The sequence below is a fragment of the Enhydra lutris genome, unplaced genomic scaffold (assembly GCF_002288905.1).
Source record: "Enhydra lutris kenyoni isolate GAN:26980312 unplaced genomic scaffold, ASM228890v2 scaffoldscaffold27, whole genome shotgun sequence".
NCBI lineage: Eukaryota > Metazoa > Chordata > Mammalia > Carnivora > Mustelidae > Enhydra > Enhydra lutris.
In genome coordinates, this window is record NW_019154111.1 from 1424319 (window position 1) to 1496407 (window position 72089).

The following is a 72089-nucleotide window of genomic DNA, read 5'->3' on the forward strand; positions in this document are numbered from 1 at the left end:
ATGGCTAGGAGGCCACTCTCACCACTCTTACATGACATCTCACTGGAAGTTCTATTCATTGCAGCAACACAAGACAGAAAAAAGACATAATGAAATACTAATTGGAATGAAAGAAACAAAAATGTTTCTCTTCACAGATGACATGATTGCATATTTAGAAATTTCCAATCTGTAAGAATTGTATTAGAACTAAAAAGTAAGTTCAACAATGGGTAGAAGGCCAATATAAGTTCAGGTTCCAAAATGAACTGTATTTCTGTATGTATTATTTATGTTACCAATGGAAATTGAAAAATTTCAAGCAGTAGCATTATAATAGCACTAAAAAATACAAAATATTTTGGTGTATTTTAGTACCAAAACTTTAACAAAATGTGTTTATGATCTGTGTACTGAAAACTCTAAAACACTGATGAAAGAAGTCAAAGGCCTCAAAAAATTTAAGATATGTCTCTTTCATGAGTTGAAAGTCTCAATGTTGCTATGATGTCAACTCTCCCTCAGCTGTTGTATACATTCAGTGCAATCTTAATATCATAGCAGGAATTTTTGTAGAAATTGAGGAGCTAATTCCCAACTCTCTAAGGAAAAATCAAAGGAAATGCAAGAGGTGAAACAATTTTGAAAACTACAAACTTGGGGGACTTAAATGACCTCATTCCAAAAATTACCATAAAGCTACTTCAATGAAGAGAGTATGGCATTGGTGAAAGGACAGACACATAAATCAATGTAAAAGAGTGGAGTCCAGGTATAGACTTATTCATAAATATCAATAGATTTTTCACAAATATGTAAAGGGAATTCAATGGAGAAAGAATAATCTTCTCATAGGACACGGAGATTTGTGCTTGTTTGTTACTCAGCAATAGCTGACTAGAACACAAATTTGTGCAGAAATGTAGGCTACTGCCATAACAGACCAATCACTTGAAATAAGCAATATTGGCTTTGGGCTTCAAAGGACTGTTAGTGGAAGCTGGAAAAAACTTCTGGCATCATTATATAGAGGCAAAATATTTAGCATAAGTGTTGCCTGTGATAACTTGCAAAGCAGAAACTGTAGCTAATGAAATTATCACATTTCGCAAAGAGGTTTTGAAAAAGAGTGCTGAAAGACGAGCTGACTGCTACTAACTACATTGTTAAGGTACTGCCTGAAAGAGCTGAACTGAGGAAAGAACTAATCAGTTTGCAAGAATTTAGAGGGAACTGAGTGAGTTGTGAATGTGTGGGGTTGAATAATGAAGCAATTTCTCACCATATCAAAGAAAAGACAACTAATACACAGTCTCAAACTAAACACCAAATCAAGAGTGAAATTGAGTGAAGTGTATGAGAGGTAATAGAATTGACTGGAAGCTTATAGAATCAGATTTGAAATCAACAGGAGTGAAGGTAGTTTCAGGAGTCTAGAAGGCAAGTAATCAGTAATTGTTTAATAGAGGAAGGGATCTCATTAGGATGGAATGAATGAATGCCAATTATCTTCAGACTTGTTTTACATCTTCGGAAGATTTGATCCTGAGGAGGAAAAATCAACCTAGCTCAGCATGTCTCATATGCCCACCCCTTGAGTAGAAAAGTGCAGGACCCATGGCAAGTTTCATCTGACTATGGAAGAGTTAAATAGTAACATCAAATCTGGCCATTATCAGGAAGTAAAACATGTGAAAAGAAGAAAAAAAAACCTATTTTCCATACTTAGTAAGTTCACATGCCTTGTAGAAGATGGTAAAGAAGTGTCTTTCTGAGAAACAAACTGAAGGATTTAGAGGAGAGGAGGGTGAGGGGATGAGGGAGCCTAGTGGTGGGTATTAAGGAGGGCACGTATTGCACGGAGCACTGGGTATTGTACATAAACAATGAATCTTGGAACACTGCATTAAAAACTAATAATGTATTTTATGGTGACTAAAATAACACAATTAAAAAAAGGAATATTCCATTTAGCACATGAGTTCATTTCTGCTCCCTCTCAAACCTCTCTAAAATGACAATTAAGGGACTTAAAAGGTATAAATCATCAAGAATTAAGAAAGGAGGGATGGTGGTGACAGTAACAAAATTTTAGACTTTGCAAAACAAACGGATGGGTAACCATCTTAGCAGACTGAGGAAATAGAAACCTGAGCTGGAAATATGTAGTCCTGAAGCATAGATTTATACTGCAGAATATTAGGACATCTTGAATTAGGAAGAGTTGGGGTTTGAGGGTTGGTTTAAAAGTCTGCACAGAAGGAGTTAGGTCCCTATTAGTCATGAGCTACTCCTACTCTACCCAAGGAATAGAAGGAGATAGGAGATGTTGAACTGGCAGTGCTCTATACTCAAGGATACCATACATATCCCAGAACAGGGGTGGTATGCTGAAAATAGCCACTGGGTGAGGTTTCTTTCCCATCTCACCCTCAGATCACCCTCCCTATTGGATTTCCAGAACACTGGCAGGCAGATATGTATATACCATACTGGCTAGAGATGAGGGAATTCCTTTCTGAGTACACTGACGAGTCAGCAGAACAGACTTACAGATCCCAACATTTAGAGGTCTCCCATTAAAGAAACAGAGGCCTCACTCAATTGCTGACTCCCACCAATGAACAAGATTTGTCTGTACATATTGTGATTCCAGACAGCTTTTATTGACCTCATGAACAAAAAGTTAGGAAGCTCCTGTCATTTAAAAAACCTCCATTAAGGCGCCTGGGTGGCTTAGTAGGTTAAGTGTCTGCCTTCAACTCGGGTGATCACCCCAGCGTCCTGGGATGGAGTGCCGCATTGGGCTTCCTGCTTGGCAGGGAGTCTGCTTCTCCCTTTACACTCCCCCCCTGCTCATGATCTCTTTCTCATGCTCACACTCTCTCTCTCAAATAAATAAATAAAACCGTAAGAAAAAAAAATACCTCTACTATTAGAGAAAATATATGCACAAAAAGAAATCTCAGGAGAAAAAAGATATTACCTCAAAAAAAGATACTACAAAATATACATAAAAGATATTACAAAATATATATTTCCTCAAAGAAATTAGAAAAGGTATGCATCTATCAAATAAGAACAAATAGAACATTATAGCACAGACTAAAAAAAAAAGGAAAACCAGAGAATACAATGTTCTCTAAAATCAGCAATTTGACAGTAGAAATTAAAAATTCAATGAAAGAATTGGAAGATAGTCAAGAAAATCTCCCACAAGCAAAGCAAAAAGAGAGGGAAAACTAGAAAAAAACACTCTAAAAAAAAAGAGAGAGAGAACGAGAGAGCAGTCCAGAAGGCTCAGTACCTGAATGAGTTCCAAAAAGAAAGAACAAAGAAAATGGAGGGAACAACATTATCTAAAACCTAACAAATAAATATTTCCTTGAATGAGGCCATGAGTTTCAAGATTGAATGGACCCACCAAAGTGCTCATGATCCATTTTAAAAAGAGCCTACACCATGCCACAGTGTCATGTTTTGGGTTACTCTGGAAAAAGATAAGATACCAAATGTTCTCAGAAAGAAAAATATAAATAGGTTATATGAAAAGAACTGACCAACAAAATAAGATTGTACTTCTCCAAAGCAACACTGGCAGCCAGTGCCATGGAATGAACTTTCGAAATTCTAAGAAACAAGGTTTTTCAGCACAAAATTTTATACCCACCCAAAATAGTAATCCATTGTTTGGGCAGATAAAGACATTAACAGACATTAAAGGCTTCAGCAACTTTTTAAAGTAAGTTTCCAGGGAAATACTTGCCAGCCGATAAGAGAATAAAGGAGGGAGAGAAAACCCAGCACCCAAGCAACAAGGATCCAACAGAAAATATAAGTAATGTTCAGTATGGTACTAAAGAAAGATGCCAGGAAGACAGCAGTGATGTGAGCAAAGACCAAGTAGTCCATGTTGGAGCAGGAGCTTTGAGCTCCAGGACAGATGTCTCCATAACATACGATGAATTGACAATTTGCAGATATGCCCAAATGCATTCCACGATTCACACTATTGGCTCATGCTCCATGTTCCAGGCAGAGGTAGTGATAGATACATAGAAAGCTAAGAAAACAAAAGATGATGTAATTATTGACTCTGGGGGGAACAAAAGTTTTACAAGAAAGGAAATATAGTAATTGGTGATAATGGTATAATCACAGCTCATCCATGAATAATATTAATATAATTACAATAATGTATACAGCAAATATCATCCAAACCAAAATCATGATGTAACTATTATACAGGGAAAAGTAGTACTTGTGTTTGTCTCTTAATGTGTTTGTTTTGGGGAGGAGTATAAGAAAGCCAAGTTCCCACCTTCCCCGTGGAAAGCTGAGAAATAATATGTGAAACTGGAAAAAAAAAATCAACCAACAATAGATTGAGATTGTTTTTTAAGTACACTGCCAGAATAAATAATTAAAAGACTTAACACTGAGGAGAAGTCAGAGGTAGGCGGGTGTAGGGTAGGAGACTGATACTTTATTCAGTCTTACATAATTATTTTTCAACTGATCAAAACAAAACTTCAACTCTTAAAGAAGAGTATTTTCCTGCCAGGAGCTTGAGGATGAAGTAAGGTGTGCAGTAAAATTCGTGGCACAGACTTACAAGGAATCATACAGCCAATAGCCAGTAAAGTCTGACTTGGCCGTCATGTGCAGGAAAGCCACCAGAGCCAGGCCCTATCCAGCTCCTGCTGGGGAATAAGACTGCCTCCTGAGAGCCTTCACGGAGCACAAGGGGCAGCAAAACCCTCCAGATGAGACTACAGACAGAAGTGGGAAGATACTGTCCTGAAGCCAGTAGCTCTAAAACAATTTCTCTCAGCATCTGGGAGTCAGTAGCAAGAGTGCATTTTATATATACATATATTTTTAATTTAATTTTATTTTTTCAGTGTTTCAAGACTCATTGTTTATGCACCACACCCAGTGTTCCATGCAGTACGTGCCCTCCATAATACCTACCACCAGGCTTACCCATCCCCCCACCCCTCCAAAACCCTCAGTTTGTTTCTCAGAGTCCACAGTCTCTCATGCTTTGTCTCCCCCTCTCATTTCCCCCAATTCACTTTTCCTTTCCTTCTCCTAATGTCCTCCATGTTATTCCTTATGCTCCACAAGTAAGTGAAACCATATGATAATGGACTCTCTCTGCTTGACTTATTTCACCCAGCATGATCTCCTCTAGTCCTGTCCATGTTGATAAAAAGTTGGGCATTCATCCTTTCTGATGGAGTTATAATATTCCATTGTATATATGGATCATATCTTCTTTGTCCATTCATCTGTTCAAGGGCATCTTGGCTCTTTCCACAGTTTGGTGATTGTTTTTATATATTTTTAAAAGATTTTATTTACTTATCAGAGACAGAGAGAGAGGGGAAAAAAAAAAAAACAGTAGGCAGAGAGAGAAGCTGACATTCAGATGAGCAGGGTGTCCAACATGGGACTCAATCCCAGTACCCCAGGATCACGACCTGAGCCAAAAGCCGATGCTTAACCACCTGAGCCACCCAGGCATCCCAAGAGTGGATTTTAGATTCAAACCTACATAAAGGCCTTCTAAATTTAAGAGGCACGCCCCCTGAGTAAGCACAGAGGGTCAGTCCTCAAGGGAAAGAATATGGACCAGAGATTGCTGTCACCCTACAGTAAATGCGTTAGGATGAGTAATAAAATAATACAAATACATGGTATTTACTGAGGACTTATTGTGCTGTACCATACTCACCACTGCACACAACCAACCCTTTGTGCCTTCACTAAAACCCTATACCCTGGCCCAGAGATAACGCTGGCTGTGAACTCACCATGTCATACACATCATGTTAAATTCCATTCAATCCTCAAAATAGCTCTCTGTTTGACGTGCAGTTGCTCTTTTGCCCGTTTTATAGATAGGGAAACCGAGAAACAGAAAAGTTCATCACTTCCCCAATGGCGCACAGCTAAAAAAGTCCACACCAGGAGTAGCAACCTGAGATGATATCACGTCGCAGGAGTTCAGTTAGATAGTTATCAAACCATTCCGAACACCTACAAATCCAACAGGAGATCAGAGAGAAGAAGAGCAGCAATTCTAGAAACAGAAAATCGACCACTTTCTGAAAGGTAGGACTTGCAGAGAAGTGAATCCAAAGCAACAGGAAGATAGATGGCCGGGGTGGGCGGTGGGGTGGCGTTCCCGGCAAGCAGCGGAGCAACGGAGCACAAAATCAGAACTTTTAAAAGTCTGCTCCACTGAGGGACATCGCTCCAGAGGCTAAGCGGTGGTCATAGGGAGGGGAAAAAATGAAACAAGATGGGATCAGGAGGGACACAAACCATAAGAGACTCTTAATCTCACAAAACAAACTAAGGGCTGCTGGGGAGTGGGAGGGCAGGGATAGGGTGGCTGGGTTATGGACATTGGGAGGGTATGTGCTATGGTGAGTGCGAAGAAGTGTATAAACCTCGCAATTCACACACCTGTACCTCTCGGGCTAATAATACATTATATGTTAATAAAAAATTAAAAACAAAAGTCCACACCAAGATTCAAAGAGTATGAATCCCAAGTCTGAAGAGGGAATGATGTGTGTGTGTGCTGGCCTATAGCAATGCTGGCCTGCAGCAATACCAACCCCCTGGGGCTTAGAGAACCCTAATGAGCCAAGAGCTCACAGCCACTGAGGAACTGAGTCAGCCCTCAAATCCAGCCTTCGCTGAACCCAAGGCCCACCTGGCTTCGCTTTGTCATGCTGCCTCCATAATACAGAATCCAACAGAATAATGGAAGCAAGCCAGTTTCTGTCCTAAGATTAACATTCACAGTGATCACAAACACACTGACCAGAAGTATAAAACATATAGAGAGTTTGGACATATGAAGTATGGAGCTCAACAGTAAGAATCCTCAAAGCCTGGGATTGTGTAGTGGACAGAGTCACCTGCCCTTAAGTGGAACGGGATGCCTACCTTTTTCCTGCCCCCTTCCCTTCTAACACTAACAGTTGTGGCTCACTGGGAAAGAGTTGAGACTCTGATCAGTCACTCTGCAGGCAAATCCTGGCTCTGCTTCTTACAGTCTGGGCAAACTGGGGCAAGTCACTTCGTTCCTCCGGGCTTCAGCTTCTTTATCTGCAAAATGCTAATGACAGTAGTGTTGTTTGAGAATTAGGTGATTCAATCAGTGGAAGAGCTTACGATAGTGCCCAGGACACATATAAGTGTCCAAGTGTTGAGTATCATTGCTTCTTTACCTAAGGACCTCACAAATATGCTCTGCTCCCAACTCTGAGGCTAATTCTTGCTGTGGGTTGGTTGGGACTGTCAGGCTTGCTTTCGGTTCTGCTCTGCTCTTGGCATTCCACACTTGAGCTGGTGTCCTTATCCTCCACTCAGGCCTGCTGAATTGCATTCCTTATCTCATACAGAGTACCCTGTGGCCTGCCCCTCCTGCCCCACATTTCCAGTGAGTAGATCTCTACTAATTGCCTTCAGAATTCCTTGCTGCAAAATATTTGCCCACCTTCATGCTACCTGACTTCCTCCATCCTAGCTCAATTCCCCAAATCCTAGTTTTTGTGTCGACATGAACTATGGTGGTCTTTACTACTATGCACTTACTCTGAGACTGATCTCTGGATCTAAGATTTATAGTTCAGGTTCTTCTCTTCACAGACCTATCAGTCATAGTAGCAACTAAAATTGATACAGCCCATTACAGATTATGCACAAATACTATCTAAATCAACCTCCACAAACAATAATCCTCTGAGATAGGCACTTTTATTGCATATCTATATAATCAGACAAGGTATATAATGTATATATATACATTATATATACATACATTGTATATATACATATATACCTATATGTACATAATCAGGCAAGTCCAAAGTTGCAAAGAATTAGTGGCAGAGGAGATTTAACTAGAAACCAGGTTTTTTGACTCCAGATACTATATTCTTTCTAGTGTACTATACCGCTCATAAAGTCTGCAGACTCAAGACCCAATTATAAAAACTTCCAAGCCTCATTCAGAGACTTGATGTTTTATGTCCAAATCACAGCAATCAGCTTAGTGAATTTAGAAATAAATGACAATATTGATGAATCAGCTGCTAAAATCACAGTCAATAAAATAAAATAAAATAAATTCTAAGCCTTCAGTCTGGCCCAGCCCAGCCCTCTTTTTTTTTTTTTTAAGATTTTATTCATTTATATGACAGATAAAGATCACAAGTAGGCAGAGAGGCAGGCAGAGAGAGCAGGGAAGCAGGCTCCCCGCTGAGCAGAGAGCCTGATGTGGGGCTCAATCCCAGGACCCCGGGACCAAGACCCAAGCCAAAGGCAGAGGCCTCAAACCACTCAGCCACCCAGTCACCCCTGGGCCGGTCCTCTTGCTCCTGGTTTTACACCTGCATCAGTAGCTGCTATGCATAATCATCTGGCCACGTGCAGCCCAGTATGTTCACTTCTGACTTCAGCATACTCTCCAGCTCATGAGCGCTCTTTATGTTCATGGCTCCATTTCTGTCAATGGTCTCAAATTTTCCCTATTCATGAAGCCTCAGAATCCCATTTGGCCCACCCATCATCCTTACCTGTCCCACTCAATTATCTACTGAAACTGAACATTCTCTCTGCATGTTGCTCCTGCATGCAAACTCTCCCTTCCTCTCGGACACCCACTGCCTGGACCCAGACCCTCAAAACTTCCCATCAACTACCATTCTGGTCTTCTCCTTGCTTTCAGGTTCTCCTTTTTCATTCCATCTTAAACCGACACCAGATGACATAACTGAGGTTATGTCACTTTTTCTCCTGCAGAAAAACTTTTTGTGGCTCCTCATATCCTTCAAGATAAGATTAATTCCTTCTGTGTGCTGAGAAAAACCAGTGTTCTATGGATATTAATAGGTCCTTCATTAGAAACAGAAAAGAAAGAAATGCTACCTAGTATCATCTCTGGCCCATTTACATGCACACTAGCTAAGAGCTCAAATATATGCCCAAGAGATCTGAAACTTTTTTCTTAAAACTAACATTTTCAGGGAGCCTGGCTGGCTCAGTCAGTAGAGCATGTGGCTCTTGATCTCTGGGTTATAAGTTCAAGCCCCACGTTGGGTGTAGTGATTACTTAAAAATAAAAACCTAACATTCTCAAGATGCATCTGATCACAGAACACTTTTTTCAATGAAAACTTAGGAACATTTGATTGACAATGTTCCACAAAACACAGTTTAGGACATTCACCACCTCACCTCCACATCCCTTTCTGGACTTCCACCACTACACTATATAAAACTTTTTTGGCTTTGATATTGGCTCCTGACCAAGTAAGACCAAGTTCTACCTTTGAGTTCAATAATATCCTTCTCTGACCACCCAAAAAGCCCATGGAAGGCTCCAGACTCAGCTCACTGCTTTGGGAATCATATGTCACAGATTTTTCACATGTTCCTGGTTTTAGTAGATTTATCCTTCTTAATAAAGATGATTCAAATAAGCATGAAAAGTGATTTGATTTTATTTTGAGGGATTCTTATTGTAAATAAATTCACATGTTGGGAAAAAGTCCTTTATTAAATCACATATCCTGACTTCTTGTTTATATAGTTGGTTTGCTATAATTGTTGAACAGATCTATTTTTTGTTCTGTTTATTAGATACATTGTCTGCAGTTCTATATTGTTAATTATGTTTTATAGCCCTTTATACCTCTCCTATCAGGTTGGTTCATTTATTTCCAGTATTCATTTATCTTCCAGAGGTCAATGTTAATCACTTAGGTTGATTATGATGATTCTAAGGTTGCTATCAGACTAGCTAGCCCAGAGACTTCAAATGGCAAAGTTCTTATTACCTGAAATACAGATTTCACCTTTAAGACCAAGACTACCTAAAAAAGGAATACTCTGCATTCATTTAAGGAGTAAGGTCTAGTCATTAATGGGGCATCTTAAAGACACAAAGATTAAAGGAAACAAGAGGCATTAGTACCAGAGTCCTCATTATATCCATTTGCAGAACCCAAAGCTCCTTTTTAAGACTCACCTGGTACTCAAATATTGTAACCAAAGAGCTACATAAATAATTGTACAATTGTAGAATTGTAATAATTCTACTAAAAGTAGAAAATGTACCAGTATGTCCAGGTGCTTAGATATAAAACAAGTGAATGCACTAAATTATTTGTGGGTCAAATAATAGACTCTTTTGGATTTCCTTTAAAACACTTCAGCAAAAACAAATATCCTAAGAACATGGGGCAAAACCGGATTAAACAACATTGGCAAAATATTGGTAACTGTTAAATTGGATAACTGATACATGAGGGCTTGTTATACTATTCTGCCTGTTTTTATGTGTATATGAAAATCTGTATAGTAGAAAGGTATAAAATGTGTAGATGACTGATATTTATTAAAGAGGAAAGAAAGGGGCACCTGGGTGGCTCAGTGGGTTAAAGCCTCCGCCTTCGGCTCAGGTAATGATCTCAGGGTCCTGGGATCGAGCCCCGCATCGGGCTCTCTGCTCTGCGAGGAGCCTGCTTCCCTCTCTCTTTGCCTGCCTCTCTGCCTACTTGTGATCTCTCTCTGTCAGATAAATAAATAAAAATCTTTAAAAAAAAAAAAAAAAGCCTCTGCCTTCAGCTCAGGTCATGATCCCAGGGGTACTGGGATCGAGCCCCACGTTGGAATCTCTGCTCAGCAGGGAGCCTGCTTCCCTTCCTCTCTCTCTCTCTGCCTGTCTCTCTGCCTACTTGTCATCTCTCTCTCTCTTTCTCTCTCTCTCTCTGTGTCAAAAAAATAAATAAAATCTTTAAAAATAAATAAACAAAAAGGAAAGATGATGATGATCCAAGTGCCTTGCTTATCAGGTCTCTATCTCCAGTGGGTTCTACTCATTCCACTGCCAATAATTAGACCAACCTAGGTCTCACAATTGCCAAGCCTGTGGCTTCGTGCTATCATCACTCACAGGTTTCTAAGCAAGGCCAACCCAGGATTAACTTCCATCAGGAGGAAGTAAATAAATGGGAGTCAAGTCTCCTCCTTGTCCTTTTTTTTCCGCTGTTCATCTGTTCTTCCGTCCACCAGCCTATCTACTTCCCCATCAGGTCACCCAACTGCTACCTGGGCACACATTCTGCCCTTCCTTTATCCATCAGTTTTTGTAAACCCTCATTATAGTTCACCTGTAACTGCAGACACATCAGCTATCAACTGATGTCAGGAATATGAACCCTCTGCCTTTCTTAGTCTTTTTGTGTCCTCTTGATTTCTCTGTGACAATGTGAATACTGACCTTACTGCTACCCCAACCCTGACCTCCGTCCACACTCTGATTCCAGGACCCCCTCAGATGGTGCCCTCTCATAATGCTCACCACCTGGCTTCGGAGAGGCAGGGGAATGTTCACAGAAAGGTGTAACAGAATCAAGAATATGTCCTATCATAAAGTTTCGAGGAGGGGCGCCTGGGTGGCTCAGTGGGTTAAAGCCTCTGCCTTCGGCTCAGGTCATGATCCCAGGATCCTGGGATGGAGCCCTGCATTGGGCTCTCTGCTCAGCAGGGAGCAAGAGCCTGCTTCCTCCTCTCTCTCTGCTTGTCTCTCTGCCTACCTGTGATCTCTGTCTGTCAAATAAATAAATAAGATCTTTAAAAAATTTAGAAAAATAAAAACATAAAATTTTGAGGGTACAGTGCTCAAAGGGGCAAAATGCACTAGAAAAATCTATGAAGAAAAAGTAGTTAGAAGAGGGTTTAAATAACTAGGAAATCATTATCAACTGAGCAGTTCAGAAATGATAGAAGTGATTTCTAGGAGTGCAGAATTCAGGCAAGAGGGCATGGAATAGACTAAAAACCTTACCTAAGAATGTATACAAGGATGTGAAGGAAAAAAATGTATAGAATCTTCAACAGAAAAAAAGTCCAAACCTAGGGGTTTTCAAGACAAGTTAGGCAGACCTATCTATGCATGTCTGAAAGAGAAAGGAGCCAGTGGGAAGAGAAAGGATGACGAATGAGGATGTCAGAAACCAGAAAAACACGGTCTTGGGAGTGATCAAGAGGAATAAGGATGAAAATACATATTGAGAATTTGGCCTTGTAGAGGAAGATACACCTCTTTTCTGAGATGAGAAGGGTAAGTAGAGGGCTCAAATTTTAAGGAGATTGACTTTGAAAAAGCTAAAAAATTTTCTTGAATGGTTTCAATGTTCTCAGCAAAAGAATTATTAAATGAGAAAATACTTGGCACAAGGCCTAAAGCATCATAATTGTTTTATGTTCGGGGGTCCTCGTAAACTCAGTAGTCGTACAATGGTGGCAGTAAGAGCAGTAAACACTGAGGGTTAACCACATCCAGGAACTCTTCCAAGCTATGCAGTAGTGGTGGAAATGTAAAGAACAGGGGAAGTAATAAGCAACAAGGAATATCTTTTTTAAGAATAAAATAAGTAGAAGTAAGCTTGAGAAAAACAGAAGGCTGGTTGGCAGAGATACTATGGAGATTTCCTCTGCAAATGAGCAAGCTATTATGAGGCATCTACAGGAACTCGAAGTTTAGCCAGGCAATGGTATTGGAAAAGGCTGGTAGGTGTCTGATCAGAAAGGAAGCTACAGGAATGGATGGACTTGAAATAAGTAGGCAGTCCTACTACACAAACAAAGGTACAATCAGTTAAAAGGTTTAGTCAATGTTATCTTTTAGAAGGGTTGGTGATGCTTAAAGCTACTCATTAAGCAAAGGGGAAATAGTCAAGGACGAGAAGTATGGTTAGCATATTAGTACGAACAAGAAAGTCAGTAACAAGGCTTTATAGTATTGCCTCATTTAAAGAACTAACTATGTGATTGCAAAGAGGTTGAAAATACGGCCCTTGTCCTCACATTGCTAAGTCTTCATTATGAGAAATCATCAAAGATGCTAAAAAGCAATCTCGGAAATTTAACAGTAGTGACAAGCATTTCTGATGTGAACTACTGATACCATGGACCTTACATGAGAAGACAGGATAATAAGGGAAGCATCAATCATTATTTCATGCTAGTTAGCTACAACCAATTATATTCTTTCCTATTCCCACCACTTTTAGGAGAGAAAGAAAAGAACTAAGTCTCAGAGGGAGGGGCAAAAAACTCACGCGACCATAATCATTTTGTGCTCAATGTGTTTCCATCTGGCTGAGGTTGGCAGTGTGGCCTCAAAGTCACATTTGGGAAATAAGCGGCTTCATGTACTAAGGTTTAACAATACTTCCAAAGTGGTCACAAGTATTTATTGCTCAACTTCAGAAAACAAGAGGAAAAAAGTTGAATGGGCTGTGTTTTCCAACAAATTGCAATTAGCTACCGTGAAAGACATTTGTTTCAGAGTGGCATGATAAGGAGCATGAAATCAGGCAAGGTAAACATGTGAGCCCAGCTTTGTTTCTCTCCATTGGCTTTTCATGGAGTTGCACCTGATCTAATTAATGACTTTTATTTAAATCCCTTGAGAAATTGAGGCCTGGGTGGCTCAGTTGGTTAAGTGTCAGCCTTTGGCACAGGTCATGGTCTTAGGGTCCTGGTCTTAGGGTCCCTGTTCAGGGGGGAGTGTGCCTCTCCATCTCCTTCTGCCCCTACCCACCCCCACTCATGCATGCTCTCCCTCTCTCTCAAATAAATTTTTACAACAACTTAAAAAAAATCCCTTGAGAAATAAGACAATTTTGCTTTCATTTCTTGGCAAAAAATATAATCTGATCCTGAAAGTCTAGTGTGAAGACAAGATTAAAATGTAGGACAAAGATTCACATCATAGCAGTCAGGACGGAGAAAGAATAAAGAGAGATTGCATGGTTGTTTAAATGTTCTTATCTGTGACAAAAATGATGCTGAGAATCTCTTCAATGACTATCATCCATTCTAATTCCTCCTTTTAAACAGCCTAATTACATCCTCTATTTTTCTTGGTTTTTAAAATTAATTAGTGATATTTCCTTATAGAACTATAACTTTTTGGTATTTGCGATGCAAGTATCACTTCCTGGACTATTATTTCTACCTATATTTTATTTTCTTAACCAAAATATTTACTTTTAATGTAGTCAAATCCACCAATTTTTCTCTTAAAAGATTGTGTATTTTACATCTTTTTGGTATATCTGGAGCATCTACTTGATTCTTCTTCACATGATAAACCTATGTCTCTGAAACATTTATTTTAAAATTAAAGCATTTTCTACTGATTTCTGATGCATTGCCATTATTTATTGACTTCACCTAAAAAATACATGTTTTTGGACTGTGAGTCTGTACTGTATGTCTATTTATTGTTATAGAAATGCTGATTATAGCTTTGCAGCATATTTTAATATCAGGAGAGTTACTCATCCATTCTTCTCTCCATCTTCCTTCAAAATTTAAATTTTTTTAAGTGGGGAGGGGCAGAGGGAGGAAAGGATTCTAAGCAGGCTCACTGCTCAGCGTGGAGCCCAAGGCAGGGCTCAATCTCACTACCCTGAGATCATGATCTGAGCTGAATCTAACAGTCAGCTGCTCAACTGAAAGAACCAACCAGGTGCCCTTCTTTCTCATTCACATACATCATTATACATGATTTGATGGTGTGTGCATTTTTTAATTTAAATTCAATTCACATACATCATTATACATGATTTGATGGTGTGTGCATTTTTTAATTTAAATTCAATTTAATTAACATACAGTGTATTATTAGTTGCACAGGTAGAATTTAGTGATTAATCAATTGCATGTAATACCCAGTGTTCATTACATCAACTGCCCTCCTTAATGCCCATCACCCAGTTACCCCATACCCCCACCCACTCCCCCTCCAGCAACCCTCAGCTTGTTTCCTATAGTTAAGAGTCTCTTATGGTTTGTCTCCCTCTCTGTTTTTGTCTTATTTTATTTTTCTTCCGTTCCCCTATGTTCATCTGTTTTGTTTCTTAAATTCCACATGAGTGAAATCACATGGTATTTGTCTTTCTCTGACTGACTTATTTTGGTTAGCATAATACCCTCTAGTTCCATCCACATCATTGCAAATGACAAGATTTCATTCTTTTTGGTGGCTGAGTAGTAAAGATTCCATTTATATATACCACCTCTTCTTCACCTATTCATCTGTTGATGGACATCTGGGCTTTTTCCAGAGTTTGGCTTTTTCCAGACACTGTTGCTATAAACATTGAGGTGCATGTGCCCCTCTGGATTACTATATTTGTATCTTTGGAGTATATACCCAGTAGTACAATATCTGGGTTGTAGGGTTGCTCTATTTTTAACTTTTTTTTTTTAAAGATTTTATTTTATTTATTTGTCAGAGAGAGAGAGAGAGAGGGAGAGAGAGCAAGCACACGCAGACAGAACGGCAGGCAGAGGCAGAGGGAGAAGCAGGCTCCCCGATGAGCAAGGAGCCCGATGCGGGACTCGATCCCAGGACGCTGGGATCATGACCTGAGCCGAAGGCAGCTGCTTAACCAACTGAGCCACCCAGGCGTCCCTATTTTTAACTTTTTGAGGAATCTCCATATTGTCTTCCAGAGTGGCTGCACCAGTTTGCATTCCCACCAACAGTGTAAAAGGGTTTCCCTTTCTCCATATCCTCGCCAACATCTGTCATTTGCTGAGCTGTTAATTTTAGCCATTCTGACATGTGTGAAGTGGTATCTCATTGTGGCTTTGATTTGTATTTCCCCGATGCCAAGGGATATCAAGCATTTTCTCATTGGTCTGCTGGCCATTTGTATGTCTTCTTTGTAGAAATGTCTGTTCAGATCTTCTGCCTGTTTCTTGACTTGATATATTTTTTGGGGGGTGTTGAGTTTGATAAATTCTTCATAGATTTTGGATACTAGCCCTATATCTGATCAGACATTTGCAATATCTTCCCCTATTCTCCTCTTATTCTGTTGCCTTTTAGTTTAGTTGACTGTTTCTTTTGCTGTGCAAAAGCTTTTTATTTTTTTTAAAGATTTTATTTATTTATTTGACAGAGATCACAAGTAGGCAGAGAGGCAGGCAGAGAGAGAGGAGGAAGCAGGCTCCCCGCAGAGCAGAGAGCCCGATGTGGGGCTCGATCCCAGGATCTTGGGATCATGACCTGAGCCGAAGGCAGAGGCTTCAACCCGCTGAGCCACCCAGGCGCCCCACAAAAGCTTTTTATTTCATGAAGTCCCAATAGTTCATTTTTGTTTTTGTTTCTCTTGTTTCTGGCAATGTATCTAGCAAGAAGCTGCTATAGCCGAGGTCAAAGAGGTTACTGTATGTGTTCTTCTCTAGGAATTTGAAGGATTCCTGTCTCACATTTAGGTCTTTCATCCATTTTGCATTTATTTTTTGTATATGGCATAAGAAAGTGGCTCAACTTCACTCTTCTGCATGTGGCTATCCAATTTTCCCAACACCATATGTTGAAGATAGTGTCTTTTTCCCCCTGGATATTTTTTCCTGCTTTGTCAAAGATTAGTTGACCAGAGTTGAGGGTCCATTTCTGGGTTCTCTATTCTGCTCCACGGATCTATGTGTCTGTTTTTGTGCCAGTATCATATTATCTTGATGATTTTAGCTATGTAATACAGCTTGAAATCCAGAATTGTTATGGCTCCTGCTTTGGTTTTCTTTTTCAACATTATGTTGGCTATTTGGGGGTCTTTTCTGGTTCCATACAAATTTTAGGCTTGGTTGTTCCATCTCTGTGATAAATGCTGATGGTATTTTGATAGGGACTGCACTGAATATGTGGATTGCTTTGGGTAACATAGACATGTTAACAATATTCATTCTCCCAATCCATGTGCATGGAATGTCTTTCCATTTCTTGGTGTGTTCCTCAATTTCTTTCATAAGTGTTCTATAATTTTCAGAATACAGATCCTTTACCTCTTTGGTTAGATTTATTCCTACGTATCTTATCAATATAACTGCACCAATATAACTTGGTGCAGTTATAAATGGGATTGATTCCTTGATTTCTCTTTTTTCTGCCTCACTGTTAGTGTATAGAAATGCAACTGATTTCCGTGCATTGATTTTATATCCTGCAACTTTGCTGAATTCCTCTATCAGTTCTAGTATTTTTTGCCGGAGTCTTTTGGATTTTCCACATAGAGCATCATGTTGTCTGCAAAGAGTGAAAGTTTGACTTCTTCTTTGCTGATGTGGATCCCATTTATTTCTTTTTGTTGTCTGATTTGTTAGGACTTCCAGTACTATGTTGTGGTTAGGACTTCCAGTACTGTGAGAAGTGCTTGAAAAACAGCGGTGAGAGTGGACATTCCTGTCATGTTCCTGACTTTAGAAGAAAAAGCTCTCATTTTTCCCTATTGAAGATGATATTTGCTATGGATTTTCACATATGGCTTTTATAATACTGAGGTATGTTCCCTCTATCCCTATACTGCAGAGATTTTTTATCAAGAAAGGATCCTGTACTTTGTCAAATGCTTTCTCTGCATCTATTGAGAAGATCAAATATTTCCTTTTATTAATGTGGTGTATCACATTGTTTGATTTTTGGATGTTGAACCACCCTTACAGCTCAGGAATAAATCCCACTTTGTTGGGGTGAATAATCCTTTCAATATACTGCTGGATCCTATTAGCTACTATCTTAGTGATAATTTTTTGCATCCATGTTCATCAGGGATATTGGTCTATAATTCTTCTTTTTGATGGAGTATTTGGTTTTGGCATCAAGGTAATGCTGGCTCGGAGCACCCGGGTGGCTCAGTGTGTTGACCATCCGCCTTTGGCTCTGGTCATAATCCCAGAGTTCCAGGATTGAGCCCCATGCTGGGCTCCCTGCTCAGTGGGGAGTCTACTTCTCCCTCTGCCCCTCGCCCCACACATGCTCTTTCTCTCAAATAAATAAAATCTTAAAAAAAAAAAAAAGAGGTAATGCTGGCCTCATAGAATGAGTTTGGAAGTTTTCCTTCCATTTCTATCTTTTGAAACAGCTTCAGAAGAATAGGTATTAATTCTTCTTTCAATGTGTAGTAGAATTCTGCTGGGAAGCCATCCCACCCTGGACTCTTGTTTCTTGGGAGCTTTTTGATTACTGATTCAATTTCTTTGCCGAATATGGGTCTGTCCAGATTTTCTCTTTTTTCTGTTTCAGTTTTGGTGGTTTATACATTTCTAGGAATGCATCCATTTCTTCCAGATTGCCTAATTTATTGGCATTATTTGCTCATAATATGTTCTTATAATTGTATTTCTTTGGTGTTGGTTGTGATCTCTCCTCTTTCAATCATGGTTTTATTTATTTTGGTCCTTTCTCTTTTCAATATCAATCTTACTAATTCTTTCAAAGAACCATCTCCTAGTTTTGTTGATCTGTTCTACTGTTCTTTTGGTTTCTATTCCATTGATTTCTGCTCTAATCTTTATTATTTCTCTTCTCCTGCTGGGTTTAGGCTTTATTTGTGGTTCTTTCTCCAGCTCCTTTATATATAAGGTTAGGTTGTATATTTGAGACCTTTCTTGTTTCTTGAGAAAGGTTTGTAGCGCTATATACTTCCCTCTTAGGACTGCCTTTACTTCATCCCAAAGGTTTTGAACAGTTGTGTTTTCATTTTCATTTGCTTCCATGAATTTTTTTTAATTCTTTAATTTCGTGGTTGACCCATTCATTCTTCAGTAGGATGCTCTTTAGCCTCAATGTATCTGAGGACTTTCCAAATTTCCTCTTGTGATTGAGTTCAAGTTTGAAAGCATTGCAGTCTGAAAATATGCAGGGAATGATCCCAGTCTTTTGGTACTGGATAAGACCTGATCTGTGACCCAGTATGTGATCTATTCTGGAGTTTGTTCCATGTGTACTCAAGAACAGCGAGAACATCAAAGAACATCCTGTTGCTTTAGGATGAAATGTTCTGAATATATCTGTGAAATTCATCTGGCTCAGTGTGTCATTCGAAGCCCTTGTTTCCTGATTAGGTTATCTGCTTAGATTATCTGTCCATAGATATAAGTGGGACATTAAAGTCCCCTACTATTATGGTATTATCCATGTGTTTCTTTAATTTTATTATCAACTGGTTTATATATTTGGTTGCTCCCAAGTTAGGAGCATAAATAACAATTGTTAGATCTTCTTGGATGGAACTTTTTACTCTGATATAGTGTCATCTCTTCTCTTCATCTCTTATTACAGTCTTTGGTTTAAAATCTAATTTGTCTTGGGACGCCTAGGTGGCTCAGTTGGTTAAGCAGCTGCCTTCGGCTCAGGTCATGATCCCAGCGTCCTGGGATCGAGTCCCACATCGGGCTCCTTGCTCAGCAAGGGAGCCTGCTTCTCCCTCTGCCTCTGCCTGCCATTCTGTCTGCCTGTGCTTGCTCTCTCTCCCTCTCTCTCTCTCTGACAAATAAATAAATAAAATCTTTAAAAAAAATAAAATAAAATAAAATCTAATTTGTCTAATATAAGGGTCACTACCCCAGCTTTCTTTTTATCATGTCCTTTGGCATGATAAATGGTTTTCTACCCCCTCACTTTCAATATGGAAGTGTCTTTGGATCTAAACTGAGTCTCTTGTAGACAGCATATTGAGTGGTCTTGTTTTTGTTTTTTGTTTTTCTCAGTTTGATAGCCTATGTCTTTTGACTGGAGCATTTACTCCATTTACATTCAGAGTAATTATTGAAAGATATTAATTTAGTTAATTAACTTAATTTAATTAATTAACTGTAAAGTCACTACATCTGTAGATTATCTCTGTTCCTTTCTGGTTTTTGTTACTTCTGGGCTCTCTCTTCACTCAAAGAATCCCCTTTAATACTTCTTGCAGGGCTCACTTAGTGTTCACAAATTACTTTAGTTTTTGTTTGTCCTGGAAACTTAAAATTCCTACTCCTAACTTCTAAGAACTTTCATTATTTTCTTTTCATGTGTACTGAGGTGACTCTCTTTTCCTTTGGCCAGCCATTATGACAGTGAATCATAAATTTTTTGAAGCAGAATCATCCCTGTATTCCTGAGGAAACTGTCACTGATAAAATTATATTTTTTTAAAGATTTTATTTATTTATTTGACAGAGAGAAATCACAAGTAAGCAGAGAGGCAGGCAGAGAGAGAGGGGGAAGCAGACTCCCTGCTGAGCAGAAAGCCCGATGTGGGGCTCGAACCCAGGACCTGGGATCATGACCTGAGCCGAAGGCAGCGACTTAACCCACTGAGCCACCCAGGCGCCCCAAAATTATATTTTTTAAAGACATTCAATTTCCTTGGATAATGTTATAAAATGTTTTCATCTATAGAACTGGGGTATACTTTTCATAAATATAAAGTATTTCATAAATACTTTTTTTAGTCTAGGTCATTCAAACCTCATAAAATGAGTTGGGCAGTTTTTCTTTCTGTTTCATTTTCTGAAAAAAACAAAAACAAAAACAAAAACAAAAACAATATATGAGTATCATGTGTACCTTGACAGTTTGGTAAAATCCATCTTTAAAATTATTTTCCATGGGAGTAGTGAGAAGGGCAAAGAGGCTATCTCTTTAATAGTACTTCAATGTCAATGCTTATAAGTCTTTCCAAGTTTTTTTTTTCTTCTTAAGCCAATTGAACTTTTATTTTCATATGTGTATCCATTGTGTCTATAAATGCTTCTTAATAATAATCTATTATCTTTAATCTCTACTGTACCTATTTTAATTTCTACCTTTTTATTTTTAAATTTATATGTATCTTTTCTCATTTTTCATTGTTGAGAATTTTAGAAATTTATCCATCTTCTTGAAATTTTTAGTGAATCAACTTAAGGTTTGGGTTATATTCTATTTTGTTTCTTTTCTAGGTCTTTCATTTTCATATGTATCATTATAGTTTATTTTTTATATTTTAGGTTTACTCAACTCCTATTATTTTATCATCAATATTTCTATAAATTTACCAAAAGAAAAAATGCAAAGCCCCAAAAGAAATTAACTTTTTTCCCTTAGGGCCATAGATATTCATCAAACTCAATAATTTAACTTATCTCTTCTCCACTGGCATCTCACCAGTTGATTTGCAATCAGATGACAAATGGTTGAGGAATGTGGAGATGATGTAAGTATTTCCAGTCTCTGTGCAAACACAGATCCCACATGGTTCCAAGTCTGAGAAAACTTCCAGCAACCCTCTGAGAGGAGACAGAGGCGCCACAACCCTGAGGAATCCCTAGTCCCAAGTAGAGAATTCCTTACGTTGACACAACTCTTCAAATAAAGCCAGACTCCAGCCAAAGAAAATATTGTGCATAAAACCCCAAACTCCTTGTCTTTGGTAACCTTTGCTTTAGCACAGGGTTTATACATCCTGAACATTACGTCCAAGTTCCTCTTGGCACTGTTTCCAAAACTCTGAACCATGACCACACTGCTGTTTGTGAATGACATCATCACATCTGCGAGTCCTGATCACTGAGGAGGCCTGTTCAGACACAGTCCCTTCCCATTAGCCTCACACCTTACTGGGAAACTATGCACATAAAAAGAATGGGAATTGGGAGTGCACTCTACATTCTGAAAGCTCAGTGCTTTCAGAGTTCATAGAACTCTACCCCTGCTTCTGAAGGAGGAGTAGAGTTCTATGTTGGAAAATATATTGATCATAGATCTTCGATATAATAATAATTGTAAGTTGCACTTATGCAGTACTTTAGAATTTACAAAATGTTTTCATAAGTAAGATCTCATTTAAAATCTAAAAACCATTTTTTATGTGTTAACCATACCTCAGTAAAGTATTTTTTAAAGAAAGATTAAGAGGTTTCCGAGGAAGCAAGGACAGACAAATCTTTAGGAATTTTTCTGACTACATAAAAATGGGAGTTAGACGAAAAAAATGGGATCAAGAGAGATCTTTAAGATGAGAGAAATACCAATTTGTTTAAGGGGCACTTGGCTGGCTCGGTCAGTAGAGCATGCGGCACTTGATCTCGGGATCATGAGTTAGGTGTAGAGTTTGCTAAAATAAAATTTAAAAAATAAAAATAAAAAAGAGAAATATGAGTTTGTTTAAATCCACTTACAGGAGGAATCTGAAATAGTCAAACTCCTAGAAGAAGAGATATCAATAGTGGTTACCGGGGGGTGGAAGGTGGGGGGATTGGGGAGTTGTTATTCAAAGGCACAAAGTTTCAGTTATGTAAGATGAGTAATTTCTAGCGATCTGCTGTACAACAACATGCGTAAAGTTAACAATAGTCTATTGTGCACTTCAAAATTTGTTAAGAGGGTGGATCTCGGGTTAAGTGTTCTTACCAAAAAAACACAAAGGAAAACAGGAAACTCTGGGAAGTGTCAGAAGTTCCTTTAACTATGGTGATGTATCATGGGTGTTTGCATCTGTCCAAACACCAAATTGTACTTTAAATGTGTGCAGTTCTTTGTATTCAATTATACCCTATGGAGCTATTAAAGATTAAATGAAATCTTTTAAAAATCTGCTAATTAGACACAGATTATAGTATTATTCTTATATTCAGTCATGTGACCTAAAGCTTGGACAAAGTAAATTACTGCGTAAAGTATACATAGCAAACAGACAAACAAAGGTAAATTTGGGATAAGAACCTAGAATTTTATTTTTTTTTAAAGATTTTATTTATTTGACAGAGAGAGATCACAAGTAGACGGAGAGGCAGGCAGAGAGAGAGAGAGAGAGAGAGAGAGGGAAGCAGGCTCCCTGCTGAGCAGAGAGCCCAATGCAGGACTCGATCCCAGGACCCTGAGATCATGACCTGAGCCGAAGGCAGCGGCTTAACCCACTGAGCCACCCAGGCGCCCCAAGAACCTAGAATTTTAGAACCCAGAATTTTGTTTCCAAGGTTTTTATGTTTTTGTTTTTGTTTTTTTTTGGGGGGGGGGGGTGGATTTTAAGTAATCTCTACACCCAACTTGGAGTTCAAACTCACAGACCTGAAATCAGGAGTTACATGTTCTACTGACTGAGCTAGCCAGGTGCCCCTGTTCTAATTCTTTCCTTCTTCATGTGGTCTGGATTCTGCCCTCACTTCCAGCCTGTGGTATAGCTCCTTACACTTTATGAAGAAGGTGAAATGGAAGAAATAAGACCCTTTGCTTCCCATCCAACTACACACCCTTAACATAAGACATATTTAGGGATTGAGATAATTGTTTATTATCAATAGGGAAGTCATTCTACTCCATCATGGAATCATTTTCCATGTAAATATTCTGTATGATGGAGATGCGCACATTGGGAAGTAGGTAGAAGACAAGTAGATGATTTCCGGGGCTGAAAAATGGAGGCCATAGGACCCTACCTCCCTGTAGGCCCCCTTTCTGACTTCTCATCTTCCTAAACTCCTAACACTGGAATACCCCAGGGCTCAGTTTGGGGGACTCTTTCTTTTCTCTAACAATACTCATTCCCTAATTAATCTCACCCAGTTTCACAACTTTAAATACCATCTGTATTTGATGACATAAAAAAAAAATTGTTTTTAAGAGAGAGAGAGCACAAGCAGAGGTGGGGGGGTGGGGCGGGGAGGTGGCACAGAGGGAGAGGCAGAGAGAAAATCCCATCCAGGCTCTCTACACTCAGCATGGAGCCTGATGCATGGTTTGATCTCACCACCCAGAGATCATAACCCGAGCTGAAATCAAGAGTCGGATGCCTAACCAACAGGTGCCCCTGATGACTTCTAATTTATACACCTAAGTGACACCTCTCACATGAACCCCCATGAACTAGATCAATCCACGTGGACATCTAGTAGGTATCTCAAACTTAACATACCTCACACTGAACTTCTGATCATGACTTCCTCCCCCAAACTTGCTCCACCTGAAGCCTTCTTCATCTCACACCTTGATCCTTCCTGTCACTCAGGCAGATAAATAGCCATTCTGATACCTCTCTTTCATACCCCATATCCAATCCATCAGAAAATTCTGCTGGCACTACATTTGAAGTACATTCATATTCAGAATCTAACCATATCTCACCACTTCTACTGCTCATCTAATCCAAGTCTTATTTTCCCTCACCTGGCTCACTGTAATGCTGATCTCTTTGCTTCCACACCGCTCCCCTACAGTCTATTCTCAACAAAGCAGCCAGAGGGATCCTTTTATAGCATTCCAGTCCTCAAAGCCTCCAGTGGCTTTCCATTTCACACAGAACAAAAGCCAAGTTCTCATAATCGCCTATAAGGCACCACCTCCTGACCACACACTGATTTTCTGACCTCATCTGTTACTACTCTGCCTCATGGACTCCACCCCAGCCACACTGGCTTGGTCTCTGTACTTCAAACACGGCATGTCTGCACCCCCTTGGGACCTCTGACTAGTTAATTCTTCTGACTAGAATGTTCTTCCCCCAGATATCCACATGATTCACTTCTTTTTTTTTTTAAAGATTTTATTAATTTATTTGACAGACAGAGATCATAAGTAGGCAGAGAGGCAGGCAGAGAGAGAGGAAGGGAAGCAGACTCCCTGCTGAGCAGAGAGCCGGATACAGGGCTCCATCCCAGGACTCTGAGATCATGACCTGAGCCGAAGGCAGAGGGTTTAACCCACTGAGCCACCCAGGTGCCCCCCACATGATTCACTTCTTAACCTCCTTCAAGTTTTGCATCAAATGTCACCTACTCACTAAAGCCTTCCTCAAACATTCTATTTCAAATTGCATGTCTTAAAAAAAAATAAAATAAAATTGCATGTCTTCCCTCAGATTTCCTATCTTCCTTTATTTTTCTCCATTCTATTTTTATCCAATTTATCACATTTGAATATGTCATATAATTTACCTAATTTGGTTATTGTCTATCTCCTCCCTAGAATATAACTCCAATAGGATGGGAATTTTTGTCTTTTTTGCTTCCTGAGCTATACCTCAGTACCTAAATCAAAGCTTGGCATATAGTAGGTACTCAATAAATGTGCTGAATTGTTGAATTAATCAATAAATTCATGACTAAATGAATTAGGAAAGATAACCTCTAGAGTCCTGTGATAGCAATACACATACACTCATGGACATGCAGGATAATAACCAAAAAAATCAAGAGCAATTCCTGAGCTCCCAAACACAGAGGGACCTGCCAGAGTTGCTTAATTCATACTCCAGGGGCAAGTGTACCCCATGGTGGAGGCTTCCTAGTGCAGTTTCCTGCATCCTTGCACATGTGTGAGAGTTAAAAAAGGAGATTTATTCATGCGTCTCAACGGTTCCCTTGCCCTAGCCATTGGACAAATTAAAACATCTGAGAACTACCAAGCACCTGACACTTTACTACATGTTCTGGAGCTGCCACCTGGTCCAACATGCAGAGATGGGAATTGCCATGGCAAGAGAGGAGCAAGGCACACTCTAGGGAAAGCACTGGGTACCAATGGGACAGACAGCACTCTGGGCAGGTGGGCCGCGTGAGACAGGAAGAGTTGTTTCTCTTGGACAGTATAGGAGGGATTGTGGTGAGTGGATTAATCACAGGATACCTGGCTCTTGCCCTCCCTCTGGAAGGGACTAGTATATTCATCTCCTCCCTAATTTCCCCCACCTCTCCAGGGATATAAGGCAAGCCAAGGTTCTAGTATCCACCAGACACTGCTAATCAGGAACTACTGTGGAAAACCCTTCCAGGCTCCTTGTATAGCCTGTCCATCTCTTCTCCTTCCAAGCCCTCCTTCTCCGCTACAACTACCTGCTGCAACTCTGTAGCCTCCGTTTTTCATTGTGCCTGTGATCTCTCTAACCTCCAGTCACCACAAGCTGAGTCTCCTCTCCCCTCCATCTCCAGGTAATCCCTCTCCTGAGCCCAGGTAAGGAGAAGCTCAGCATTTGCAAGGTAAGTGGGCAGAGGAAGAGAAGGAAACACCAAGAGAAGAGCATGGAGGGGTGCCTGGCTGGCTCAGTTCCTGAAGTATGCAACTCTTGATCTCGGGGTTGTAAACTCAAGCCCCACATTGGGTGTAGAGATTACTTAAAGATAAAATCTTCAGAAGGAATAGTATGGAAATAAGGAAATCAGAATACTTCCCAGGAAGTTTGCCCAAAGGAGAGACCAACTATTAAGAGTAGAATTTCTTCCCATACTACCACCCTCCTTAGGTCAGATCCAGTGCCCCACATCAGTAAGTCACAGGGCACATGATGTTCAAAGCACTCTAACTGTGGAATCCTTCAGTCTTGGATGCACTGAAGTGTAATCAGGTGTGAGGAACATCAGGCAGCTGCAGATACCAGGGCTTTTAGGCTCTACTTCTATTTTTATCCAATCATTTTACCCAAATGCATTTCTTCTGCCTCACATTTCCCATCTAAAAATGGGAGAGTCCTGTCTTCTCCAGTGAACATAGGTTCTCCTGGCAAGAGGTATCTAATGATATGTTGTTTCCATAGGGTAATATACAAGAATAAAACTAAGGAAAATAATTTGTTTTCTCAGAGGCAGAACAGAGAGTATTCGAGAAGATAATATCCATAATAATTATTTGGCTCCATGGGAAACGAAAACCCCCTGTCACGTATTGTCAATGGCTCTGTGTATTTCTCCCTTCCTGATCAAAGAACTAATTCCCCAGGCTTCAAACCACACCAACCATAAGGACCCCTCTGAAGAACACCTGGGTCAACATAGCCCCTCCTTGGGCTGGCTACATCCTGTGCAGTCTAACTCATTTCATCTAATCTTTGTTGCCTTTCTCAGCAACCACAGGCATCTCCTCTAGAAACTGAGAGGCAGGCAGTAGAATGGTGGGGAGTGTGCCCCATTGGAAAGAGTTCCTGAAGCCAAAATTATGCACACAACTCTTGCAGGTGATAGGTTTACTGAGGGGCCCATGGTTTTCTGAGGCAGTGTTCTGAAAATATTAACAGGGTTCTCTTCTGGAAGGTGACTGGCCCAGGAGAGGAACATTTTTTTTTTCTCACCAGTATTTGTTTTCTTGTTTTTTGGTTTTTGTTTTTTTATTTTAATGAATCATGAAACTACCCTGGCAAAATTGAAGTTGCCTTGACTTCCTCATCCAAGCAGCTGCCTTGCCCTGTCACTGAGCTCTAGCTCTCAGGCTATGACCAACAAGAACCAAAACAGCAGCTATCACAAGGAAGGTCTTCTGGGTTTTTGAGGGAGCCCTCCTGATATTTTGTAGCACAAGATGAAGTTCAGAAATTAGAAGCATTTTTAAACCTACTAAAACTGACTTCATGGGAAATGATAGCTGATTTAAAAAAATAAATTTTGAAAACAAACTAATTTCCCCTAGAGCAAAGAGGAAACATTTTTTTCCAGTAGATAAGGTGACTGGTCATCAGACCTAGAATACTTTTCAAATGGTAACAGTACGATGACCATGCACTTATGTGTGATAACACTGACTTTTGCAGTGCCAGCGCTGGGACAGTCTCCTCACCAGACAATTTTGATGTTAAACATGAAAGTGCTTTGGCAGAAGCCCTCTTCCTCTGGCAGAAGCCTGGATCAGAGATTGACTTTAAATGGAGACTTCTTCATTCAAGCAAGAGTTTCTTTCAAAGCATCAAAGGCAGAGAGCTGGCTCTAAAATCAGTAGGAATCCTAGATTTTATGGTTCAAAGCTCCTCTCCAGATGAAAATAAAAGAGAGCAGGAAGCCTGAAATGAAATTTTACTCAAAGCCCTAATCCCACAATTGATTTTTAGGGGAAAAAAGAACTAACAGTGGCAACTATTCAGGGAGCTCTAAACACAAGTGCACACATTTTGTGATTCTGAATTCCTAGGAAACTTGAGGAGAAAGTTTGTTGGCCAAAACGCAAAACCCAAGGTAACACATTAAGCCAGAGCTCGAGAACTTAAAGACTGCCCACAGAACCATCATTTTGAGAAAAGCTCCAGAACAGACACAGAAAATAGCAATGGCATCTCATTTTTATAACATGTAGAATCCTTAAACACTTCAGAAAACACATTAACAGGGAAAAGCAAGAACGTTTGTGTAAGGAAAATAAGCTCTATTAAATCTAGTTAAATGTTTTTAGGGGATAAAGATGCTGACAAGAAACCAACAAAGGATTTCTTTTATTTAGACTTTCAAAAGCCCTTGACAAGCTATCTTACCAAATTTAATCATCAAGGACTCAGTAGATGCCTTATCTTGTATAAGGAACTGGTTATAAGACAGAAGTCCTGCAGCAAAAGAGACACATGTCGCAGGGGTCGAGGCTTAGATTGTGAATGGTTGCAGAAGAAAGCACGAGTGAAATCTCTACATCCAGAGATGATATTTAGCTCCTCTGAGTAAAGAAGTTACCAACTGATGAGGAAAAAAAACAAAAACACTAAAAGATATGTTTGCGTGACAGAACAAGAAAATGGCAAATGCATTTTAATTCAAGGCATTTTATTCCAGAAAACAAAGCTAAACTTAAAATACATAACAATGCAAGTTATATGTAAATTTATGAGTTTCAAGCTAATTGTCCTAAACCAAGGACAAGGCTTATGCCATAGAGGGAAAAGGAGTCCTTAGAGTAATCATAGCTGCTAGATGCAGACAGAGCCCAAAGGCTGACACAATACTGTAGAAGTTGGTTTATAATAAGGATACAATGAATAACCACCTCTTGCTGCCCACTCTGTGCCTGGCACTGTGTTGTGGGCTTCCTTTGCAGTGTGCCTATTTCTCACTACAGCCCTATGAATTAGACACTGTCATCTCCATTTAGATGTAAAGAGACTGAGGATCAGGGAAACAGAAGTAATGTGGCCAGTGAGTGGCTGCAGCAGAGTCTGAACCTACAGATGTCTTCTTCCATAGTCTGTACAGTTTTAGAAAAGCAATAGGAAACCTAACAGGGAAAAAAAAAAACAAAAAAACAAAAAAACAGTAGAAGGAGAAAGGGAGAGTGATGATGATGGTGGTGATAGATTGATATGTAGATAGGCAGACAGACTTATCTACATCTATGTCTACTTATTTCCTCATGAGTTTCCTAAAGCCAGAATGCTATGTACACCCTGCTTCTAGGACCCCAGAAAAACAGAGAAGGCACCAAGTAGGAAAGCATCCAAAAGGATAAAATCAAGAGGGGAGAGGTTTGCTTGGTAGCCCATCAATAGTGAAAAAGAGAGATAAGAGAAAAATGCTTTTCAGGCTTTTTGTGCACAGCGTTCCGAGCTAGTACCTCTCGGAACCCACACAACACCCCTCCTTTGTTAACCTCAGCTGACAGTGAGGAGGCAAGCCTTTGGAAGTGTTAAATAACTTGTCCTCACCCCAAGTCAAACTCAGCAAATAACAAAGCAAAAATTTACACTGGGGAGACTCTTCCTTTTATCACAGAGGATTTAAAAAAGGAAAAAACAAAAACAAAAAACTTTTTGAATATATAGTATGTATTTTTCCTAAAAGGAAGCCCTGCAAGAAAACAGATTTCAGAACAATTTGTATCAATTCATAGACCAGAGGCCCATGACAGATTATTAAATCAAGCTGGGGAAATACATGATATTTATAATTTTCTATATTTAAGTCCACGGGAGACAATGATCTGATTTTTCTGTGACCTCTCCTGTGGTGCTTTTGTAAACGATAAGACTAGATCGGCGGGCTCGGGTCTACTCTGGGAGACAATTCTGGCAGAAACAGAACCATCAACCAGGAGTTGTAAGACCTAGGCTCTGGTCTTGCTATGCTGCCAACAGACAGCAGTGAGGCCCTAGGCTGGTTATGTGACCTCTCTGGGCCTCACCCTCTATAACAGGAGGATGTGGACCTTTGACCTCTCAGCTCCAGTCCAGTTCCACATTCTATGGAATCCTCACAACCCAGAGGGGCCTGACCTGTCTGCCTCTCAAATCTCTCACTGCCCAACCTCTTTTTAGAAGTGCTTTGACTAGTAAAATGACTCTTCAAAACATCATTATTACAGATCATTTTCATTATTCTGCACAGCAAAAATCAAATCCCAGATCTGTATCCCCAGCCCAGTGAGGCTTCCAGTCACATCCAGATGTCCTGGGCCACCAGCCAGCCATTACTCTGTGGGTGCTCTGTGGAGCCTTATACAATTAGGAAAGCAGATCAGCCAGAACAGTAACAATACCAGCAATGACTGTCAAAGCTAAGGAGAAATTATTTTTAGGTTTGTTATCTGAGGTTCTCTGTGTTACTGCTCACATCTACATGTCCTCAAGAGAAATGTCAGCAAAGGGCAATCTGAGGACAGAAATGCCTAGGAGAGTGTAGGCAATTTCTAGGCAAGGGACAGTGGGAGATATGGGGAAAGGGGTTGGGTATGTCTTATGTGTAGAGGATTCTTTTTTAGGAGAGGTATAAATATGGAAGACTGTATAGTGGATAAGACCATCAACTATGAGAGGTTAGGTTGTTTGAGCATAAAGCCTGCCGTTAGCACTAACCAGCTACATGACATTTAATTCCTTTAGGCCTCAATTTACTTGTTGGTAAGATGGGGATGCTAAGAGTTCACCTACCTCATCATGAGCATACTAAGAGTCACTAGGATTGAGTGAGTTAAATGTGTAAAGTCGTTCTGAGCACGGACCTACCAGTCTCTTACAAGTAGCTGTTATTGTCTGTGTTACTAATCACCTGGAAATGAGAATATCTGCCCTTCTGCCCCTGGGGAGAAAGGTGGCTCACACAGGCCTTGTAGTGTTTTCCCTCTACAGCTTCTACTAGAGTGGAGCTGGACTTTCAACCAAATCATTGAAGTTTGGAAAGTGTCTCTTCCCCAACCCCCATCCAGCCCCTGGATAAAAGACATTTCTAACATACATTCCTAGGGTTTATGATAAATGCTCCTAAATACACTAAACTAAGTAGAAACATTCCTCAGTAAACATTTGATTGGATTGACCTACCTGGCTTGCTTTCCACAGCCTTGTTTGTAAAGCATGACGCACCTTGAGTCTGTAGTTACTGGTGTCCCTGCCCAACCTTTCTTGTCATTTCTGTGCAGTGAGAACATGAAGGAAAAAGAACTGGATTGCTTCTGTCTCTCTGGCCCCCTCCCTGCTTCTTTAAGGAGATGAAAAGAAGGAAGTAGAGAAAGCTGAGGCAAGAGTGAAGAGGGCCATGGTGGGTACTTCTGCAGTTTCACCCTGAGTCTCCAGGACAGCCAGGCTTCTCCCTCTTGTCCCTACCTACAGCTACAACACTCAAAACTTGACACCTGACACTTGGCAAGGAAGAGGCACCCAACACAGGTTTGTTAAATTGGCTTAGCAGGTAAATACCAGCCAAAACAAACAAACAAACAACAACAACAAATGTGAAGGCTCTCAAATAGTTGGGAAGCGACTCCCCTTTGCACCCATGCCAAACCCCACCCAGCTCCTCCTCTGTAAGACTCCAAACTTGTGTTTGAAGGTGCTCCCCTCAGATGACAAGAAAGAGCATGGAATGATACTGAAATATATAAACCACCACATTTCTCCTCTCAAAAAGGAGCATTAGATAGCAAAAATCAAGCTCTTCCCACTCCTTCAGTTCTTCCACTGATTTACATGTTGTCCTTAAACTGGCTTTATTGCTCTTGCGTTCTATGGTATAATAACCATGCACAAATACCACTTCCAACATTGGTCATCAACAGTGACTCAGAGGCACTAAGAGGAAATAATAGTTGAGCTTACAATTAAAGTTAATAAAAAAGAGATAAGGAAATAAAAAGAGATGTCATTAATAACTACTGGAAAGTCAAACACCATCCTCCAATTTGCCTCAAAGTCCTCATCAGCTCATGTTCCCCACTGCAGAGGTTTGCCACAATTGCAGCCAACCTACACGCTCTCAACGTTTTCCAAATGTTGCCTGCAAATGAGTCACCGGGTAATGCTGAGAAAGAAACTGTATTCAGTCAGCAAATTTGGAATGTACTGCTAACTCTGAAAGGCAAGTTAGAACAGATACGCATCACTTTTTCTCATGTTGAGAGAATATTAATAAAAATGTTAGGGACATTTTGTTCCTGATGCACCCAGAGAGACCTTCCCACTACTCATTCCCTGCTGCCTAAGTGTCTGCCTCAGCACCTGGAACAGAACTGGGTCTCTATTTAAGGCTAAATCAATACAGATTGACCAACTCATCCCAGTGACGCTTTTTTTTGGGGGGGGGGGGGGCTACTTATGGGATCATGGGAAGTTCTACATTCAGCCTCAGGAACGCAGATTCTGTTCCTAGCTTTCTGTGAGCAGTTAAGCCTTCCCTAGACATGTCCCACCAGCTTTATTTTCCTTTTTAAAATCATGAGGTTGTATGAGATTATCACTAAGGTCTTCATCTGTATCTTGTTTTTGTGATTCTGTGACACACCACAGAAAGCAGCTCAAAGTGATAGAGTAGGGCAGGGAGGAAGAAACTGAAACAGGGCATAAAGACACACTCACTGCCTTGAGGAGCTGAGGCTGAGAGCAGCATAATACTCCTGGCAATACAGGACCCAACAAATAACAACTAGGGTCTGAAGGCAGGGAATCCTTTGTAAGTGGAGGTCAAGAGTGATACACTGTAAGGAAAGGGCCTAAATTTAAGGCTTCTTTGGAAAAAGCATGTTGAGAATTCTAGTCCAGGAGGCAGGCAAAACTACACAAGTTAATAAAAGGCCAACATGAAGTGTGTGCGGGTGGGAAGGAGTGTCAGGGAGGCTGGTAATGCACCTGGGAACCATACCCCCTCTCTGCAGCCACTACTTCCTCCCACCCTCTAAATTCCATCTAGCCTTTCCTCAACCCGTGGGGCGGAGGACCTATACCCTCAAGCTCTCCCTGTCCCCATTTCTTTCCCTACAGGTACCTCTGGGCAAGCCAGTGCATGGACAGCTCCAGCAATGCCACCATGCCCTGTGGCTTTCTCCTTCAAGGCTTCTCTGAGTTCCCGCACCTGAGGCCAGTGCTCTTCTTGCTGCTGCTGGCCGTGCACCTAGCCACCCTGGGCGGGAACCTGCTCATCCTTGTGGCCGTGGCCTCAGTGCCCAGTCGGCCGCCCATGCTGCTCTTCCTGTGCCAGCTGTCAGCCATCGAGCTCTGTTACACTCTGGTGGTGGTGCCCCGCTCCCTGGCCGACCTGGCCGCACCAGGCCCTGGCAGGGGCAGCCCCATCTCCTTTCTGGGCTGCGCTGTTCAGATGCAGATGTTCGTGGCTCTGGGTGGGGCCGAGTGCTTCCTGCTGGCCACCATGGCCTACGATCGTTATGTAGCTATTTGCCACCCGCTGCGTTACACTGCAGTAGTGACCCCAGGGCTATGCACAAAGCTGGCCCTGGCCTGTTGCCTTGGGGGACTGGCAGTGTCCGTGGGGCTCACGGTGGCTATCTTCCACCTGCCCTTCTGTGGCTCCCGCCTGCTGGTGCATTTCTTCTGCGACATCACGGCACTGTTGGACCTGGCTTGCACACGGAGCTACGTTGATGAGCTTCCCCTGCTGGGCGCCTGCCTGGTGCTCCTGCTGCTGCCCTCACTGCTCATCCTGTCCTCCTACGGCGCCATCACTGCCGCCTTGCGCCGACTGCGCTCCCCTGGGGGCCGGCGCAAGGCTGCCTCCACCTGCGCCTCGCACCTGGCTGTCACCTTCTTGCACTATGGCTGTGCCACCTTCATGTATGTGCGGCCCAAGTCCAGCTACTCCCCGCGGCGGGACCGCACACTTGCACTTGTCTACACCAATGTCACGCCACTATTGTACCCACTCATCTACAGCCTGCGCAACCGCGAAATCACTGCTGCCATCCGCAGGGTGCTGGGGCGTGGGCGGCAGGGACAAGGTCTGTGTGGGCCCTGACAGCAGGCAGGGACCAGGCCAGAGGGGGCAGCTCTGCTCCCTAAAGTTTTCTCTGTCAGGAGGTGTCTGTGTCAGGAACGCCACCAGGGGAGACTCAAGGACTGGATTGGGGAAAGAGAACCTGGAAAAGTGTCCACAAAAGAAGAGTCTCCCAGCAGGTGGTCCATCCTCCATCCCCTCCTTTGAGGAATGGCCAAAGACAGTGAGGTATAGACCCTAGACCTAAAGACAGTGGCCCCATCAGCACTTGCTGGTTCTCGCCATGCACTGGGCCCTGTGCAGGGTGATGGGCTCACAGTGATGAAGAAGGCACAACTCTTGGCCACTGGGGCTCACAGATGGGAACAGAAAGGGTGAAGAGGCAATGGATGGAATGGCTCCTGAGGAGGAGTCTCTGTGGTAGACTTTTTGAGAGGAGAGGGAGTCAGGGAAAATTTCTTGTAAAACAAGGGTGACTAAGTGGAGAACTGGAAGTTGAGTAGAGGCCAATCAGAAGAGGAGGGTAAAGAATGGTCCAAGCTACAAGGGTCCAACAGGGGCGGGGACATTGGGGGAAAGACCCTGTAAACAGTGGAAAGAAGTGAATTCCCAGAGTGAGCTGTTGACTTGCTGTTCCTGTGTCCTCCCTCTGGCCACAGTATGGAGAAGGATCCAGGCACGTGGAGGCCTGTCTGGGGAGCTCTGTCCTATTACAGGAGAAAGGTGATGGAGTCTGGACAAGGTGATGGAGTCTGGACCAGAGGACTGACGCATGGGATTAGGGACATGGAGTCAAGAGATATGCAAGACGTGGAAACTACAGAACCTTGACTGGATATGGAGGTGTGAAAGAAAAGGGAGTTAAGGAGCACTTCTAATCTGGGTCACTGGGTACATGGTGGTGCCATTTGCTGAAAAAGAGAACACAGGAGCAGGAGCAAGTTGGAAAGGTGGTGATGGAGGCTTCTGGGTTGAACTCGTGGGGCTGAAATGCTGCCAGGACAAACCTGTGAAGATGCTGATTGAGGCAGATCCGGTAATCCAGAACACAGGCTCCAGAGGAGGGTAGACTTGGGTTTACAGATGTACACTGGGACCATGAAGTAGGTGATGCCACTCACCAAAATGTTAATAACTGTTCTCTATATGATGAGATTTGGATCATTTTTATTTTCTTGACTGTGTATCTTCCAGATTTCTCCTAATCATTCTCAATGGATGTTACTTTTATACAGAAACAATTGTTACTTAAGAACAAGCATTTTGGGGGCCTGTTCATTGAATCATAGAGACTTCTTACCCTCCATCATGGAGATAAAGACCTGCACCCGCTTGGCTAAAAACTGTCTCCTCACTAACAGTTCAGGAGTAGAGAGGAACTAGAGTGAGCTTTGTAGGGACAGGTCCAGTGTGTGGTACAGGGTAGAAATGTACCAAGGAACTTTAATCCACCCATGGTCTACTGCTATCAAAGAAACAGGGAGGAAACACTGAAAGGAAGAATTACTAATTTAGAATTAATTACTAAAGAATTACTAATCTACATTGTGATGTAAAACCAACAAAGAAGATAAAGTCCCTTGATGTGACTGTTTCTAAACAATGTTACATTCGAATATCTTGGCATATTAAAGGGGACAAACTGGCACAAAACCTTAAGTACAAATGTTAGGGTACACTGGGAAAATCCCAGAAGTTATTCATTTATCCATATGTGTAATAAATAGCTGTTTATTGAGTGATGGTTCCATGCCAAGAACTTGACAGTTAAGGATTCAACTGTGATCAAAATGAGCACCTCAACCCAAATTACTGAAGGAATGAAGATGAAGCCCATGTGGAATTTGAAATCTATAGGGGACTCAGGCAAATAAATAGGCATTGCAATATTATGTGACAGGTACCATAATGGGAAAAATACAAGACCCTGTGGGAAGAAATTAGCCTAGAGCTGGGGTGGTAGGGGCATCAGGAAAAGGTTATGATTAAGTGATGTGTTAGGACCTAAGCGCAAGAAGGGATGGCTGAGCCAAACAAAGACAGCTGGGAAGGGAACATCCAGGCAGAGGAAAAGCATGTGCAAATGCACCAAGTCAAAAGAGACCATTATACATTCCAGGAGCTTATTGATGGGACTGACTCTAATTGGTGAGAATGGGTGGTTGGAGGGCTAAGTATTTCAAGTATTAAGAGATTATGCTAGAGGCACTGGAGCACACAAGCCTTTCAAGCCATACTAAAAGTTTGGGCTTCACTCTAAAGAAAAAAGAGGAGAAAAGAGAAGGGGTGGGTGGGCAGGGAAGAGGAAAAGAAGGAAAAGCAGTAAAAGATGTTCAAAGGGGAAAGTGATATGATCCAATCTGAACACTGACTACTGTGTTAAGAAGGAACTGGGAAGGACATGACAAAAAATATATTTTCTAGGAAGCCTGGATAGAAGCACAGGTTGGAGATAATGTTGGCCCATTTTAGGCAAGTGGTACTAGAAATGGAGGGCAGTGAACAGGGTAGAGAAAGATTTAGAAGGTAGCTATAACAGAACTTAGTGCAAATTGCTTAGGGATAAAAAAGAAAGAGGAGTCAGGATAGAAGTAACAGGATAGAAGTAAATGTGCGAAGGAAAAATTTTACTTTCTATTTGTAGCACTAGTTTGACTAGCACCTTTCTTCTAAAGTGTTGGTGGTAATTTTTCACAGAGCTAGAACAAACAATCCTGAAATTTGTACAGAACTACAAAAGACCCCAAATAGCCAAAGCAATCCTGAAAAAGCAAAGCAAAGCTGTAGACATCACAATTCTGGACTTCATGCTATATTACAAAGCTGTAGTCACCAAGACAGTATGGTACTGGCACAAAAACAGACAAATGAAGTAATGAAATGGAATAGAAAAGCCAGAAATGGACCTACAACTGTATGATTAACTAATCTTTGACAAGCAGAATAAAATATCCAACAGAAAAAAGACAGTCTTTTCAACAAATGGTGCTGGGAAAACTGAACAACAACACGTAGAAGAATGAAACTGGACCAGTTTCTTACACCATACCCCAAAATAAATTCAAAATGGATTAAAGACCTAAATGTGAGACAGGAATCCATCAAAATCCTAAAGAAGAACACAGGCAATAACCTCTTTGACCTTGGCCATAGCATCTTCTGCTAGATACATGCTGCCAGAAACAAGAGAAACAAAAGCAAAAATGAGCTATTGGGACTTCACTGAGATAAAAAGCTTCCAGGGGCACATGGGTAGCTCAGTCGATTAAATGTCTTCAGTTCAGGTCATGATCTCAGGGTCCTGAGATGGAGCCCCACGTTGAGTTTCCTGCTCAATGGGGAGTCTGCTTCTCCCTATCTTTTTGTCCCACCCCCTCCATCTCGTGTTCTCTCTTTCAAATAAATAAATCTTAAAAAAAAAAAAAAACATAAAAACCTTCTAGGCAGGGAAGGAAACAATCAACAAAATTAAAAGGCAGCCTACAGAATGGGACAAGATATTTCCAAATGTCTTATCAGATAAAGAGCTAGTATCCAAAATCAATAAAGAACTTATCAAACTCAACACCCAAGAAACAAATAATCTAGCCAAGAAATGGGCAGAAGACATGAATAGACACTTTTCCAAAGACATCCAGATGGCTAATAGACACAAGAAAAGATGCTCAACATCACTCAGCATCAGGGAAATGCAAATCAAAACCACGATGAGATAGCACCTCACCCTGTCAGAATGGCTAAAATTAACAACACGGGAAACAACAGATGTTTGTGAGTACGTGGAAAAGGGGGAAACTTCTTACACTGCTGTGGGAATGCAAACAGGTGCAGCCGCACTAGAAAACAGTATGAAGGTTCCTTAAAAGTTAAAAATAGAACACCCTGGAACCCAGAAATTGCACACAAGGTATTTACCTAAAAGATACAAAAATACAGATTAGACAGGGCACATGCACCCTGATATTTATAGCAGCCTTATCAACAATAGCCAAACTATGGAAAAGAGCCCGAGTATACACTGACTGATGAATGGATAAAGAAAATGTGGTGTGTGTATGTGTATATGTGTGTATGCATGTATGTGTATGTATACACATAAATACACACACACACACACAATGGAATACTACTCAGCCATCAAAAGAATGAAATCTTGCCATTTGCAGTGACACGGCTGGAGCTAGAGTGCATTATGCTAAGCAAAATAAGTCAGTCTGAGAAAAACAAATACCACATGATTTCACTCATGTGGAATTTCAGAAACAAAACAGATGAATATATGGGAAGGGAAAAGCAAAAGAGAGAGAGGGAAGCAAACCATAGATTCTTAACAAACTGAGGGTGGAGGTGAGCAGGGAATGGGCTAAATGAGTGATGGGCATTAAGGAGGGCACTTGTTAGGATGAGCACAGGGTGTTATATGCAAGTGATGAATAAATTCTATTTCTGAAGCCAATATTACACTGTATGTTAACTAAATTGAATTTAAATAAAAATTTGGAAGAAAAATTTAAAAATGAAGTGTAGGCAGTATTTCAAACATAAAAATATCTCACATTTGTTGAGGGTTCACCATAGACTAGACACCGTGCTCAGTGCTTTACATGGACTACCTCATTTAATCCTCACGAAAGCCCCACAGTCATGCAATGGCTGCCAGGTCCCAGCCAATAGTGAAAAAATGTGGAGAACCAACTCAAATCATGTTTAATCACCTGCTGGAGTGGAAGGAACACTGGCTTTCATTTTATCATTCTTTCCTTTTGACATCTGAGGAAACTGAGGCAATAGAGTCTTTAACTTGTCCAATGTCATAAATGTACTGGAGGAGAGCCAAGATTTAAATGCATGCATTCAGAGTTTAGAACTTATGCCTTTAGTCACCAGACATTGGTACCTCAGCCAGGCCACAGTCTGCTAAGTAAATAAAACAACCTTGGCTACACAGAGTCCCTCCAAGCCTGAAACAGGTTTGATAGTCTTGGGAAAAGGTAATGGCCAATATGGAATTCCAGGCTTCAAACCACAAGATCTCAAGTCTATTATATTCTGGAAACTAAGAAATGGTTAACTGAACATGCTGAATTCTCAGGGTATAAGCCAACTAACTTTATTCCTTTTGACCCCCATACTCTCAAACCTACACTATGGGGATAGTTCTTCCCCCATTCCTGAACCAAATCCACAACATGGAGCATTGATGCCCTGGCTCCTCTTGGAAAGTTAAAAAGCTTTCCAGGTGCTTTCAGTCCCCAAAATATTATTTCAGTATTAAAAGTAGCTTTTTACAAAGCTATAGATATAAATATATATATAAACATAAAATACAAAACATAATAAAATAAATATGACTCTCATTCCAAGTCGACACTTTTCTTCACCCTCAACTCCAGAAGCCTACATTAGGAGGGTCTGCTTCTTCCTCTTCTCTAGACTTCTTCCTCACCTCTGTCCCCTGACTGGTCTTCACTAGACTGCTCCTGACTTTTCCTAGGCTGGAGCAGGGGAAAGATACCAGTAAGAGGTGGAAATGTCTTTCTTGACCAGCAATGGTGCCCTTTGAGAGCAGATTCCCAAAGTCAGCTGTATTCAAAAGCACCTTCACAATTTCCTCAGAGATTCTTCTCTGGGCTCACTGCAGTTCCCTTGATGTCCTCAAAGCTTCTGCTCTCCCCAACAAACATTTCCCCCTTCTCCTCCAGCTCTGGTGACCACATACAGTTTCTCCCTAAATCTCTGGGTATCTGAAGGTCCACCCTTCTGTTAGGGTCACATTTCCCCTCCAAGTAGTCTCTTGGGAAAGAATCAAAGTGACACCTGGCTGACTCACTTCCACGGAGCCCACGTCTGATCTACAAGAAACCCTCAACCATCTCTGTTGTACCTTCAGGTGAGAGGCCATCTACTGCCCTGCAGCCCTCTTCCTTTTCTGCTTTGCCTTCTCTAGCTTCTCTAGCCATGGCTCCTCTTACCAGTCCTTAGCTTCCCAAACTCAAGGGGTACAGATGAACAGGTATAAGACAATGAATGGCCTCAAGTGGGAGGGAAACCCTCCCATTCTTTATGCATAGAGGTGAGAGATGACAAACACTAACAAATACCAACTCTCTCCAAGAAACTCTTTTCTTCAATCTTTTCTCCCTCCTCTTCAATTTCAACCCTTTCATACTGGGCTGGGGGGATGGGACAAAAGTCACCAGTTGATTTTAGAAATCCTCTCTGAAGCTCTGCAAAAGCAAGAAAGCACTTCTCTTTGGAAAGTATGGACATAAAGCACTGATCTGGTTGTTCTCACACAGAGGCAAAACATAAATGGAATCCATTTTACTGTTCTTTTATACAAGTTGCAAAGCCCTTGGAAAAACAGGAGGAAGCAGCTGGGGTCTTCATAAGTAGCTAAGATGATGTAAAATGCCTCTGGGACCCAGAGAGTCAATAAGTCCTTGAGCTATCATGACTTGTGTCCTGAAACAACCCAGATCAGGGGCAAAGGAGGCAAGAAGCTGAGCACAGACATGCCTGCACTCCACACTTACCACATGAAAGGCAGGAAGATTGGAGTCAGAAAAAGATGTGTTGATAGAAACAAGAGTCAGCAGTGATATGAGGAAGCAGTCACGAGTCAAGGAAGGCAGGTGGCCTCTAAAAAAGGCAAGGAAAGTGTTCTCTTCTGAAGTCTCCAAAAGGAACAAGCCTTGCCAACAGCTTGACCTGAGCCCAGTAAAATTGGTTTTGGACTTCTGACACCCAGAACTGTAAGATAATAAATTTGTTTTGTTTTAAACCACTAAATGTGTAGTCATTTGTTTTAGCAGCAATAGGAATCTAATACAGATTCTCATCTCTTTCCTTACTCTTCATCCCCAGGTTCCCCTGCCATTAATTCACAATTAATAATGTTTCTGCTTTGTTCTCCATACCTTGCCTTGTCTTCTTACATCTGACCTTCTGCCTCTCCATCTTTGTCTCTCAGACTGCGGACTCTGTTTGTGGAATTTTCTGATCATCTTGTCCCCCAATAGACAGTACAAGTTAGGAATTCTGCTTTCCTCAGAATAGGTGATTCTTCCGCCAGTCTTAGTTTACGTTGAGGGACACTTCTTGCTGCCTCAGTTGAGAAGGGGCTCTAGCGTCTAGTGATAATATTGGGGATATTCAGGACCATCCCAGATAATCTCCCCATCTCAGAATTCTTAACTTAATCACTTAACTCCTCTGCCATAGAAGGTAAAATTCATAGGCTCCAGAGATCAGGATGTAGACATTAGTGGGGAAATGGGGGCTTTATTTAGCCTACCACAGGATCCAAAGTGTTAAGGCAAAATTGAGGCAAATGTTTAGGCCTAGAAGTGAGTCAGAAGACTTCAAAGGAAAAAAACAAGTCAGTTTCCTCATATAAAGGCCAGGAAGCAACCATATCTAAGAGTAGCAGGAAACACCCAGTCAGAAACATTTTCCCTGCTCCTTTTGAGTATGAAGAGATATGGTTTAGCTTAATTGGGACATGGAAAAGATTCTGAAGCAGAAAGATACTGCCTCCCCTTCTGCATATCTCTATGTAGAGAATTTCAGAATGTCAGAGCATCAAGAGACCTCCACATTCTTCCATTTGCAACCACGTCATTTTAGAAAGGGAGGAATGGTGGAGGCAGTATGGTCTAGTCAAAAAAAGCGTAAGATTTGACATCAGACATATATTGATTCTCATCTGCACTGGTTCTTTACCAATTGTCTAGCTCTGGCCAGGTCTGTGCCTACCTGAATTTGACAGATTAATGTTTCCCTCTCTCATTCCTTAGGACACGGCACATACCCAGTCCCCAAGTTAGGGCCAACCCCATATCAAGCAAGGGGAACTGAGAAGGGCCTCTCAAGAAGATTCAAACAGGGTCTTTTAGCAAAATATTTCACATACCTTTTGCTTAGTGATCACAATCTGATTGTCATGTTGTTGCTTAGTCCTGCAGTCAGATATGCTGTGGCCACATCCCTCCATCCCCTCCACCCATATGGTTCATAGGCCCAGTCAGTTGTAAACATGGAAGAATAGAATGGAACAGAATGGCTGGCAACCCAGGCCAAAGACCAAGAAGAAACTGTATTCTAGATCATAGCTGGGATGCATATGGAGCACAAAGACTAAAAGAGCCCATGGGGAGAGAAGTGAGGAGAATATCCTCAATGGAAACTGAAGGAGTTGAAAATGAAGATCCAACTTGTCCAGTGGGGGCAGGTGTGATGAGCTGAACAGAGAACAGAAGAGGTACCTGATTCCTCCTGAAAGATGGGCACTATGTGAAAAATAGTGGGTATAACAAATAATACTTTGGGATTATTAGTTTTTTGGTTTTTGTTTTTTGTAAGAGGGGCAGAGGGAGAGGGAGACAGAATCTCAAGGAGACTCCACACTCAGCATGGAGTCTGACGTACTGGGCCGCATCCTACAACCCTGAGATCCTGACCTGAGCCAAAATCAAGAATCAGACAATCAACTGAACCACCCACACACCCGGGTATATCAGATTAATATAGTTTAATCTTTATTAGTTCCACACTCCTTATTGTCCTGAAGCACCCAACGTCTTTGGATTTGAATTATCAAACTGAGATTTTGATAAACTAAGAGCATAGGGAATTCAGGATAGGATATAGGGGGTGTCCCTGCATTCTTTAGAGGAGAAAAACCTTTCCCTCTGACACAGGTATGGGAAGAAATAAAGGAAGAAAAAAGTAATGGAAGCAGAAGTCTAATATATGTGTCCTGACCATATCTCTGAGGGACAAGTTCCCCGAGGATAGAGAAGTGATAGGTGAGGAGAGGGTCAAGAGTGGAAATACTTTCCTGACCCCCCACTGGAGACCTGTCAAGACATGATTGTTCGAGGTGGCTCAGAAACTCCAAAGAGGTCAAGGGATTTCAGAGCCCCAGTGGAGGAGCACACCAAATAGGTCAATCTGAGACATGTTCCTGGCAACTAGGTTGCAGGATATTTGTCCCAGTTCTGCATGCCTCCAATGTGAGGTATAGAATGAGAAAACCTGCTAAGGGAGGATCAGCATTTTAGAAAGGAGGGGCAAAAAAGTGAAGTTCCTTAGCCAGGGCCCCAGAAGGAATTGGAGTCGGTTCTTGGAGGGCGGGGTGGTGGTGTGGTGTGGTGTGTGTGTATGGGGGAATCACATCAGAAAACCCTGATGGGGGACCATTTCAACACAAAGATTGCCACTGAGCCCTCACAATGCCACAGACTTCCAACAGTGATGTCAAGGGCAAGATCTAGATTCTCAACACAAAGGCTATGTACATATTCATAGATAAGAGTAAACGCCCAACTGCAGAGAGGAGCACCAGTATGAGCGTGAGATAAGAGTGATTCTAAACCCCCAACCCAAGCCCTGCCATATTCCATAGTATCAATTTTCTCTTCTACACAAAAGTCACCTCAAGAAAAGGAGAAAAAGAAATAAACCATTCTGATCAAAGGTTAAATTTTGAATTAATTAAATATTTACTTGGAAAAATTACTTTAAGTTAAAAGAGTCTGCACTGAAGGAAACTAAGATATTTTTAATTGGCATGCTATATTGTTTGCTTTTTCCCCCCTTTCCATACTACCCATCAGGATGTAGACTTAGAGAGTTAAGATCATTACTGAAAACAAGGAAGGTATATTTTCACTGAACATCCAAGAAGAATGTATTTAAATTTGTTACCCCATCAAAAGGCAAGCTGATCCTTTTTTTTTTTTTTTTTTTTGGCAAGTTGATCTTGAAATAAAGGTTGTCTGGATGTCCTGTGTGCTGTCTATCTATTAAGGAAAGATTTCTTTTCCAGACAGGAGCTGTACTGTACCTGTCCAATATCAATACACAGTAAGGAAATTATATAAAGTTCCAAGGAGATGCTTCTTTTTTCTTTTTTAAGATTTTATTCATTTATTTGACAGAGATCACAAGTAGGCAGAGAAACAGGCAGAAAGAGAGGAGGAAGCAGGCTCTCTGCTGAGCAGAGAGCCCGATGCGGGGGCTCGATCCCAGGACTCTGGGATCATGACCTGAGCTGAAGGCAGAGGCTTTAACCCACTGAGCCACCCAGGCGTCCCCAAGGAGATGCTTCTTATACAGTGTTTGGTACTCATTAAATACTAGTTGCCAAATCTTCCTTTCTCATCACATCTCTCCCCCACCCAACTTAAGGGGTTTTCCCCAAGTTGCATATTTGCTTAGGCACAGAGAGAAGATCAAAGCACAGAAATACCATTTAAGCAATTTTACTGGGGTGTCCCTAGGTGGCTCAATCAGTTAAGCAACCCACTTCTGATTCTGGCTCAGGTCATGACCTCCTAGGTCCTGGGATCAAGCCCACCTCAGGCTCCACTCTCAGTGGGGTGTCTGCTTGAGATTCTCTCCCTCTTCCTCTGCCAAACCCCCACTCAGGCAATAGAGTTCTTTCTCTCTCTCTAATAAATAAATCTTTTAAAAAATGTTTTGCTAGTGTGTAGAGAGGTAGGACGCTAAAGAGTATTCAGACCCTCTCATGACAGCTAATTAGTGATAAGCTCTATCCAAGGCTATTAAAACTGCCATCAAGTACAGCAGTCATCAGCCTTCCTGTCAAGGTGCCTCTTGACATTTCACTGGGGAAAGACGGGAAAAAGCTAATTTTGGTAAAAAACAAACAAAGAAAATAAGACCAACCAAGTGGAAAGAAATGAATGGGAAATGTGCATAACTGAAAACCAGATATAGTAGTTCAATGGAAGTGAATAAACTATTCATAGCAACAGGAAATTCTTGTGGCAAGGAGATACTGGGTGGAGAAGTAGGGGGTAGGGAAGTGGGTGAGGGTAGTGCAATTCCAAAAGAGTAAAGAGAAAGATCTGACTAAGTAGCAGGTCTGGAGCTACATAGACAGTGCAGGAAGTGAATTATCTCCAAGGGCGAGGAGTCCCAATAGTATATAAAATACTGATTGCCAATGAAACTCCTGGTGTGGATCAGGCTCAAAGGAGATAATTACTCCTAACTCCTCAAGACCATAGTCTGGAACGCACAGCAGCCTATTCCAGCCTCAGATCCCATATCCAGGATGAAAGCAGAATACTATAATGTCCACACTCGTAAAGAGACTTCTAGAACTGCAGGATCCTTAGCAGTCTAATACAATCCCTATTTCACAAATGATGAAACTGAGATCCAGGGAGTTTAAATGACATGCCCAAAGTCACAGAGCAATTTATACCGAAGCCAGAGAGAGCAAAAAACAATTGTCCTGTCCCTGGTCCAGAGTGTCTACCACAATAGGCTATTTATAAATCCAACTTACATGGTCTAAATTACATAAAACCTGCCATCATATCTACTTTCCTGAGACAGAATTATAGTGATACCTTCCTTCTACCATAATACTCACCCATGTTACTCAAAGGCCACTCAATACTGGTAGACTTGAGCCAGTGAACTGATTTCCCAGCATTCCTGCCTCATTAAGCTACACCTATATCAATAATAATCTTTAAAACATCACTGAGATTCTTATTAGAAAAAATATTATGTTTATTGTAGACATTTTTCAAAATATAGATGAACAAAAATAAAAATACCTACAAACCTATTACCAGAGATAACCTGTTAATATTTTTGATCATGCTTCCAGTTCTTTTGCGTTTCTAACTTTAAATACATCAAACTGTATCTATATTATTTTATACAATATAGGATCATACTGAACCTATAATTTTCTAACCTTATTTTTTTCATCCAGTTACAGACACCTGTGTTCAGAAAAGTAGGAAAGATGCATTTTTATTTTGCCAGCAAGGAGATATTTTCATTAGATGATCATACACTATGTCATCTGGGGAAGATGGTATCCAAAAGTTCTTTTCCTTTATACTTGGCTCCTCTACATCAGACCATATTGAGTCTACCTTTGATGTGCATCACAAGGCCCACCTGGCAGGGGTCACTCTCTCTTCTCCCTCATGGTATCCTCAGACTTCTACCTCTGTCATCCTCCTCAACTTTTGGCCACAGCTCTCAGCAGAAGGTCACATCAGCTTTTGCTCTCAATGGACCTTAAGGTTAGGGCAGCTTCAGGTCCTTAGTGTTCTGAGCTTTGCTGTGTGATAGGAGGAGCAGAGGTGAACCTGAGGGAAGAAGAAATAAAAGTACCATCTCCCAGTCTATTGTCATTAGAGTAACAAATCTTCCAAAAATAATTAAGTCTTTATCTTGTGGATATTGATTATTATAGAAAAATTCTAATGAGTTACTTGCTAATAACATCTCTGTTTAAAAAAAAAATTTTTTTTTAAATGTGTTTTTTGTTCCTATCTTCTCCAAGACTTATGTTCTATTGCACAGAACCAATAGGTAAGTACTGGGAATAAAACCCCATCCTGACCCATTGTTTTCTCTGCTCCTTCTAAGTAATTTCAGTAAAGAAATTAAAACTTTGTGGAAGATGATAAAAAACCAGGAAATCAAGCTTAGTGAGACGTAGGAAAACTTCTGGTGGTATAAAAATATGCAAAGGAAACATAACTTGACAGAAACGTGATACTGGAGACCACTGAGGAGTCTACAGAAATATTTTCATGACTGTGAACTTGGAACTTCTCAGTGGCTTCCAGTCCACAGACATGGTGGTTTTACTGTGCAATCTTACTCACCACTCCCTGGTCACTAAAACTAGGTATGTGGAAAGAGGGGAGAAGGTGCACTCATCTTCTTAGAAAGACCGAGCTCTGAAATTTTAGCTCCTCTTCTCTTTCCCAATTAATTTCAATGCCTTACCATCAACTCAGAGTAAATATTTTTGTCTCCTGACTCATCAAAAGTCCTCAACAATGCCATAGCCTTGAAGGGCAGTGAATGATCCAAAAGTCAGAGAAGGAAGGGCTCATTAGTCTGAGAACTAGAAGGACAATTAAAAATGGAGATAAAATGTGTTCAGAATGTTTATCCCATAGGGAACTAAGAAGAGTGGGGAGCTGTGGTTGCAGGGAAGTAGCTGGGGGCAGGGGTGAATAAAGGTACACACCAAGAACAAGTAATTGGCCTCTGGGGATTCTCATGTTCTAAAAAGTTACCAGCTTAGACTGAGAAAGTAAAAAGTCCATCCCCAGAAGAGAATGGACTACTGCTTCAAGGCTTTCTAAGAAATGTGCCTCTTCCTCATTCAAAAGGAATTATGTACATGAGATGAGCACTGAACCTCGGTGAGTCCCCTACAGGAAGGTTGAGAGGAGGTGGTGAGAGAGGATCCCAAATTCCTGGGAGCAGTTAGGACTACCCTGGGATCCTCCCCTATGTTTTTCTCACTATTATAGTTGGAGGCTCTTTGATTTTTCCCATGACCCAGAAAATGCAGCTCATTGTTTTCCAGCCCCTCAATGGAGTCCCGGGTCTTGGTCAGTCACCCAATCAACAGTATAAACTGAAGTGCTCAGTATATACAGAGACACATTCGAAACACTCAAGAGTGGAGGTCAAAAGGGATAGTCTCTTTTCTAAGCCTCAAGACATTTGCATATGTTGGAGATAAGAAGGAATGCAAAAGGGCTGAGCTTCATTACTATAAGAACCAAACTTAGACATAAGCTTATCCTTTTTTGAAAAAGAGGAAGGTGAATATTCTTATCCATTAAGAAGCATAATGCTTTGGGGAAGGAAGGTAGGTATGTTAGGGGTCATCCAACTCCGGGAATTCCCTGGATCCAGCTTTGGAAAGAAGCTTTGACCCAAGCGGATGTTCCATTTCTGTCTGCAAGGCTCCTTCCCTATTTCCTGATCTGGTTTTCAAGTCAACCTGATCCCATTCAGTGGCACTTTCCCCAATAGTTACGTGTGATATGAATGCTTTGATCCCCAAACCCAGTAACCTATAATATCTTAGTGCCCACAGCCTCACTAGCTATGCATTCTTAGAGTAATCAAAGATTGAAGGATTTCTTTTCCCCTCTTACAATGCTTTAAAGTATAGCTTACATATATTCACTTTCTGCAGACCGTTAGAGCTGGAGAAATCTTGGTGTCCACCTTACTTGCTCATTCTGCAGATGAAGAAAATATGCTTCATAAAGGTAGGGATCTACAATGATATCTAGATGGTTTGTTGATACAGGTAGAAACCCAAGCCTCCTTACTACCAGTCTACATGAGCCTTAAACTGCATCTATTTTTTCAAAAAGCAAATGCACTGGTTGTTTCTTTGCTTCAAGTTTATTATTTCTACATATCTGCCTGGTTATTTACATAGTCCAACTCTATGTCTCCAATTACCAGACTTGGTAGCTTCCTTTGAAAACTCTGGTAAGTCATGATAACTCACCCTCTCTATCCTTTGGCCAGGCTGAATTCTTGGAGAGGGAGACAAGGCTGCAGTGACCTTGTTACCCAGCACCTGCCACTGGACCAGGTATTATTTGGTGCTCAGTAAATGTTCTCTAAGTAAATCTAAGTGGAATGAAATTCTCTAATCCCAGAAAGCTGAGAACAAGACCATCTATTAGTAAATAATAGTTTATAGCCATCTAAAAACAGCATATTTCAAATTTTATTGGGAAAAAATATATTGAGTTCATACTGCTTGTAGAGCACAGTACTACCCACTGGGTATAAACAAACCCACTACCTTAGTTCTTTGCTTATTGGAACAGGGTCTCTATAAGTAAGTTATTTAGGCATAGGATGTATTGCAAAGGGGATTTATATTTATTTATATACTGTTAACTTTCTGGCCTCTACAGCACATATTCATACTGTTTCTTGTCTCTGTATCACTGGGCAGAATTTACTCCAGTGAAATTGACTTGCTGAGTATAACAATAGCCAGTTATGTTTACTTAGTACTTTATAAAACACATTCATGATCATTTCTTCATCTAATCTTACTCAAAATATTGTGAGGTAGGCATTATTATTATTCCCACATCTCAAATGAAGAAACTGAAGCTCAGGGAGGTCAAGTAACTAGCCCAGGACACTTAGCAGGTTAATGGAAGAGGCAAATTAGAACTTGGATGACTTGACTTCTCACTCAGAGCTTTTCCCACTCACTACACAGTATTTCTCTACATGGCAAGAGAGCTGTGCTGGGCCTCTAATCTAAGATTCCTCAGGTGTCTCCCTTCCTAGTCCATATCCTTCCACAACTCCTTCCCACCCCTCACTATGGGGCTTAGTGGGAGCTGAGAATGTGCCATGCACACTTAAAACTTGGCGCCAGATTGGTTCCCAGGAAGATATGACACATGGGCCAACCACCTTACTCCTGTTCTTTGGTTTCCTCATCTGTACAATGAAATGAATGGAGTATGTGCTCTGTATGGCTCCTTTCGCTTCTCACATACTTGATTTTCTTATATAGTAACCAGGCTCTTATGAAGAGAATCTGAATCCATGACAGTAACTCTGAAGGGTTGAATTCTGGATGCTTGGCAGAGCATCTGATCATAGAAGATCAGAGTGGAGCTATTTCCTCTGGCTGATACAAGGACTTGGCTTTTGGGGTAGCCAAAGTCTCCCTGGGGTAGTGTTCAAAACCCAGCCACCAACCACCATCTTCTGGTGAATGGGGCCTCCAAACCTGAGAATCTAGTGTTAATTTCTATTTTTTTGTTTCCGCAGTGACGCCCTCTGGCCACTGCAGGACCAGAGCTGAAGGGAAAGTGAGAGATGCCTGCTCCTCCCAGGTTCTCTGCTCTCCACAGGCCACTGTTACCAGCCAGAAGAAATCTCAATCAGATTACCCTTTTCAGTTCTATTGTACTTGATTCTGTGGATCTACTCTGGTTTCCTTAATGTTGATGTAGTCCTTTTGTCCTTTCTTTGGCTGACTCATTTGACAGTCACAGATTTTATTTTAAAGTTTCTTATTTGATTCTTTTGCACTGTTGATTTTCTAAACGTTAAGTTCCTAACATTGAGAGGCATTATATGCTAGAAGTTGGATGAAAGCATAGTGCCTCATAGACTCAAATATTTTTACTAAATGAGTTAATTTATTAACTGTTTTAAGAGCAGAAAATACACCTTGAGATTATATTCTATTAAGAAAAACTAGTGGCATTTAATTCTATTTTTATAGTGGGCTGGTGAACATGTTGGAAGGGAGATAATCCAACACAATCCTAGCTAAGAAAGTAGAATTCAATCCCTCTGAAAGATTCAGTGGATTTCAGTCAGTTCATATTCAGTAGTAATATGATCATTGGTTTCCAAAAGCCCTCATTGCATTATTTTGTTAATCATTTATTTAAGCATCTAAATAAATATCTGCAGCTTACTCTGTAAATTGCACATTATTGAGAAGTAAGACATAACCAGTGGTAATTTAATTATAGCCACAAATTTAATTAAACTAGTAACCTTGTTCTTCTCTTTCAAAATACTTAGCACAATTATACTTAATTAATTTTTGTAATTATTAATTTAATCTTGGTGTTCCTGATTAAATTACAAGAACCAAGAAAGCAGGACTCACGCTTCCATCTTTCTTGTTCCCAGGCAGGTGTCTGATATCTAGCATAGGCCCTAGCACGCACAGAGATAAACAGAAGTGGGCTTCAAACCAGATCTGCCTTTCTTCCCTATCTTCCACTTCCCTCCTTTTCTGATGTCCAAACTTTCTTCCTTAGTTTTTCTTTGTTTTTTAACTTTCTTTTTTGTCTTTCCTTCTTTCCTTTCTCTACCACTTTTTTTTTCTTTCCTTGTACTGTGAATGATTACCTCCTCTGTAATTATAACCATGCTGGGTCCTAGTCACAAAAGGATGACCAGAACAGGGACTTTGTCCTTGAGAATCGCAATCTAGTTGAGAGTCCAGCTGTCCCTTCCTCCTAAAGTGAGACCTTTATTTACCCCTCTCTGCCTTTGCTCCTCTCCTGGCAGCCTGACCCACCTGCTCCATGAGGAGGGACAACCTGACCTGGGAAAGTGAGTTTGTCCTCCTGGGGCTCTCCAGTGACAGGCAGACCCAGGCTGGACTGTTTGTCCTATTTGGGGCTGTCTATCTGCTGACCCTGCTGGGCAATGGGCTCATCATCCTCCTGATCGGACTGGATGCACGACTGCACCTGCCCATGTACTTCTTCCTCTGCAACCTCTCGGTGGTGGACATTTGCTACACCTCTAGCGGGGTCCCCCAGATGCTGGTACACTTCCTGCTGGAAAAGAAGACCATCTCCTTCACCCGGTGTGGGACCCAACTCTTCTTCTCGCTGGCCCTGGGGGGTACCGAGTTCTTGCTGCTGGCTGCTATGGCCTATGACCGCTACATGGCTATCTGTGACCCCTTGCGCTATGTGGCAGTGATGAGCCCAAGGTGCTGCATTGGGCTGGCAGTTGTCTCTTGGTTTGTAGGCGTGGTGAATTCTGTGGTGGAGACAGTGGTCACCATGCGCCTGCCTACCTGTGGACACCACGTGCTGAACCATGTGGCCTGTGAGACACTGGCATTCGTCCGCTTGGCCTGCGTTGACATCACCCTCAACCAGGTGGTCATATTGGCCTCCAGTGTGGTGGTGCTGCTGGTGCCCTGCTGCCTGGTCTCACTGTCCTATGCCCACATTGTGGCAGCCATTCTGCGGATCCACTCTACTGGGGGACGCCGCAAAGCCTTTGGGACCTGTGCCTCCCACCTCACTGTGGTTTCCATGTCTTACGGGATGGCCCTGGTTACCTACATGCAGCCCTACTCCACAGCCTTGGCTGAGCAGGACAAGGTGGTGGTGCTCTTCTATGGTGTGGTGACCCCCATGCTGAATCCACTCATCTACAGTTTACGGAACAAAGAGATGAAGGCTGCCCTGAGTCGAGTTCTGATGAGCAGTTCTGAATCAAAACTTTAGTATGCAACTTTGTCTTAAGAGGCCTCACTCTGAAGACCATAGATCTTGGAGTGTGTGTCCTCAGCATAATGTATGCATGTGTCTGTGCATGAGCATGGTGTAAGGGAGCAGGTAGGAGGACCACAGTCTGTTCCACTCACTATCGTTTGCGGTAACAGGGAAATGGATTATATCCCTGGGCTCTATTTTTGGTCCCTGACTTATTCTAAAAATGTGAATTACAATTTACAAATACATACACACTACAGAAACTAAAAAAAAAAAAAAAAAAAAAAAAAAGATACCCCAGCATATATGAATTAGAAAAGAAGATCAAATCAGAAGTCAGGTCAATGCACAAAACTTATGCCAGGAAAGTATATTTCCTTCAAAAATCTACAACTATATGTTTAAGCTTTCCTGTAATCAATGAGAAGAGAGAGGGAAGGCGGGAGCTGTAATTTACAAAATTCACTGTGCCCAAGGGATGGAACAGGCATTGGGCCAGAGGTGCAAAGGTCACCCATGTGACTCACACATGGTCCAGCCCAGCTCAGCAGGGTGGGGAATTCACACAGGGACATGGAGCCAAAGACATAGTAATAATCCACACAGCCCTGATGAACAGGACTGGACTGTGCATGAGTCATCTGCACATCAGTCTGCATGCCTCCACGCTCTCAGGCTTGCAGTGGTGGCAAATGGCTGGCCAAAAAGTCAAGCCTTCAGAACCTCAAACACATACTTTCTATACAATCAGGTCTAAGGACGTACTCTTCTGAAAAAAGAAATGTGTTCAGAATTCACAGTTGACTATCATGCCACACACCATCAGAGGTGAGCCAAGTGAGCTACTCAGCAAGGAATCTGTTTCCAAGTTTGCTCTACTCTGGTAACACACAATGAGTGACTGAGCACTAAATACTCTAATCCGGAAAGTGAAATAGAGATAATTTTGTCCAGAAAAAATATTTAGAACATTTAAAAATTAAAGTATCTCTTACCTAAATATTACAGATATCTGGTTTGTCTTCCCATAAATAAATAAATAAACATAAATTGAGGGGCGTCTGGGGTGGCTCAGTCCAATAAGCGACTGCCTTCGTATCAGGTCATGATCCCAAGGTCCTAGAATGAGAGCCTCACAACAGCATCTGGCGACCTACTCAGCAGGGAGTCTGCTTCTCCCTCTCTCCCCTCACCCCACTAATGTTCTCTCACTCTGCTCTCTAAGAAATAAATAAAATATTTTAAAATTTAAAAAAAAAAACATAAATTGAGAGTAATTCAAACTTCTAATCAATCTGCTGAGAAAAGTCCAAAAGTTTGTGGAGGAAGAAATGGAGCATCTTTTTATTTTTTTATTATTTTTACTTTTTTAAGTAGGCTCCATGCACAACATGGAGCCCAATGTGGAGCCCAACACGGGGCTTAAACTCAAGACCTGAGCTGAGATCAAGGGTCAGACGCTTAACCCACTAAGCCACCCACGTGCCCCTGGAGTACCTTTTTAAATTCTAGTAAAACCTTTTTTTTTTCATCAAGATAAAATTCACGTAACATATGAGTCATGATTTTTACCATTTTAAAGTGTACAACTTGGTGGCATTTAGTATATTCACCATGTTGTTCAACCTTATGTCTCTCTAGTTCCAAAACATTTTCATCACTCCAAAAGGGCACCTCATACCCTTTAAGCAGAACTTCTCCATTCCTCCCTTCACCCAGACACTGGCAACCCTGATCTGCTTTCTGCCTTTATGGATTTGCCTATTTTAGATACTTAACAGAAATGGATTCAATACCTTCATCCCTTCATCAGCCTCCCTTCCTCCCTGCTCCCACTCCCACTGAAGGCACTCAGCCCCATCTCCAGTCAAAATGATTTAACTCATCATCATTTTTAGATTCTTCTGTAACTATTAAGTTCTCTTCCCAAATCAACAAATTATCTTTTCCTTTCTCTAGTGCCTCCGTGTTTAGGTGTTTGTCTGCTCTTTGCCCAGTGTCTGCATTTTGCACAGCAAGGAAACCTCAGTTTTTCTCTTTAGTTAGTAAGGAAGAACAAATCACAAGCTCTTACAGTTTAATGTATTTTCTTTTATCTTCATCACATACCAATGGAACATCTAGCACTGAGCAGTGTGATACCCTAGCCTACAATAAAATGGAAGGAGGTCAGGTATCTAATGAATTGGGCCACCAGGCGGCTGGCCTCTCCGAACCGCTCTTCAGCCAGTTTCCTTGCATCACTTTGCAGCAGCTCCAAGTCCCCCCAGAGTAGCATCTTAAGCACTACCCCTTTCCTGACATCACCCTCCCCCCAACAAAAATCAAACCTGTCACACAAATCATTCTGTGGGTGTGCTGCTCCCCACCACCTACTGTGATACACACACAAGATGTAGCAGAAAGTGATCACACACGATGTAGCAGGAAGAACATGGAATAGGGTCCTCTGATTCCAGACCCAGTTCCAGCTCTGAGCCTAGCTGGCAAAACCACCTCAAAGAATCACTCCTGCTCCCTGAACCTCAGTTTCCTCATTCTGTAAAATGACAAGGTGGACATGAAGATCCCCAAAGTTCCTTCCAGCTTGTTCTCCCTTCTGTACTCATTTTGCATTTCATTCTCTTCCCTGGTGAGAATTTCAGTTAATGGTGTTCTGGACACTCAGGAGCCACATTTGGGAAGTAAAGTTTGGCTACTTACTGCAGTGTTGAAGGAAATAGGTTCAGTGGGAATGGGGCTCCATCCCAGGTGCAGGGCTCAGAAAATCAGTGGGGTACCCTGCCAAAGCCAGTCTATTCTTAGCATTTTCTACAGTGACACCTTCTGGACACAGAAGGACTGAAAGGAGGGAAAGCATGGGTTCCAACTATCTAGACAGAGGTGTGTCTAGCTAGTTGGGACTCCGTGCTCTTCACCCCCATCCAGCCATGAGCCTAATCTTTGAGTTAGAAAGAGAGCCTGGTTAGAAAAACTTGGGTTGAATTGTTTTCATTTCCATATCATTGGATTCTGTGACTCATCTCTCATTATCTTTCATACAGATCCTTCTTATTTAGATAATGCTCTGAAATTTATGAGGGCTTTCTCACACACAATCTCATTTGATATTTACTACTTCTTCCCAGGGTCTAAGATACTCTGAAACATTGTTTTTGGGCAAGACCTAAGAAAGTAAGACTAAGGGAAGACCCAACACACACACAAAAAGGCAACATATCAAGGATCACTTTTTCACTGATTCAATGGAATTTCAGGCAAATCATTTAAACTCTCTTGGCCTCAACTTTTTCTAACAAAGAATGAGAAGTTTAGCCCAAAAGATCGTTCCTCCACAAAAACTTTCCAGGTTTATCGTAAAACATATTCCTCTCCCAAAAAGAATTTGTCTTGAATCTTCAAAAATAAGATTAAAAGGTTCTGTCTAAAGCAGTGGGTCTCAAACTTAGCTTCACATTTTAATTGTTTGGGAAATGTTAAAAGTTACAAATATACTAATATCTGTGTGTCACTCACCTGAGACTGTGACTTAATTGCTCTGGAGTTTTTTCCAGGCTTCTGGAGTCTTCTAAGCATGCCAGGTGGTTCTACTGTGTAGCTACTGTGACAGGCACTGCCCTGGTGTCCACCATGGGTTGTGTGGGATTTTCATAGGCAAATCCTAATATGTATAGTTTTTTCCTTCCATCTCAAGCTTCCCTAGTGAGCATCCAAATGGGCTTTTCCAGCAGTCAGACTCTTCTCCATGTCTCTGTGGTCTCTCTCCTTATTCCTAAACTAGCCAATAATGCTATCTCCTCCCACCATGTTGCAAAGACACACAATGTAAATATGGCAATGGAGCTAGGGGGACTTGCTATTAATATATAGATAAACAAAGATTATAAAATTGCTTAGTACATTTGTACTGAGGGAAAATATGACATCTTATCCTTTGGTAGAGGCTAAAGACCAGCAAAGTAAACAGGGAGGTGTACCAAGGGCAAACCTGCCTCTGTTATGACAGAAGGATTTACACATAACAAAGCTCAAAGGGTTTCAGAGGCACTCCCTTACTGACTCCATCTGTGGGCACCGTCAGGTTCCAAATGCTATCACTGCAAATAAGTGATGTATGCATTCACCTTTTATAAATCACTTACTTTACCATTCAAATAAATGCCAGCATTTCACCAAGGAAATAGCATAATCACAAGAAGTTGGGACATAATTATAGTTAATATAATTAAGGCCCTGATCTTATCAACCCAGAATAAGCCTTATTAATCAGTACACTGAGAACCAAGTTGAGCGATTTTCTCTGTCACTGACCTAGCCTGGCTTATGGGAGGAACAGGAAGAACCATGAGCTCCAGTGTGAGCAGTAAGGACAAGGAGGAAGTCCAGAACATAAGTCCTATATCTTAGGATCAGAGAATAATCCTCAAGGCCACTGCTTTTAACTTTTTTTTTTAATTTGTGTACTCAACAAAAATTTTATTGTGAAACATTTGTTAGGAATCTTTGCATACAAAGAAAAATCACAGAGGCACCTGGGTGGCTCAGTCAGTTAAGCCTCCAAATCTTGATTTTGACTCAGGTTATGATCTCAGAGTCCTGAGATGAAGCCATGGGTGGGGCTCCATGCTGGGTATGGAGCCTGCTTAAGGTTCTCTCTCCTTCTCCCTCTGCCCCACCTCCACCCTGCATGCACTCTCTCTGTGCCTCTCTCAAAAAAAAAAAAAAAAAAAAAAAAAGAGAGAGAAAGAAAGAAAAAAAAAAGAAAAGAGAAAATCACAAAAGATCCCTGATTTCAAGAGGCTCAGAGTCTAAGAGAGAAAACATTCAAGTTCTTGCAGTTCTGCTTACAGTCCTTTGTTCAGGCGCAGACTGAATTCTGATTGATTCTGGCCTCTCTGAGCTACCTTCCCCTGCTGGCCACCTACCCCACCTGCTTCATGAGGAGGGACAACCTGACCTGGGAAAGTGAGTTTGTCCTCCTGGGGCTCTCCAGTGACAGGCAGACCCAGGCTGGACTGTTTGTCCTATTTGGGGCTGCCTATCTGCTGACCCCGCTGGGGGTCCTCCTGCACCTGCCCATGTACTTCTTCCTCTGCAACCTCTCGGTGGTGGACATTTGCTACACCTCTAGTGGGGTCCCCCAGATGCTGGTGCACTTCCTGCTGGAAAAGAAGACCATCTCCTTCACCCAGTGTGGGACCCAGCTCTTCTTCTCAGGGGCCCTGGGGAGTACTGAGTTCCTGCTACTGGCTGCTATGGCCTATGACTGCTACATGGCTATTGGTGACCACTTGTGCTACATGGCAGCTGTCTCTTGCCTTATAAGCCTGGTGACTTCTGTGGTGGAGACAGTGGTCACCATGTGCCTGCACACCTGGGGACACCATGTGCTGAACCACGTGGCCTGTGAGTGTCACACACACACCCAGTTGTAATGGTGGCTCCAGTGTTGTGGTGCTGGTGGGGCCCAGAGCTGAATGCTGGGCAGGAAGTCAGTTGTGTTAACAGAGAAATATAGACAAGCTGAGAAGGGGAAAGAGAAGGCTGCTTCCTAAGGACAGTGAAACTTGTACTAAGGGAAACAGTATTTGTGCAACTGTGCACATGTGTGTGTGTGTGTGAAAAATGTACTCTTTGTTTTTGAAGGAATATAAATAATGACAAGTTCTGAAATCTTTGTAGCTCTGACTAGTTCTCATCAAGACTCAAAAGCAGTTTACACCAATCAGAAATGTTAAACATTTGTTGACTGGATGAACATCAAAATAATCCCCACAACCATTTTTACCCTTGCCCTACATGTCAGCTTCATCTTTACAGTCAATCACCAAATACCACATTTAATGAACACCTCTTCTTTGCCCAGTCCGAAGCCCTTCCTCACCTCAGTTATCATCCCGACACCCTCCTCCCAGATGCTAGGAGCATGATGGACCTGGGACACCATTCAGGTCTTAGAAAGAAATATCAACCAGTAAAAAGATTTGTGTGCACTACACCACTCCAGGTACCATAAGAGACACACAAAGTCTGATAGGAGATCCTTCCCAACAACCTGGAGACTGTTTAAAAAGATAAAAGATAAGTGCCAAAAAAGAAAAAAGAACTTAAAACATAATCTAATAATGCAAAATGTTAAATAAGGGGATATTTGGTTAATTACTAAATATAGGACACACATTAAAAACCCCCACTGAACTCATGAAATTCTCCCATGAAGAGGAAAAATCTGGATAGTTTGCAAAGGGATTAAAGGAGGAGTACCTTGGTGACTCGGTTAAGTGTCTGCCTTCTACTCAGGTCATGATCCCTGAGTCCGAGAATCCCCAGGATGAAGCCCACGTCTGCTTCTCCCTCTAACCCTCCCTGCTCTCATGCTCTCTCTCTCAAATAAATAAATTCTTTAAAAGGGGGGGGGCAGATTAAAGAAGAAGAAAAAACTATTTGGGGCCTTAGAAAATGGTCAGATTTGGACAGTTGAGGGAGTCGAGAGAGAGATCTATTCTTGGAGAGCGGGGGAATGACACAAATGAAGTGAGGAGGTTGAAAAAACTGAGGTTTGTCTGGGAAAGAGTGAGCAAACCAGTTTGGTTAGTGCAAAGTCTTCATTCTGAGGATTTATGAGACAGAAGTAAAGGCTGGAAAGAGGGGGTGGACTTCGTAGGGGTCTGAAAACTAGGCCAAATAATTAGTTTTAGATGCCCTGGCATAGGAGAGTTTTTGATATGGGAAAGTAACATATCTTACAGGGTGTTCCAGAAGCTGTCCTGTTTCTCTAGAGCAGGACTGTTAGACTAACTAGACAAAAACAAGTAGCACAGACTTTTTCTTCCCTTAGTCCAACAAATTCTCTATTTCATGCTTAACTAGAGGGAGTAAGTGAAATGGCTATTTGTAATTCAACTTCCTCTAATTAGGGCAGACTTTGTAGAGCCCGTAGATAAGGTTTCAAAGACCAAAAGAGTTGGGAAGAATATAGACTAGAAATTATTTAAGAGATAGGGAAATGTTAAAAGTAAAAGTGAACAGATCTTGAAGTTGAGACTGAACAGAGGGTGTAACTATAAAGTGCCTTCTGCTTACCTTTTTTTTTTCTTTAAATGAAAAGTTAGCCATTCCATCTGATTAACACTCTGAAGCCTGAGTAAAAATAAAGAGTTTATTTGGTGTTTTGTAAGTGGTGACAACCCTGTTTTTTCTGATCTCATGCCATATCTCAAGAGGTAACCCTCTGGTTAGACAGGTCCCATTCTGGTTAAGGAGGGATCTGGAGTCTGCTTTTCTAATATTGATTCACAAAACAGGTCTGAGTCTCACCAAAAGCACTAGCCTGGCAAAGTCTTCATACTTTTATCTTTTCTCATGGAGAATAAGCCAATGTGTGAAGAATAGGAGAGAAAAACTCAGGTCTGAGCTGGGAACTATATATTAGGGGAGTATTTCTAGAGTCACTCAGAGACAAAGGAAGGAGTAAATGGGCATGTGGGAACATTGTTCCGTGGCCATCCTGAACAGACGGGGGAATTTCATGGTAGAGGATCCCTGATGGTAAGACCTCCCTGCTTTGTCAGTAAAGCACAAATCCTGTCTCTTCCTTCCAGAACAAAAATCACCCCCTACTAAAGCACTCTTTGCTTCACACTATCACACAGCCAAGATACCACCAGAGAGAATGCTTCCCAGACTGGAATTCACTGATGGGTTTCCAGGTCTATAAGCACCTGGAATTGTGTATTTAAATGTCATCTCATCCACAATGTTACCACCTGCTGAAGCATTTGTAGTGATATGCTCATTTGTATGACTAGACACTTTGCCGGGCTCTCCACGAGACTATAAACACTTATGGGGATAGAAACACCATCTGTAATGTCCAGTACTTTATCCTCAGCACAGGGCGTGTCTACAGATAGACACCCCAAAAATATCTGCTCACCAAATACATTCTCAAACAATCTGTGGCCCTCTACATTGTTAACACATCGTGACTTATATATTGTTTTGCATTATGTTTTTAAATTTTACAAAATGTTTTCTGTGAAACCTTTGGCAGTGATCTGTGATATTTGTCATGGATCGATAAAGACAGGGATTTTAGTTAAGCTTTCCTGACACCACAGGTAACAAACCTGTCCTCCTCTGACTCATGCCCAGAGACTTTTCAGGAGAGCCTGGACCACGGACGATGAAGAAATGATGGAAACGTATTTGGAGAGTCAGACTGGGGGAGGGGCGGGGGGGCTGCCTTGGATACAGGCACTTCGGTGGATTCGAATAGTGGAGGGCTGAGATGTAGAGTTTTTAAGAAGTGGACAATTCCTGTTCCTACATCTGTTTGTAAAGAAAACCAAATGATTTCCCGCTGGTTTAATCTCCAATACATTTTCTCAGCCTTTTCATTTCTTTTCTCAACAGAACAGCTCAATATAGTGACATGACAATGCATAATATAGAACATAGTTTAAAGACAGCTAGATAATGTTTAGTAACTCTTACTATTCCTATCTGTTTTTTTCCTTTCCATGTCTTCAAAGAAAAAACACAACTCTTAGTTCTTTCTTTCTCTCCCTTAGCTGATGTCAAAAGCTATTGAAGTGCTAAGCAAAATAAGTCAGAGAAAGACAAATACCATATGATTTCACTCCTATGTGGAATTTAAGAAATAAAACAAATGATCAGGGGCGCCTGGGTGGCTCAGTCGGTTAAACTTCCAACTCTTGATTTCAGTGCAGATCTTGATCTCAGGGTCATGAGTTCAAGCCCTGTATAGGGGCTTGAAAAAAATTTTTAATGAAGAAAGGGGAAAAAAGAGAGAGAGAGAGACAAACCAAGAAACAAGACTCTTACTACAGAGAGCAAACATGATTAGCAGAAGGGAGATGGGTGGGGGGATAGGGGAAAGAGGTGATGAAGATGAAGGAGTGCACTTGCTGTGATGAGTACTAGATAATGTATAGAAGTGTTGAATCACTATATTGTATATCCAAGACTAATATTACACTATATCCTAACTAACTAGAATTTAAACAATTTTTTTCAAGCTGCTTAAGTGAACTGTTTTCTGAGAGTCACCCACCCAGTGAGTCTCCAGTGACCACCTCAGCATCAGAATCCCTTCTCAGTGATTCCTTACCCACCACAAGTGGTTTTTCTTTATCTCACTCATATTTAACATATTGTCCTGATTTAGTAGTTGAAAAAATTAAAAGAAGGGGGAAAAAACAAGAGTAGTAAAAAAAAAAAAAAAAAAAAACACTAATTTTTCCTGGTGTCTAGAAAGGTCCTCACCATACTTGGGTTTCTCAACTTTCTTCATACTGATGCAGATACAGAAAATAATTTTTAAAAATAATATTAACTATCTAATACTATAATTATTATTGTTAATAATATGAAGAACACTAACATGTCATGCACATATATTACCTACTTTAGTCTTTGCAATTACTTCGAGACAATTGTTATTACCTCAGTGAATATGCCAGGAAACTAAGGCATAAAGGGTTAATTATACATAAGCCTTCACATCACATCATGTAAAAGGTATGTATTTTAAAAAATTAAAACACTACTGAAAGTAATAAAAGAAATCGTGACTAAATGGAAAAGCATAACATATTTTTGAACAGAAAGATGCAACATCATGGATATGTATGACTCCTTATGTTGAATTATACATTTAGTTATATCCAACTTAATTTTCCTAAAAAGGAATTTTTGTTTGGGACCAGACACTATTATATTTTAAATAATGGCCAAGAAAAGTTAGAAAAGAAGATTAATGAAGAAAGACTAGTTTACCAGTCACTAAAACATCATAAACCTAAAATAGGCAAAATGCTGTAGTACTGGCACAGGACTAGTGCACATCAAGGTAGCAAAACATAATAGAAAGTCTGGAAATAAACCAACATGTATAGGAATTTAGTGATAATAAAAGGTAGGATTTTAAATCAGTCAAGAAAAAAATTATACAATAAAAAGTGTTAAGGCAACCATTAAATGGTTAACTTAACCATTAAATGGTTAAGCTAAGCATTTTGGGGAAAAAATTATGCATATAGTATATCTTGTATCAGAATACATCCCAGAAGGGTCAAGTATTTAAATATAAAAATGAAAACAGGAGAAGAAACCAAAAGGCATTTTTTTTAATATCACAGTGAGGAATACCTTCAAACTATGAGACAAAATGCCAGCCTTCATTATTGTTTTAAATAAATTCAGCAAGGGATGCCTGGATGACTCAGTCAGTTAAGCATCTGCCTTCTGCTTGGGTCATGATCTCAGGGTCCTGGGATTGAATCCCACATTCAGCTCTTTTCTCAGTGGGGAGCCTGCTTCTCCATCTGCCCCTCCCCCTCCTTGTGCATGCACATGTGTGTGTGTGTGTGCGCGCGCGCGCTCTCTCTCTGACAAATAAATAAATAAAATCTTTAAAAAAAAACTTTAAAAAATATATAAATAAATTCAACAACGAAAAAAAAATCTGCATGATGAAAGCCATTGTTATACACTCAAAAAACAGATAATCATGTCAAAAAATGGGCAGAAGACATGAACAGACATTTCTCCAAAGAAGATGTACAAATGGCTAACAGACACATGAAAAAATGTTCATCATCATTAGCCATCAGGGAGATTCAAATCAAAACCACATTGAGATACCACCTCACACCAGTTGGCATGGCCAAAATTAATAAGACAATAAACAAGTTTTGGAGAGGATGTGGAGAAAGGGGAACCCTCTTACACTGTTGGTGGGAATACAAGTTGGTGCAGCCACTTTGGAGAACAGTGTGGAGATTCCTTAGGTAACTAAAAATAGAGCTACCCTATGACCCTGCAATTGCACTACTGGGTATTTACCCCAAAGATACAGATGGAGTGAAAAGAAGGGCCATCTGTACCCCAATGTTTATAGCACCAATGGCCACGGTCGCCAAACTGTGGAAAGAACCAAGATGCCCTTCAATGGATGAATGGATAAGGAAGATGTGGTCCATATACACTATGGAGTATTATGCCTCCATCAGAAAGGATGAATACCCAACTTTTGTAGCAACATGGACGGGACTGGAAGAGATTATGCTGAGTGAAATAAGTCAACCAGAGAGAGTTATCATATGGTTTCACTTACTTATGGAGCATAAGGAATAACATGGAGGACATTAGGAGAAGGAAAGGAAAAGTGAATTGGGGAAATTCAGAGGGGGAGACAAAGCATGATAACCTGTGGATTCTGAGAAACAAACTGAGGGTTTTGGAGGGGAGGGGGTAGGGGGATAGGTGAGCCTGGTGGTAGGTATTAAGGAGGGCACATATTGCATGGAGCTCTGGGTGTGGTGCATAAACAATGAATCTTGAAACACTGAAAAAATAAATAAATAAATGAAAGCACCAAATAAAAATGCACAGGAAAATACTGGGAGAAAATTAAAAAAAAAAACATTGTTATAAAAGTAAAAATAAAAAATAAAAAACACATGGAGGGTACAATGCAAAGGGGGAACACGAAAGAGTTCCTTTGTGATGATGCAACAGTTCTGTGCCTCAATCGTGGCTACACGAACTATACATGGAATAAAATTGTATTAAATCACACACACATGAATGCAGGTTTGAAAAAGGGGAAACAATAAGATCTGTAGACTTCTTATTGTAATGCACCTGTATCAGTTTCCCAGTCTCACTATCGTACTACGGCTATGTAAGACACTACCATAGGGGGATGCTAGCTAAAGGGCACCTATGGCTCTATACTGTCCTTACAACTTCCTGTGAGTCTATAATTACTTCAAAATAAGGAAAGTTTTAAAATTAATATCGGTATCACGAAAAATTAAAATAAAAAACACTGAGGGTAGGAGAATGTTTTGCCACTCATATCAAAAACAAAGAGCTAATTTCTCTAAGATATAAAGAGCTCCTACCAGCCAATAAAAAAAAGCAAAAACTGGGGCGCCTGGGTGGCTCAGTGGGTTAAGGCCTTTGCCTTCGGCTCAGGTTGTAATCCCAGGGTTCTGGGATCAGGCCCCGCATAGGGCTCTCTGCTCAGTGGGGAGCTTGCTTCCTCCTCTCTCTCTCTGCCTGCCTCTCTGCCTACTTATGATCTGTCAAATAAATAAATGAAATCTTTGAAAAAAAATCAAAAATTCAAATCTAAAAGTAAGCAAAGATATAGACTGTCTACAGAAAATACACACACAAATGGCTCTAAACATTTAAAATAATAATAAACTTTACTCAAAATAGGAACCATACAAATGACAACTATACTAATAGGGCATTTTTTGCCTAATAGATTGGCAAAAAAGAAACTATGAAAATAAGTGCACTCCTAAATTGCTAATGGGGAAGTAAATTGATCCAAACCTATTTAGGGCAATCTGTCAAAATTCAAAATGCAAGTTGAGGGGATGGGGTCACTGGGTGATGGACATTAGGAATGCATGTGACGTAATGAGCACTGGGTGTTATATGCACCTGATGAATTACTGAACTCTATATCTGAAACTAATGATATACTATATGCTAACTAATTAAATAAAATAAGTTAATTAAAAATATTAGAAATGCACGTGCCACTTGACCCAGTAATCCCATTTCATGGAATTTATCCTACAGTTAATTGGCACATACGCAAGATTACTTATGTAGAAGATTCATTCAACAGTGCAGCATTGCCATAATAGCAAAAGACAAGAAGCAACCTAAATGACCACAAACAGGTGACCAATCAAAGACACTGTGGTGCATCCTTGTCAAAACGAAAACCAGAAAACCTCAAAGTGAGGAAATGCTGTGTTCCCACATGTGTAGATCTCCAAGATATATTAAGTAGAAAGAGCAAGGAGCAGAAGAGCATGCATACTGTGCAGCCATCTATGTAGAAGGACACAAGGAGAAAGAACATAGCTAATAAGTTAGTTAGTTAGTTCCTGGGGTGGAATACATAAGTACGTACATAGGTAAGTTAGTTGAGTGGTCTGGTAGTTAACTATTAGTGGCTTTCTGCTATAGAATGATATATCTCTAGAAGGACAGATATAAAACTCATGAGAATGCCTCAGAAGGAAAAGGTAGGAGAGAGATTTTTTATATATACTCTTGAGACATTTTGGATTTTTAACCATGTAAATGTGTTACCTATTAAAAAATAAATGTTTAAAGTAAAAATATGGAATAATCTCTGTGGAGATTTTAGTTCATGAGTGTACTTCCACTCAGCAGCATATACCCTAATCAGTAGGGAAATAACTTACACTCTCAGAGGACATTAAAATTTCTCTCTACCAGGCAACCAGTTGCAAGTCAGATTCTGAAATTTGAACACTCGTGCCTTTAAGCAAAAACTTTTAAGCCTGCCTTAGAGGCATCTCACTGTAAATAGAAGCTTTTCTAAAATTATTTCTAGAAATGTTTGTATAATAAATGGAGCAAGCTATTTCAAAATAACTTTTAAACATAAGATTTAATGATTCTTAAAAACAAAAAAAGGTTAGTTTTTGGACACAAACTAAGTGAAACTCTTGAGTCTTCTTTCAGAACTCAAAGTACATGTTTATTCAATTCACATGTGACTTTGTGACTTGCTTGAGGAAAAACAAAAAAAGTTCCAGAGACAATTTGAAAATGTGGAAAATCACAATGTGTAATTCTAAAGAAGAATAAACATGGAAAAATTCTGGCTGCCACTTAGACCTCAGAGGGGAGAAAACTGAAGGCAGAACAATGGAAATAATAATGAGAAAAGAGATGGGTTGGTATAAAGAAACCTTCCAGTAGTTTTCATAAAATTAAAACCAAATTCTCCAAGAATGGTGAAGGAAAAAGAATCTCCACAGAAGGGAAGGCTATTAGACATAACAGCTCTGAGCACTGTCAGCTACAACTACCATCCTCTGGGGCTCCCATGGCAACCATTACATTATCTTCAAGAGGCATGCTCCTTCCCTATCCACAGTTCAGCCATAGACACATTTTCTCTTCATTCCCTGGGAGGCTACTGAGATTACATGTACTGTTAATCAAGATTTCTTAACCTAAAGCTGCCACGTAATGAAGGGTATACAAAATAGAGAGTAGAAAAAAATTTATATTCTGAATTTCTGAACAATACTGGCTCTCTGAGCCCTGTGTGGCCCTATTTTAACAGCATCCCAAGGAAGGAATCTCATTCAGAGAGAATGCCCAGATTTGATTTCCCTCCTCTCCTTCCCAAAGGAAGAAGCCCAGAGTAGAATCCAATGGATATCTGCTTGTGAATGTATTTCCATGTAAGTGGGCACTAACTGGTTCAATCATCATCCAGGGGTTTGGACGGGACCATGACACCTAGGACAGCCAGAAGCCCCTGGCCAACAGAAGTAGCTACCTGTACACCCCTCGAAGCTGGAGGTTGCTGAGAATGAGGATGTAGCGATGGACAGATGTGCACAGGTAGGTTAAAATCTGCCATGGCCAGTACCAGTCACTCTCTGAGGAGAAGAAACCCACAGCATCAATGACCAGGGATGCAAAAGACAGACCATAAAGAATGAGGAAGGAGATGAGAGACTTCAGAGCTCTAGTGTGAGCCTGGCCACTGGGGTCCTGCGGGCTATGGGCGCTGCACTGCATTCTCCCTGTGTGTCGCCTCAGAGAATCAACAGCGCAATTGAGAACAGAAAGACAGAGCAGGGAACCAACGAGGTGATAAGTTTCAGGGGCAAGAAATAGTGAATTTCCAGCCTCCTGCTCCACTGCTTGAAGGTCATGTTCCCAGGAAATTTTCTAATTAAAAATCTTTGATACACAGCATAGCTTCCCCAAGAGAAGAGCAGGGTGATGCTGAAAGAGATCAGGAGAGAAGCCATGAAGAGCACTGACCCTGGCAACCTCCACTTCAGCCAAAGGAAGGTCAGGTGGGTGAAGTTAACAATCTTTTTTTTTTTTTAAGATTTTATTTATTTGACAGAGAGATCACAAGTGGACAGAGAGGCAAGCAGAGAGAGAGAGAGGAGGAAGCAGGCTCCCTGCAGAGCAGAGAGCCCGATGTGGGACTCAATCCCAGGACCCTGAGATCATGACCTGAGCTGAAGGCAGAGGCTCAACCCACTGAGGCACCCAGGTGCCCCTGAAGTTAACAATCTTCATGCAGAAGAGGACACTGAGCCAAGAGCTGAACCAAAAGGTGGCCGAGTTCAGGGAGTCCCAGTGGAGACCAATGAGCTGCCGCGCAGGACCACTGCTGTACTCATTCAGGTAGGGGAAGTAGTAGGAGCTGTTCACCATTCCAACCACTGCAGGCAGAAGCAAGAGGCACCCAAGCTAATGAGAATCATGTCAGAGGGAAGTAGCCTCCCACGCCGCGTCCTTTCCCTGCTCGGCACTAGCACAATGAAGCCATCGGCCAGGATTCCCAGGAGACACAGAAGGACAAAGAGGAGCATGAAGAAGGCTGAGAGTGCTGGCTGCATTTTGGCCCCTCCCATCGTCACCACTCTGAGCCTTGTGTCTTGCTCCCTGGCCTCCTCCCTACCCCTACCCACAGCCCCTCTTCTGATCTTTCCTGGGAGTGTGAGAAGACTGCTCAGGCTCTACATCTGAACCACAGCTCACTTAGAAGGCAAATACTCAGGCTACAGGGGAAAGATGAGCTCAGTTCAGTGAGGATGCAAATTTCCCATGGGTTCAGTTACCAACTGTCCCTGATTTGCCTTCTCTGGTTTTGCCTGCATGCTACCATCATTAGCATCAATGTAGAAGGTTTTTCAGTGTCTCTGTGAGTGAGTTCCATCCTTTTTATTTCCCCTTTGGGCCCTATAAACATAACCTCTCCCTATCAGATCATTCTTAAGATGTCAAGTATATAGGCAACAAGTATATGGAGACACTTCCATGGCTAAGACCTAAGCAAAACAGTGATGATAGACAAGTCTGTCTCCAGCTGAGCTTCCCTGTTACACATCCACCCTCATCTACAGGTAGTCATCCCCTTTAAGGTCAGAAGCCTTGGTCCACATTTCTACCATGTAGAAATCCTTCATGAACTTAAATCTTTCATGGACTCTGAGGTATAAATGATTGATAATGGTTTAAACTGGTTTTGTGTTCCAGTGAGAGAATTCATTTCCTTGTGGTTGTGGAAATGTGGTCCACATTTCCTTGTGGTTCCTTGTGGAGAGAATTCATCTCCTTGTGGTTGTTCCTTGTGGACTGAGAGCCATCTGCTTCTTGCTGTGTGTTGGTTGAAGGCTGCCTCAGATCCTGGTGGCCACAGGTGGTCTTTGCCAAGTGGGCTGTTTCAACATGGCACCTTATTTCATAGACACCAAAGACAGTCTCTCGACAGACCTGACTAGCAAAACAGACTCTTAAATAGCACAGTATAATCACAGAAGTAACATCATCTTTGCCATAGTCTATTGGCTAGAAGCAAGTCACAGTCTGTAGGGACACTCAAAGGGTGAGGTGTTACAAAAAGGTGCAGATCCCAAAGTTGGAGGTCATGGGAAACCATCTTAGAGTCTATCTGCCACACTAAGATACCATAGCTTAGAAGGTGTGTGTGCTGTCCTGTCCTCCAACACCAACATTTAAAAGAGATCCCTATGAGACCATCTTAAAAAGCAAAACTATTTTTTCAAAAGAAAATATAGTCAAGTTGATCTATAGTCAAATGTTTTCTATTTAATACTTCAAATTTGTCCTTTCTCTACATTTATTTGAAACTTTTTTTATGTATTTCCTTTTGGATTGTGACCTTGTAATGAAAGAAAAATCATGTAAAAGTTGTCACAACCACAGTATCAGTGTAGAATTATATTAAAATACATAATCCACAATAGAAAGAGAGATCTCACTAAAGTTGGGTGAATATGCATTTCTCCCACTCTCAGATCTATGTTGCTCAGTTTTTACACATTCACTCAGCAAATATTTGTTGAGCACTTATATATACAGAGTACCTATTCTAGTCATTGCAGATAGAGCAATGAACCAAGGAGATGGGATTCCTGCTTCTATAGAATTTGCAGTCCAATGGAAGGTAACTGACAATAAGAACACACATGAACAAGATGCTTTCATGTGGTAATCAGTGCTGTGAAGAAAACAGATGAGTAAGATTGCCAGAGAATATTTAGAGAGGGAAAATTTGCTCCTTCAGACCTGTAGGTGGGGGAAGGCATTCTTAGGGACATGCGCTAAGGGACCGAGCAAGTACAGTCTTTGCCATGTATGGCTGGCTGAACTCATAATATTATCAAGTCATAATTTCATTCATTCTTAGCCACCATATCTTCTAATTTTACCAAGTGAGGCCTTCTCCTGCCAGAGAATAAGGACTCCAGCAGGCCACATGTCTACATGTCTTACAAAACAGATTGTCCCAAGATCACTTTAAGCTACAAAAAGACCTCAAAAGAGAAACTGGGCATTTCTGTCCAACATATGAATACAAAAATAACAAGACGGCCGCAACTTCAACCCCTCTGGGATTAGTTAATGCAGGTAGAGAATGGAAAAGGGGCAGGAAGGGTCTTACCTGGACTAGTTCCAAAGACTTGTACTTTTCACACCTAGCAGATATTGAATGCTGATATTCCTTCATGGGGAAATTTGGGGGCTCTGGAGGTTTCCCACTGGGCTATCTCTCTTGCAATTCCCTTTGATGGGGAGAAAGCATCTCTATTTGGGTGATCCCTTGATTTGGGTGATCCCTTGAGACTCCTTCCTCAGCCCCTAGACATTTGCCGCCAAATTACTGCTTCTGGCATTTCCTCACTCCACTAGACAGTCTTATTGGTCAACCCTTAAGATACCCTCACACACATGCTCTCTCCCTTGGAGCCCACAACAGGGGCCTAGCTCTGCTGCCACAGTTCTAATATGGCCACATTCTCCTCACTCTGCCCAAAAAATAACTAGTCTGTTTGTCTATCATTATCTTAATCCCACAAGCAGCAGAAAGACCTTAGCTTACTATACCTCCCAACTGAAGCAATAACAAAGCAAGTTTTATAAGTGGCCGCATGGAAGGTCTAGAGCACCACCAGGTTTGAGATAAGTCCTCCTTGGTAGAAGATGGACTGGGTTTCATTACATAGCTTTTCTATATATTTATTCCTCACAAAATCCTTTCTTTTCTACTCTCTAACCCTTTCATTTTATCAAAGTGTGCCAGGAATTATGAAACAGGTTTATACCCATTTTCTTTGAAAACCTGAATATTGTGAACTTCCGAAATCTCCTATCACTAAATCTTTGCACCTAGAAGAAATTTCAACTTTTACTCAAAGGGCAAGATCAAGAAAGTCATGTTGGTCATGGTAAGAAATTGGAATGTTATTGTAACATAATAGAAAGCCATTAGAGAGTTTTAAACAAGGGAGTAGCATAACCTAATCTATGTGTTTTTTTTTAATATTTTATTTATTTACTTGACAGAGATCACAAGTAGGCAGAGAGGCAGGCAGGCAGAGAGAGGGGGAAGCAGGCTCCCCGCTGAGCAGAGAGCCCGACATGGGGCTCGATCCCAGGACCCGGGGATCATGACCCGAGCCGAAGGCCGAGGCTTTAATCCTCTGAGCCACTCAGGCGCCACCTAATCTATGTTTTTAAACAGATCCTTTGGAGAATGGAATTGATAAGGCAAAAGGATAGAGGAGAGCAGTCAGAGGCTACTGCATTAGTCCATGCATGGGCAGACACAAGCTTGATCCCAAGTGGGAGCACTGGAGGTGGTGAGCAGTGATAAAATGCTGGCATATTTTGAAGACAGATTTAGTAGGATTTGCCTGATATGGGGATGAAAGAACAAGAGGAATCAAGGGGTGCCTGGATGGCTCAGTCAGTTAAGCATCTGACTTCAGCTCAGGTCATGCTCCCAGGGTCCTGGAATCAAGACCTGCTTCAGGGTCCCTGCTCAGCAGGAGTCTGCTTCTCTCTCTCCCTCTGCTTCTTTCCCTCTGCCCTTCCCGGCAGTGTGCTTGATCACTTGCTCTCTCTTTCCTCAAATAAATTAAAAAATCTTAAAAAAAAAAATAAGAGGAATCAGGATGGATCCCAAATTTTTTACTACAGTCACTGGGAGAATTTATGGAGCCATCTACTGAGATGAGGAACATGTTTGTGGGAGGAACTCAGTTTTGGTCATGTGAAGTTTGAGACAGCTCTTAGATATCTAAAATGAGGCATGTGGCAACAATTAAAATATAAGTCTCGATCTCAGTAAGGCTGGAGTAACAGGTTTGGGAGTCATCAACACTTACTTGGTATTTAGGGCCATTACATTAGATGAGATCTTGTGGGAAAAATGTATAGATGGAGACTACAAGAGGCTGGGAGTGAGCTTTCCACCTTCACTTTTGAGATGCAGAAAGCCAAAGGATACAGCAGAGGAGATTTGGTTGAGACTGATATTCAAAAGCAACTCCACTCTCCAGCCTCATGCTCAGGAACAAGAGGAGGAGGAAGCAAATGGTGAGGAGGGTGATGCAGGAATGAGAACTATGCTGAATAGATTCTAGTTCTGCAGGGTGATCTAACCAAGGGTTGCATGCTGTGTGTTCTGGGGAGATGCCCTAAGGTAGATACTATCAGTGTGTTCTAACTTTGAGAGGGCCTCTAGTCAGGACCTAAGCCAAGTCCAGTAGAATGTCAGTGTTGAAACTGTGCTTTACCCTCTTACTGCCTCAGCAGAGAAGTTCTACTTATTATTCATCCATTCAACAAAATCCATTCAGCAGGTATTGTCCATCAGGCACTGGGCCAGGCACATAGGCATGAAGAAAAGACCATCTTTTGAGAGAGAAGGACAATTAGACATATGACAATTTCATATAATAAATGATAAAATAATAACTAATATTTACTCAGTGCTGCTATGCATGCCCATGTACTTCTAAGTGCTTTACATATGTTAATTTTTGATACTTATAAAAACTCAATGAGTATCAAAAATGGTGCTGAGACACTAGAAATCCACACACAAAAGAGTGAAACTGGACACTATACACAAAATTGAATTCAAAGTGGATCATAGGACCAAATATAAGACCTAAAACTTTAAAACTCTTAGAGGAAAACATAAGAGTAAATCTTCATGACCTTGGGTTAGACAAACCCTTCTTAGGACATCAAAAGCACAGGTGACTAAAGGAAAAATAGGTAAGATAGGTTAAAAAAATTAACTGGATTAAAGCAAAGTTTAAAGACTTTTGTACTTCCAAGGATACCATCAACAAAGTGAAAAAAACAACCATAGATTAGAAGAAAATATTTGCAAATCATATATCTTCTAAGAAACTCGCATCTGGAATATATAAAGAACATTTATAACCCAACAATAAAAGGACATAACCCAATTTAAAGTGGGGAAAGGATTGGAACAGACACTTCCCCAAAGATGACATACACACAGCCAGTAAGCATACAAAAGATGTTCCACATTATTAGTTACTATAAAAAGGCAAATCAAAGCAATGACATACCACCTCACATCCATTAGTGTGGCTAAAACCAAAAAGATGAGCAAGT

General features: G+C 41.1%; 3 protein-coding genes and 1 pseudogene across 3 annotated transcripts; 3 read left to right on the forward strand and 1 right to left on the reverse strand.

The window, feature by feature from the left end:
* The first annotated feature begins 32781 nt into the window (after positions 1-32781).
* Positions 32782-33747, forward strand: LOC111151882 (olfactory receptor 10AC1). The gene has a single exon (XM_022510106.1). It carries the CDS (start codon positions 32782-32784, stop codon positions 33745-33747), a length of 966 nt encoding a protein of 321 aa, XP_022365814.1.
* Positions 33748-50636: 16889 nt separating this feature from the next.
* Positions 50637-51578, forward strand: LOC111152127 (olfactory receptor 2F1-like). Its single transcript, XM_022510433.1, has one exon. The coding sequence runs from the start codon at positions 50637-50639 to the stop codon at positions 51576-51578; it is 942 nt and encodes a 313-aa protein (XP_022366141.1).
* A 4925-nt stretch (positions 51579-56503) lies between these two features.
* LOC111151883 (olfactory receptor 2F1-like) lies at positions 56504-57001 on the forward strand. The gene has a single exon (XM_022510107.1). It carries the CDS (start codon positions 56504-56506, stop codon positions 56999-57001), a length of 498 nt encoding a protein of 165 aa, XP_022365815.1.
* An 8902-nt stretch (positions 57002-65903) lies between these two features.
* Positions 65904-67027, reverse strand: LOC111151860 (annotated as a pseudogene).
* Positions 67028-72089: the final 5062 nt, after the last annotated feature.

Excerpts from the sequence above, each read along its gene's own strand:
- LOC111152127 (XM_022510433.1), top strand. The coding sequence starts at position 50,637 with ATGAGGAGGGACAACCTGACCTGGGAAAGTGAGTTTGTCCTCCTGGGG.
- LOC111151883 (XM_022510107.1), top strand. The coding sequence starts at position 56,504 with ATGAGGAGGGACAACCTGACCTGGGAAAGTGAGTTTGTCCTCCTGGGG.
- LOC111151882 (XM_022510106.1), top strand. The coding sequence starts at position 32,782 with ATGGACAGCTCCAGCAATGCCACCATGCCCTGTGGCTTTCTCCTTCAA.